The 72,089-nt window shown below is 37.7% G+C and overlaps 4 protein-coding genes across 5 annotated transcripts; all 4 read left to right on the top strand.

Moving 5' to 3' along the window:
- The first annotated feature begins 19,343 nt into the window (after window positions 1-19,343).
- On the top strand, window positions 19,344-27,668 carry LOC139124657 (uncharacterized). Of its 2 annotated transcripts, XR_011550005.1 has the most exons (5): window positions 19,351-19,503; window positions 21,621-21,692; window positions 22,238-22,394; window positions 23,923-24,846; window positions 24,935-26,458. XR_011550005.1 is itself a non-coding variant. In XM_070690780.1 (4 exons), exons 1-4 carry the CDS (start codon window positions 19,449-19,451, stop codon window positions 24,410-24,412), a joined length of 774 nt encoding a protein of 257 aa, XP_070546881.1. In that variant the 5' UTR covers window positions 19,344-19,448; the 3' UTR covers window positions 24,413-27,668. The 2 variants fall into 2 exon arrangements, 1 of the variants encoding a protein (XP_070546881.1); XM_070690780.1 differs by having other exon boundaries at window positions 19,344-19,503; window positions 23,923-27,668.
- A 2,939-nt stretch (window positions 27,669-30,607) lies between these two features.
- On the top strand, window positions 30,608-42,760 carry LOC139124472 (uncharacterized). The gene is made up of 7 exons (XM_070690611.1): window positions 30,608-30,975; window positions 37,725-37,918; window positions 38,159-38,223; window positions 38,443-39,376; window positions 39,843-39,952; window positions 40,454-40,640; window positions 41,631-42,760. The coding sequence occupies exons 2-7, from the start codon at window positions 37,755-37,757 to the stop codon at window positions 42,394-42,396; spliced, it is 2,226 nt and encodes a 741-aa protein (XP_070546712.1). The 5' UTR covers window positions 30,608-30,975; window positions 37,725-37,754; the 3' UTR covers window positions 42,397-42,760.
- A 3,173-nt stretch (window positions 42,761-45,933) lies between these two features.
- LOC139124651 (protein draper-like) lies at window positions 45,934-53,589 on the top strand. Its single transcript, XM_070690775.1, has 6 exons — window positions 45,934-46,406; window positions 48,146-48,335; window positions 48,773-49,709; window positions 50,275-50,384; window positions 51,650-51,836; window positions 52,825-53,589. Exons 2-6 carry the CDS (start codon window positions 48,296-48,298, stop codon window positions 53,567-53,569), a joined length of 2,019 nt encoding a protein of 672 aa, XP_070546876.1. The 5' UTR covers window positions 45,934-46,406; window positions 48,146-48,295; the 3' UTR covers window positions 53,570-53,589.
- An 11,055-nt stretch (window positions 53,590-64,644) lies between these two features.
- On the top strand, window positions 64,645-65,976 carry LOC139124730 (uncharacterized). Its single transcript, XM_070690846.1, has one exon. The coding sequence runs from the start codon at window positions 64,645-64,647 to the stop codon at window positions 65,974-65,976; it is 1,332 nt and encodes a 443-aa protein (XP_070546947.1).
- The last annotated feature ends 6,113 nt before the right edge of the window (window positions 65,977-72,089 follow it).

Raw genomic sequence — 72,089 nt, 5'->3', positions numbered from 1 at the left:
GTTGGTGGATTTATCTCAATCGAGTATTTTCTTAATATGGCAGGTAATCTAGCAGGTACTCCCATACAGCTACATTTATTGTTATAACCTTGATTGAAGATTACCGGTTTGTGTCTTGTTCCAGGTCTCTTTCAAGTATGATGCGGTAACATGGTCTTATATTTCTATGGTCTTCTCATTTTTATTTCATTGTAAGCTGATACGACCCAGTCATGAAATTAACAACAGAATCCCGACAGAAAAGCCAGTGAAGTCATCGATCTTCATAAAAACAATTTTATTAAAACTAATGACTAAGTCTCCGCGAAAATGAAAAGCAGATACGAAAAGAAGTGAGTTTTTCTTTGGGTACAAGCATGATGTATTTCTCACCACAGTGTTGAGTTGACAGAGTAAAATCCAGTGAAATGAAATCTTGAAATAAACACCTGAGTGAAATCCCAAAGTCTAACTAATCAGCTGTACCGCCCCTCGTTTATAGAAAAAATCAAATTTCCTCAGAAATTTCCGGGCATTTCCCGATCGCTACACTAACATAATGAAATCAAAGTATTCACGCGTCCTCTGAAAGTCTCTATTGATAGGCTATTTACCGTTCAAAAATATAAAGTACCTAAGAATAAACACGATTGTGTGACCTTGAAAAAACGTTCCAGGACATTCAAGACTTCGAACTGGTCATAAGGAACAATGACCTACGCAACTACATGAATGCGTAATTGCTTAGGGAGCCATCATTGTTTACGGCGGGGGTGGGGGTGGGGGGTAGGGCGAGTGAAGCCCCCCTGCCAAACATGATGAAATTGAGTTATCCCTCTCTCTAACAGAAATTTTGACTGACCTCTCCCTGCCGGCAACTTAGGAAAGTTAACTGTCGATAACTGTCAAGAAATCAAATTCAAAGTCACAACAAACTGTAGATATAAACCTCGTGCTATAACTAGTATCCAACCATACACTATTGTTTAATTTGAATGGCTATCATGCAGGATTTTCAATAGGATATCTGACAGGGAGAATTAATTAGAAAGTTCGGGGGGGGGGGACGCGACAGGCTGAGAGACTGTGCCAATCAGTGGGCGTGTCCCCTCTCTTTCTTGGAAAGTTTTGAGAAAGGACTCACTTCTTTACACATCTGTGTTTATTTCAAGATTTCATTTCACTGGATTTTACTCTGTCAACTCAACACTGTGGTGAGAAATACATCATGCTTGTTCCAAAAGAAGGACTCACTTCTTTACACATTTGTACAATGATGCAGTCCAGTACAATCTGAGAAATGCTTTCAATTATCATTTTCACTAAGTAAAACTGTTAGAAAATGGAACACTGAATTTTGCATGATCAGTGTTTGCTTCACAATTAGTCAACGACCAAACAATGACAAAACATTTTGGACCTGGTAAAACATAGTTTTTCAATTTCCATGAGATTGTAGATCAAAGAATATGCAGAAGTGGAACATCTGCGATTTTTTTGTATTATTTTCAAAACCTCAAACTTCTGTAAACGATAGACCAATAGTAAGAGTCAGTATTTTCCTTTATCCCTTCATTATTTTTAACTTTGCGATCGAGAAATGACCTTGCCAGCCGTGCGATTTCTCAGGCTGTCGGCTTCTAACGAAAAGCTGATAATACGGTATAGTTTAATGTCAAAATGGTTATTGCACTTCAAAAAATGTACATTTCTATAATGATAGAGGATGAGTTCACCACAGTTTAGTTTTGTCCCAGATCCTGTGCACTGATGATGGTATCTGCTGGGAGCATTCCTCCATGACCACCTTTTTGTATTTAACATTTTAAAGAGAAAACGGTATAATAATGTGCATGCAAAGAAGGCATTTTATTCATATAGAATATCAAAACTTTGTTTCTGCGTTATCGTGTTCATTTAAAGATTGCAAAAACTTGTGTCAAGAGGACAGAGAACATAAAAAGACGCATTCTCCCTCGTAATCAGTACCCTATAGAATGGCGAGTAGATTTTTCTCAAGCTTGCTCAGGCAATTAAAGCAATATATTTATCAGGAAATACTGAAAAATTGCTCATTTAGTAATACTAGTCGATATACTTGGTATAAATACACATTAAAGTTTACCATGTTTTGTAAAATTTTAGCATTTTATAGTCCATAGCATGTTTCATTCTTTTCTTCTGTTTTTGGCTCATTCCATTACTGCTCTAAACGTTTCAATACACTTCTCAAAAATTGAATAGTCCCCCCTTTTCTCACAACGTTTTGAACAACCCTCTTTTGTAACTGTCAATGTTTGGTTGACCCCCCTCAGATTCCCCCGACCCCTAGGCCGTAAAGAATGACGGCTTTCTTAGTAGCACGCTGCATGGCAGCAAAACAGAACGTGAGTGCTTATGTTCTATTTTTAATCTTTATAGAAAATACGTATGAAAAAGCAGCACATTCGAGAATGAGTAACTTTTCCTTTCTTTGACCTGAATAAATTCATTTCATACTTTAGGTTTGAATGCAATCGCTGCATCTGGCCAAAGACCCGGTGTTTGTGCAGTATGTTTCTGTGGTGGCGCCAGCTCAGCTCTTAACGATGCTATACATGCTGTTATTGCTGCTGGATTTCCAACTGTAGTCGCTGCCTGTAATGACAATGTTGACGCCTGCAACACCTCCCCTGCAAGAGTTGCTGAGGCATGTACTCCACTGTACTCCATTTTACTCCCCCTTAGTGAGAGGCTGTTGAGCACATGACATTACACGAAAACGCCAAGAAATCCTTATTCAGCTCCAAAAATGTTTACGTTGATAACGAAAGCGCACTAATGTCCACAGTAAACATTGACTGCTACGGTAGCAAGCTTTAAGGGGTTCATGGCACCTGCGTATATGTGACTTCCTTGTTTATTATCAACGTTTTTCATCAATGATATCTAGATGCATACCATCAACGTAACTGCATCACTCGGTAATACACATTATGACAACTATGTTGTAACTTTCAACAATCACTAACATATCTTTGATGCAGTTTACATTGTTAATATGGGTCCCACGCGACTTTTTAACGCCGTTCGGATGACCTAAGGGTCGAAAGTGATGCAAGCTGAGCATGTAAAGTTTTCTGCATTGGGAGAACATGGCGCTTCATGCTTTCAGTCAATTAAATTATGTTAATTTAAATAAACTATTTAAAATATGCCAGTTTAATTGGTTAAATTCTTAATGTGATTCAACAATCCGTGGTCCTGATGACATTATGTTTTAGTTTCAACATGTACTGTGTGCAATTTGGTAAGACACCTACCAGCACCATGGTAATACATAGAAATGCATAGCAAAGTGCATGTTGGTTTATTGAACGCTGCGATCCCAACCTTTTAATAAAAATACCTTCGTGTGATCTTCCCGTCACTATATGTGGAATGTGGTAACTGGCTAAGAGTATATATCCCACTCTCAATTACCCTAGGCCGAGACTGTTGGATCAACCACTAACACCGACGCCAGATCTGGATTCTCCAACTTCGGCACATGCCTCGATCTCTTCGCCCCTGGTTCAAACGTTAGGAGTGCATACCACACTAGCGACATAGCATACGCTACTATGAGCGGTACATCCATGGCCTGTGCTCACGCTGCAGGTTTGTGATACATTTGAGTGAGCTGACTTTGTAACACACCTCATCCGCAGTCTGTATTCTAATTCGCCAGTTGATAGTCACGTGGGATGCATTCTTTTTGTGCTGATCCACGTAAACGACGTCATCAGGCATCATTTGTTTGAACTGTTGCCTGCCAGGCATCAGTTCCGAAAAATGATGCCCGCTGACGTCAAAAACGACATTGACGCGTGCGCGGACCGGAATGTAAACAAAGATGTCGTCTGCGGCCGATCGAAACGATAGTCGAGAATTTTTTTGGTTTATCCTACTTTCTGAAGAAGAATTGAATGCTTTGGTTTCCAACAAGGACTCGAAACGGACGAAAACTATAATCAAAGGTGCATTGAACGTTCTGAAGTATTGCGATCCGGGCCTGTTAGGAAAAACGTTTTCTTACCGAACCACTCCAACATATTACATCATAGGCCTACATGAGACAAGTTTTGTGTATAGTACGTTCTTATGCATGGCTGCGGATGAGATGTGTTACAAAACACATATTGACTGGCCATGAGGGCAACAGCATACGTCTTTAACCCCTCGGGCCTGTGAGTCACCCCCAAAAACAGACTGTTTCCCTCGGCCTACGGCCTCGGGAAACAGTCTGTTTTTGGGGGTGACTCACAGTCCCTCGGGGTACAGACGTATGCTGTTGCCCTCATGGCCAGTCAATATGTGTATACTGTCGTTTCCTTTAAAAAGGACCAATTTGATATCGCAGTTTTGTATTCAGCAAAACAATTGTAGAGGGACAAGAAGTGATTGATTTAGATGAATCACATTTAAATATTTTTTACGAAACCTTGGCGCCAATTTCAAAGCACTTGCTACAGTTAGATCGCGAATGTTTAAAGTATAATGGCAATAATAGACATTTGGCAGGTATGTAAACAAAGAGGAGTAGTTCGAATTATCTGGAAAACAGTTATTAAATAAACCGCACATAAATTGTAAAAAATTAGGAATATAGTGTCCATTGTTGAAAACATGGAATGACTCCCGACAGTTTTTGCTAGTTTTGAAGCAACAGCAAGATTGATCAGTGAAGGTCATGCAGGTATAAATTTAAGATGGCAAAACGCGCTACTTTAACATTCCTTCCAAAAGATTTCAACTTTTATCGGAATTATGATTTATCATGAAAGCATGTCTCATTCGCCACATCATATTCTATCCTGTTTTCGAAATGTTTCATCTACTTTCAAAGTTAGCTATAACAACACTTGTCTTAATTTGGTACAGGTATAATTTGTTTTACTTTGGTCTACTGAGACTTTCATACCCTATGAATGGCACTGCAGTGGAGTCATCAGTTACTTTGCGTTTCATACACCTGCATTGTCTGCCAGGCGTACAAAAATTTTTATGAATTGACCGAAGGTATGATTGATCATAATAGTGCCTTGTCTTACACTAATGGATAGAAGATGCACAGATACTAGTATGTACAACTGACAATTTACAAATTTTGACATCTCTCATACTTGCTATAGGTGTTATGACACTGCATGTCGCTTCTGGTCGATGCAGCAGTGGAACTAGTTGTAAGACATTACTTCGAAATGATTCAACAAAAGGAGCAGTCAGCAACCCAGGAACTGGATCTCCTAACAGACTCCTCTACAGTGATAATCAACGTAAGTTACTTGTTTACTGTAGGCACAAAATTATATGAATAAATTCTATTTTTGAAGCAATATGTTAATAATATCATTGATTTAAAAATGTTGTTGTTTTATGTCTCTTGCTGTATTTAACTAACTCCAATTGAAATATAATAGTTGTATGTTATATTAACTACAACACTACTGGTGTTATTTGAAGATACGCATCGTTATACAGTATTACATGATATTTCCAGTCAATATTTTTTCATTTCAAGTTTTTCCCTATATTCAAGTATATATATATATATATATATATATATATATATATATATATATATATATTATATATATATATGTATCCAGTCAAGTATGTCACATGTTGATATATATATTCAATAAATTTCATAATTGAATAATGCATGCTGTGTGTTACATATTTTTGTGTTATTTCATTTTACAGATGCCATTGTATTCGTTGGAAGTAATATCAACTTGCTGACCAGAATCATAAGACACAATTATCAGGATTGCGCGTGACTAAAATCGAGACATTTTGTGTTGGTTATATACAATCGTGACTAAATAAACACGTCAGAAAACTAAAATCGTTGTTTATGTTTCATTGATTTACAAACGCTGCCAAGTTCTGCAAATATTTGCGAGCTTTGCGGCAACGTTTATTTTGGGAAAATCTCAAGAACATCAGAAATTATGACTTTTGAATGAATTATTATTATCCTTTATTCAGTATTGACGTATGAGGCTTTAAAGGTACAAGTTGATTCACGTTCGTGCATCATTCCTGATCGAGTTCTATACAGAATGTTTAGGGGCTTTTTCTCTATACAGAATGTTAAGGGCGCTTTTAGTACAAAGAGATACAATGCGCAGCTTGTACAGCACCACAGCATTCTCCCTGCAGACGCTGCAAATTACAAACATGCCATACAGGATTCCGAGAGTTTCACAGACAGTGCCGGTCTTGGGACGCACTCCTAATGTGAGTGAATGTATCTACTAGTTTGCTAAGTTGCAAATATTTGTAGGCAAACACGGTAGAACGGGAAGCAACACTACTCTGTTGGCGAAATTTTCATTTATTGGTTTACCTGGGATTTCTAGATGCTTGGTTCAGTAGGGAGGAATGGTATGTTCTGCGACACACACTGTAAATCAATGGTGAATTAATATGTACTGGCATGGCTTCCAAATAAGATCATGACGGTGCAATAATTTCCCCTGTTATAATGCTACGAACTTGTTTAAAGCTCCATAACTGCAAATTTCAAATTTTTCATATCTTTTCCAGATATGGAGTTTTCACTTTACAAAAGTAGGCCTATATGATAAATGGAACGCACAGTGTGTATACCAAGCCCGCCTCACAATCAAATACGATTTATAATAAAACGAATGCAGAATGAATTCTTGTCCGGACAGGAATTCAAGCTTTGTTGACATACGAACCTAATGTAATCACATCTGCAGCGGAATGTGCAACCGCATCTATGCAAGATTCGCCTTGGTCTGATTGCCCCAAGGGAACGTACAGTTATTATAGCCGGGGCTTTGGCCGGCATATTCTTCTTGCGCCTCTGTCACAATAAAAGGTCACCCTACCCACTCAAAATTGTAATAATACCCTTAAAGATGATGAAACGATGATGACACCTGCCATTGCTTGAAGAATTTTGATATTTTGATATTTTATTATTTTTTATTTGTGTAAAAGCTTACTGTACGTAACTCTAATTTTTGAAGTCTTTAAGTTTTTGTGTTCCATAAATCAACCAGCTAGAGTTTCTTGGTCTATTTCCTATACCAATTGTAATACCCCGTATTGTTAATGCAACTTGTCAGTGTACCATGTCCATTAATTTGTTAGCTGCATCACACAGCTTATTGCTTCTCAGGTATTTACCATGTGACTGTTTATATTGAAACCTAAACAATATATATTTTAGCGTCCATTATGGAGTTTAAATAATTTGAGTCAACTAATACTATTATGTGCGATGTTGGCCTATGTATAGGGTACTGGATGAGCCATATCCAATAAATAAGCACTTCCGAAATTTTTATTAGAAAGACGTTGATATTTGAACTTCAATCTCATAAATAAGTACTTCCGAATTTTTAGTAGACAGCTGTTACAACTGAAACTTGAAAAATATGGTGTACAGCATGCATTTACAGAATTAGATCTTATTTTGGTATAGATACACTACTGAGTAAAAATCACTCAAGTTGTGTCAAGTAGCATACGTTTTGTGTTTATATATATATAGGTTTCAACGTGTAAGGGATAGACTGAGCCATGTCTTATACCTTGAACCTAACTTTATCCACAGCTTGCTAAGAATCTGCTATTGCCACTCTGCTGGTAAAAGCTGATGTAAAAGCCTGTATATAATTGCCGGGACAATAAATTAACAAGTCATGTACAAAACACATGTTGTTGATTTCATACCATCAGTACTGACTTGAGAGAATTAAAAACACACGGAAAATCACCTTCATTTGTGAACGTTTTGTACACTGAACCTAAGCTATTTTGACAAGGTGGGATTTTTAGAAAATCGTTTGAAAAAAGCAAGATTGCCGTTTGTCGTTTTACAACTTCAGGCCTCTCGAAAGGGACAAAGTCGCTGATTAGTAGTTTGTACATGAACTTTGTTTGATCACATACTGTTACATGACGTTTGAACCTTACGCAAGCTTTTGTAATAAAATCTTATGCGGAAGTGCCTTTCACATATAGATAGGATGGCAGCCTTCCCTTACTTTGTGGCAATGTCTATTTGTTACTGGTAGAATAAGGGATTTTCATTTTGTAATTTTGTCACATTTAAGGTTCCATTAGCTGTATCTACTGGCGATTTTTCCGTTAGTTTTGATTGAAATGATCACTGGCTCATGTTGAAGAGTCTGTCAAATAACAGAGAATCGCATATTATTCGGAAACATTACGTGCCCGACAACTAAATAACATGTGATTTTACAGCGAAAATTTCAATTTTTGTCCGGACAGAAATACAACTCTGTTGACACGCGAATTCCAACATTCTTCTGCACCTGCGCGAGCAATTTACAGCAATTTAAAAATAAATATTCAATACTTATGCCCGGTACTTACGTCGTAATCTATTGTCCGAACACGTTGCGTAGCCAGATGTCTGGCAATTCACGACTCAATGTTGTTTTTGATCACGCAATAAAGGTGAACTTGTACTTCTCGCGTGATCGCGGCGTCACCATATCTGCGTTCTCCCCATCACGCTGAGCATGTCAGACGTCAACATACGAGCTCAGAAGGGCAACACGTTTGGACAAAAATTAGCAGTTTTATGTGGCTATAACATCACTAATCATGTTTGTTTCTTCGTAAAACAACAGTTTGTAACAAAATGAGCCTCCAACATGGAATTTTCCGGGGTAAAAAATGGTCAAAATTACAAATAATGGCCCTTTAAGGTCAGACATGAAATCATCCGTTTGCATTCAGCAAAGGTGTAATTTTGACACTTTTGCTGTTATGTACCGTCATAATTTAGTACACTGACAGACTTTATTGATTCAGGATCATGTCTTCTTGATATCGAAAAAAGGTAAAAATTGAGCGACTTTGTCCCTTTATAAATGAATACATCTACGAAAGGTTATCTTTAAAATCAAATGGTATCTTAATTCGAAATGTCAGTTTGAATGTTAGCCAAACGATCAAACTAACGGAATCGAAAATACTTGAGCGATGTTTCTAGGTAGAACCATGCAATTAATGATTTATTTGACACCTTGCGTATATCTTCATGCCACCCTTCTCTAATTTTCATTATAAGGTTGCATGACACTCCACGTCGCTTCTGGTCGATGCAGCACTGGAGCTAATTGTAAGACATTACTTGCAGCTGAGTCAACAAAAGGAGCAGTCAGCAACCCAGGATCTGGATCTGCCAACAATCTCCTCTACTGCCCTCCTGGATAATAACAGTGTGTTCTCATTCTGCATTCACCGACAACGATCTTGCGAAAGTGGCAATCGTAATCGTTCAAGTTTACTTATTTTTTCTTGCACATTTTAGTATCATTGAATTAATGACTTCCTGTTTAAACAATAAACATAACAAGTGAATTACTTGAATTTTAGATTCACTATGTCGGACCTTATATGCTTAAATTTTAGCCTAAAAGCTCCATATTTTTAACAGCGTGAATAACTTTGATAACCCATAGTTTCCTTTATTTTCTCTCAAAGTTCATTACCAGAAAGATCAAAGATATAAGGGCAGGTTACATAAGATGGCTAATAATTCGATAATATGAACAGTTGTGATACTTCAAAGTTGCACGGTTAGTGGGGTAGAGTAGCCGTGAAAGTGGGGATAGTTCAAACAAGGTTAGCTGGTTGCAAAACTGTGTTGATTCTCTGATCAAACAGTAGTTATTGCTAAAGGATGCCAACAAATGGGATAAAAATCTACGGTGCCGAAGTTGACTGAAGATTTCCACTTTCATACGTCGTACAAAAAGGCTTTTTGAAAACAACTACGCATGCAATTGCTTTGTTACTTCAATGAAATATTGCAAATCGTCATCCTTCTCGAGGTCAGCGGAGGGATGGTCTACAAATGCTGTATTTTTATTAAAGTCATATCAATTGCATATGTATATGATTCACGTGCATAGCTTTCACTCTCCTCACAGAACACATATACATTCAATGAAGACAATCCTCCCTTGTATCCAATTTCGACCTTTTCAAATTAATTCTAGTGAATGCAATTTTTTTTATTAATGAGGCGTTAAGAAACAAAACTTTGCACGTTTCGTATTTGTTTCTTTACAATCACTCAAACAATATGGCTGCGACCAAGGACTTAGTGGGGTAAAATTCCGAGAAGTATATTGAACCGGCGCATGCGTAGTCAGCGGCTTCGCGACTATCACAAACAATTTAAGGGCAGTATGCTTGTTGACTTGGTTTGATATCCTGGGTTCAGGTTTAGCCTCAAACTTAATTGCAGGTATGACGACTTTCAAGTCGTGATTGCATCGATTTGTTGCTAGATATTCCCAACAAAGTTATTAAAGTTGCATATTGACAAATGCGGAGAAGTAAGACACCTCGATACACAAGGCTACAAAATGGAAATATGAAACCAAAAATACATTACCATGCCAACCTTTGTTCTATAATAGCTTTACAAGTTAAAAGATTATATATATTTCATCATCGCCCGCATCATCATTTCCTTTTCCCCTGCGTTTTTGTTGTATGTTCTACAGAATCCTGACTGTCCTGTCACAAAACAAACGGCTAACACGCAATCTAAAAGTATTCAATGTAGCATGAAACATTAATGCGCGAACCGATTTCATTATTTAAAAGTTCATTCAATTTATGTGCTATATATATATCGACTGCTACACATCTGTCGTTTGCCAGCCAAGTCATAAATTAAGTTTTTATACCGAAATTGATCTCCCGAAGACTCCATTCTCATAAAATCTTCCAAAAGAAACGTTTACATAAGTTAGATTACATGTTTTGAAATGCGTGTTTCTTCATCGACAACTTATAACATATTTATTTTCACTTAGCTTCTAAGTTGTTCTTTATGTTATGAAAGACACGTAGACGGCAACCTTTATCGTATTTTCTGTCAGACCGTGCGACAAAATACAACAGTGACCGAAATAAAAAGTATAAAACAGACTGACGTAATTTTCATGCCAATCCTCACAAGTACAATGCGATTATTTAGACTTCAATGAGTAAACACTGTCAAAATTAAAAATTACCCTATGATGATCTAATTTTACTTGTTTATATTTTGCAAGAAGAGTCCAGATTTAAGATAAAGTATAGAAATTAATCCTATATTGCATCACATATTCCATACTTCTATATCTGAGTCGATTCAAATTTCTAGGGTTTAATGCAGTTGCTGCCTATGGATCCAGACTAGGCGTTTGTGCTGCATGTTTTGGCGCTGGTGCCAGTACTGTATTGGACAATGCAGTTCGTGACGTTATCGTTGCTGGTTTTCCCATCGTTTCATCTGCTGGTAACTCTAACTCCCATGCCTGTACGGTCTCCCCGGCAAGAGTTACTGGGGCAAGTGGAAAAATCATTCAGACTATGAATGAAAGAGCAGTTTCCTTCATCATCCAATTGTAGAAATTCCATATTCCACGCCATGATTACCAAACTATCATGTACATGAAGTGTGTTTTTTACTGATAGTGCTGTTCCGATAACATGGTTTTCAAAAATAGGATAGGTCGGCCGGAATTTTTTTTCTCCAAAATATATTTATTTTTAAAATATGCATTTCCAGGGGTTCAGGGCGGTCAAACACTGGCCACAACATTTCCAGAAAAATGTATCAAACATATACAACGAAATAAAACCACAAAAGACATCCTGGTTCAAGGAAAAATCAAATACCAAGTAACGAACACGTGATTTTACGGTTTTTTCTTTCCTTTTTTTACTTCTGTGTTTACGTAGCTCTAAAAAGTTTAGGGTCGGCAGATAAAAAATGGTTATATCGGGTTACTGGAACAGCACAATTTTTGTGTTCGGCCTAAGTATAATATTATATATTACTCCTGAGGGAGAGACCTTTTGCAAATTGATCAACCTCGACAAGGGACCGTGCAGCGATTTTCATGCCAAGTGACCATATGGAGAACTGTCCAACCGAAATCTGTTTCAACCCATGAAAACGACGGAATGAGAACTCATTTCACATGCATATATATGCCAATCATATCAACAGAAGCTTCACTCGGCTTCAAATAAGCGGAGGCTGTAACTGTAAATTATTTTGTGAAATAAAAGACTGCTTGTTGACGACACCTTCAGCGTTTTAAAACTACAGAGCTTTTCGCTATATCGCATCCCGCCATTGAGTAATTAGCAACCTTCTTTGAGTTAGATCAAACCGGATACAAACATACTCACAAACATCCAAAAATATCAATTACGTCCAGACCGGTATTCCTAAGATGTTTTAGTCAAACCCTGCCGGCAAATTTTCCGAACGGTGTCTCCGTGTTTAATTTAGACAGGAAAATCCAACAGATTGAAAAGATCAAGAATTTTAGGTGTAGCCATACATAAAAGAAGTGAGACTTTAACCCCGGAAGCCAATTAAATAATATCTCTCCTGTTACCCATGTCCCTCCTCTTCTTCGTTAAAGTGATTTGACAATGCTAAAATTCCATCTCTAGACCCAGTTTTCTCGATGGCAGTGGCTACCAAACGGAACTGTCGATAACAGCGTGTTTACATGATAACGTTTCAGAGCAAAAAAGTGGGCTCTTCCGAACGTTTACGTCAAAGGTCTCCTTATCCGATCAAAGTGGCTCAAATCGCTCTTTGCATTATAGCGTCACTTAAACAGTGACAGAATGAGTAGATCAACTGATCGCTAAAGCTTATTTGTGATTGCAAATTATAAATTATAATGAGTATCGATAACATTCCAAATTCTAAGAAGAGCTTTGAATTCTTAACTATTGCCAAATTGCCAATACAGGAAATGCTACTCGTTCACAAATATGAACTCTTATACAATGTGATGCATTTAGGCCGAAACTGTTCGCTCAACTACAAGCACAGACGGCAGATCACGTTTCTCCAATTATGGTTCATGCATCGGTCTCTTCGCACCGGTTCTGTAGTAACCAGTTACATCGGTGATACCGAGTACTCGACCATGAGTGGTGCTAGTATAATTCAACCATTTCTGTGGAATTTATATCATTTTGTTTGTCTTCTCCTTTTGCCGTTTGCATAAATATGTTTTTTACTCGATGTGAGTCGAATGTCACCATTCACATACTACCTGTTTAACACATGAAACGATCCAATGACGTAAGATTACTCTCAGGATATAGTTCCATCACGACGTAGATGTTTCATAATATATTATAAATAACCCAGATGTGAAAGATAACTCTATTTCCTTTATACTCGTGACGGCCCTGGTCAGTACGGCGGTGGAGCTGGCTGTAAATCAAGACTGAACTCGGGTGCGACCTTAGGGGTAATTTCTAATGTCGGATTTGAAAGTCCCAATTCCCTTCTCTACAGTTCATAATCTAATTTAGGTCTAAAACACAGAAATATTCGTCCATTGAAGCCGAGATTTAATGAATGTTTTGATGTATGTAATCAATCAATCAATCGTGAGATACCTTACAAATAATGTTGGTTGTTCTTTAAAACACAGAAAAATTCTCCTTTTTGATGTTTCTCGAGTCAGTGTTAAGTCAATTTACGCAGCTATAAGTTCAGCAACAGTATCGTTTGTTGTCCTGGATTTCTGAAGAAATTTCGCGTGGCAGATGTTACACAAAGGTTGAACAAACTAGAATACCAGTCCAGAAACTAAACATTACAGTCCCGATGGTACGGAATTGATGCCAAAGGTGAACACCATAAAGAGCAGTAGGGTCAAAAGGTCAAGCAAAGGTTAGGTTTCATATTAATCAAGCGATTGAAATTCATGATAATATTTTGTTTGTATGAGCGAGAAGTTGAAACTCAGTCAACAGAGAGCGGACGTTCAAAAGGGCACTTAGTATCGATAAACATGTAATAAAATATGTACTGATTTCATGCTGTACATATACTATGGACTGGGCATCAATATTGACAAGGCTATCAAAATTGTTTGTACATGAACTATCTGACAGAGAGAGAGAGAGAGAGAGAGAGAGAGAGAGAGAGAGAGAGAGAGAGAGAGAGAGAGAGATCTTTTAAGGCCAACTCTTATCCCAGTTGACGCCTAGCATTCGCATAAGGAGTGCGATATTGAGTGCGATATTGTTATGTGCTTTGGTCTTGAAATGTGCTACATGATATATTGTCTTTTAAGACATACATTTAAATGTCTTCATTTGCGCATTAGAATTCCCACGAGTACTTTCTTATGCTTTCACTAAGTGTAATTGTCTCAGCGTCGGAAACAGAAAAATGACTAGCATTTCTAGTTTAGCCGTCAATCTTCCGACAGCTTTCTCCAGTATGTTCTTATACAAAAACACAGACATAGACATTAAAGTTGTGTCAAATATTATTCCAAGACACCTCGAGATAACTCTTTTGCATTTAAAGTGATACAGAGAGAGATGTTTGATAGAATGGAAGTGGTTTTACTGACTGTGTTTAGTCAAAGGTCGGAAAGTGCTAATATAAACGGAAACCGAAGATAAGCTTTTCTTTGTAAATCATGCACTCTGAGCTTAATGAGAATCTGATGTTGACGTTCACCTTTTTATCTTGTCAGCCATAATTAGCATTATTTTTGCTTTCACACATAACCAAATGAACAAGAAAAATTCAAATTTAATGAAAAAACAACCAAAAAATGGAGGCAACCTTAATAACATTGTCAATGCCTCCTCAAAATTTAATGCTTATAATGATTTTGCCTTTTAAATACTCACCCACTGGTGCGGGTTTTATCTGTGCATTCCTTACACTGGTATCCGCTGCAGCAACGAGGTATTCGGTGGCCGCACTCAATTCGTCTGGGATATCAGCAGTGGAGGTGATGTAAGTATGATCTTTTCCGTGTAGCTTTAAATTTGGTGTTGTACGACAATCTTCTAAGTTTACGCATATTGCATTACTCAAAATCTCGACGATCTTGACTTCAATCATTACAGAAAATTTGCTGCCATAGCTACCATGCCTATCAATATGTTGCCAACGTTAAACAGGCGATAATCATCATTTCCATATTATCATATTGGCTTGGCCCTTGGTGTACCGCCATAGGTTATAATTAAAAAATGTTATTTCTGTCTGAAGATACACAGCCGACGCTTACATGGTCAATAACAGTAGTGATCCATGATATGAAAGAATAAAATAGAAATAATTTTTACTTGCTATATACAGTTGTGGTACCACTACACATTGCGTAAACAATACGAAAACCGAGTGCACTTGGTCACTCACTGATGCCCACAGTTCACATACTTGTACGATTGACCCGACTAAATATTTATAGATTTCCTGTTTCATTTGTCAAAATGTTGAACACAAATGACACTTTTTGTCCATGACATTTTGCATTTACCATATTAACGAACAACCTACTGTGTTCTATAAGGGGCGTATTATGCCGTCATTATCGTAGCCGTAGCAAATGCACTGCCGAAAGTTCAGTGTTGTAAAAACTGACAATTTGCATCTAGTTATTGACACAGAGGGCGGTTTTCCAAATGTGAATTAAATCCCAGCATGCTTTGCGTAAGCCCTCGTTTATGCACGACAGTTTTCTGTTTCTTCCTATTTTTAAAGCATGTTGGTAACGGTATGGCAAATAATATTTACTGGCTAATTGAAAGAACATATTTTATTAATTTTGAGTTGAAAAATACAACTTTGCATGTTTCGGCTTTGTTTCTTTACAAGAACTCAAAAAAACATGGCGGCGTCCAAGAATTTAGTCGGGTACACTTCTGGTTACTCGCATAGTATATGGAACCGTGGCATGTGTAGTCAGTTTGTCGCTGGCGCGACTATCCAAATCAATTGAAAGGAAGTATGCTTGTTGACCTGGTTTAAGATTTGAGTACACGTATATGTGGTCTTATATGCCCAAAGACCTCTTAACGTTAAAGCTGAAATGACAGTAAAGCATGTCATCAATTACATGTCAACCGTTCGATGCGCGTATATTCAATACTTTTTAATTAATCAAGCAGTAATATTTAAGAAAACTTATGATTAGCTTGGAGGTCTTTGGTTGTGTTTCTGTACAAATCATTATCAACTTGTAAATTTCCAGCTCAGTTATTGAGAAAGCTGTTCATTAGCATTCTTCTGGTAGATGATAACTTCATTTGAACAAATTCAATTTACAGCTGAGCATGCATCTACACGCCAAATAAAAAGATGAAACGTGAAGATGCTGTTCATTTGTGCAATTGGACCAAGGAATCCAAGAATAAGATATTTGGCATTTTGTTTTGGACGAAAACCAGTAAAGATGTCATCTGCAGTTGGCAGAACTGTAAATTTCAGTCAATAAAGGTCTCTGTTAAATTGATTCAATATATTTTACATTAAGTTTTGTAAAATGCACTAGTGATGTTTTTAGATAGAAGCCGACTTGACTTAATCCAAATGCGGGTCAATGGTACCCGCTGAAGAGCCTAAAACGACGATTGTTACAGAGTAAGCTTATGCTGTTTGTGAATTCCTGGTATATTTTGTCACATACGGAAAAGTTTAGCACGGTGACTAAGCCCAAACATATGCTTTTGAAAAGCTCAAGACACGACCTAGAATTTATATTAGTTTGATAAAACTGATTATACTAAAAGGTTGTGATATTTCATAAAATGAAACCATAAATCTATGGAATTTATGGTGGCAATAATGGCAAATTTGCTAAAAATGAACTAACTTGTTCTTTTCAATTGAGAATCTTTCCTGTTCAAAGTTTTAATTTGTCGAATTTGTACGATGTCATTGTGAACATTTCATTCACTGCATGGACTTCAAATGAATGGCGTGTGTTATCGATCCAGTGATTTTTCGTGAAAAACCGTGACTTTAACCGATTTGTAGAATATCAATCTTATTTCTTGAATTTTTGAGTAATGTACCGGAATTCAAATTTTCCAAATTCAAAAGTATGGTGATATTTTCAGTTTTCTGAATGCACATCCGTAAATGGGGAATAAATCGCAAAGTATCAATATGCCGGTTCCGTGTCCGTATCCGTGACGAACAGCTCTGTGAAGCGACTGCGTTATTTTAGATTTCCTGCTATTTAAAAAAAAATAATCATGTGACACAGAAAATAAGTATTAAGACACACAAATTAACGGCCATCGTGTGTTGTGCATTCAAGTAAATGGTACATGGTTTTATGATCACGATGTGTATGTGCAGGAATGCTGCATTGTTGAACTTTTCCGCGAGGGCACCATTTTATTAGTGCGGCACCCTTTTATTATTTAACCAGTTAAAACGTGTAGGCATGGTCCAAAATCAGCTAGCTGTGATACTTCAGTCTATACATGCACTTCATTTGGCACATATTCACGAACCGACTTTTGTGTGAAAATAAAATCATGAAAATAATGCATAAAATTCGCAGCAATTGGGGCTTACACTGAATATTTTGCATATTATCTGTTTATTGTGACATACATTATAATCCATTTTAGGGTTATATCGCTGGCCAATTGTTCTATTTGTTTGGTGTGTCTTTACCATTTTTGCATAATTCAACCGTTTCTGTGAAATTTATATTTTATTTGTCTTCTTCTTTTGCCGTTTGCATCAATATGTTTTCACTCCATATGAATCGAATGTCACCATTCACATTTTACCTGTTCAATACATGAACCCATCCAATGACGTAAGATTACTCTCTGGATATCGTTCCATCACGACGTAGATGTTTCATAATATATAATAAACAACCCAGAAGTGAAAGCTATCGCTATTTCCTTTATACTCGTGACGGCCCTGGTCAGTAGGGCGGTGGAGCTGGCTGGCAGTAAATCAAGACTTAACTCGGATGCTACCTCGGGGGGGGGGGGGAATTTCTAACGTCCGATTTGGAAGTTCAAACTTCCTTTTTTTACAGTTCATAATCTAATTTAGACCTAGACACACAGAAATATTCGTCCAATGAAACCTAGATTAAATGAATGTTTTGGTGTATGTAAGCAATCAATCAATCGTAAATAACCTTACAAATCATGTTGGTTGTTCTTTAAAACACAGAAAAATTCTCCTTTTTGATGTTTCTCGAGTCAGTGTTAAGTCCATTTACGCAGCTATAAGTTCAGCAACAGTATCGTTTGTTGGCTTGGATTTCTGAAGAAATTTCGTGTGGCAGATGTTACACAAAGGTTGAACAAACTAGAATACCAGTCCAGAAACTAAACATTACAGTCCCGATGGTACAGAATTGATGCCAAAGGTGAACACCATAAAGAGCAGTAGGGTTAAAAGGTCAAGCAAAGGTTAGGTTTCATATTAATCAGGCGATTGAAATTCGTGACGATCTTTTCATTGCATGAGCGAGAAGTTCAAAACTCGGTCAACTGAGAGCAGAAATGCAAAAGGGCACTTAGTATCGATAAATATGCTCTAAAATATGTACTGACTTCATGCTGTACATATACTAGGGACTGGGCATTAATTGCAGCGGAGGGGGGTTGGTTGGACAATGTTTTGCAAAATGATGCATAAAAATATTGACCCTTCAAAAAGTGTTTGCACCATAAATAGTGACACTCCTAACTTTGATGCACAAAACAGTGACCCTCCCCTACGTTACTGAGTCCGTATAAAAAAATCTTAATTGTATAATCTTTATCGTGTAATTTCTCATTTGGCTTTTGACCTTCAAAGAGTACTTTTTGAACAACTACAAGTAATCGCCAGTGAATTAGACAAAAAGGAGTATATGCATTGAATCTGGTAAAATCATAAGAGAGAGAGAGAGAGAGAGAGAGAGAGAGAGAGAGAGAGAGAGAGAGAGAGAGAGAGAGAGAGAGAGAGAGAGAGAGAGAGAGAGAGAGAGAGAGATGTTCCCATAGGCATGCCTTAATGGAAGCGAGGAACAAAAATATCCTTACGTTGACTATAAGACACACACTACTTCGATTCAACTTTATTTGACTTATTGGGACCTTGCTGACCTCTTTCCGAAATGAATGCCGGAAACACACTCTTGCCAGTTTAATGGTATTTTTTGGTCACACAAGCTATTTTTAATTCTCGCTGCCATCATTAATCTTTGTCAACAGGCGGACGACAATAAAATCACCATGGTCTCGCATTTCCAAACGACATGCCCCCCCTCACGCTCTTTTCATCTTGATATGGTCTACAAAAATTTAATAAAATTTAATAAATATCAAAACCGGAAGAATCTCACTGAAAATTGTGCAGTAATTTATGAAGCTCCGTGACATTTATGTCCTTAAACACAATTACCTTTCAAATTACAACCCAAACCCCATTGTGATTTTTCAGATTTAATATGACGAAATAACCTATAAAAAACATAACCCTATACGGAATAAAAATTTTATAGTCTTAGGGGGAATATCTGCATAAGTGTTCACTGTTGTGGATGATCTCGTCGTGGAAGCTGGGAGTTAGCCAATCGTTATTTCTTGAGACTTACTTGTGACGAAATGTTACGATGGGCCTTGGAAACGTTTTCGCAGTAGTGGCACTCGCAGCTTGGACGTATTACTGTAAGTATGACTACAAAGTTTGTAAACACTACTTTGTGTAGAGCAACGACTATGCCTTGTCACATACAAGTTACTTACTTAACAAGGCTTGTTTCCTTGTGTGTTAGTTGATTGTCAAGAACGAAGAATCCACAACTATATCAAAACTAAATTCTTCGGCAGGCATAATAATGTAGCGAGCCTAAATTTCTTACATCACGATGATTATGAACAGAGAGATACAACACGAGAGAGATATACACATCTGCTAAAAAGGCTCATGTAAACTGCTTATATTATGTACGATGACACTATCTCCACCACCCAATATCCAAACAGTTTCATTTCCACAATTATGGCGCCTGGACCATGGCGCCTGAGGTAATTACTGAGACGAGTGACAACTTTTTTCATGCTCTAACTTTAAGCTTTATAGGAATTGCAGATTCTGGATTCTAACACGATTGAAACTAATTTGGGAGAGTTTGATCTTTATATTTTCAAATTTCAGAAAAGTGTTAGGTGCCCTTTAGCTGAATGTTGCAATATTACAAATCACCCATAAAAACAAGACAACTTGTGCATTTCTTGAAAAGAAAAGCAGGTGAGCTTACATTTGCAGATTAAACTAGCATTACTTCATTATCAAATTATCCCAAATTAGTTCCAATCGTGTATTTCTAAAGATATTATGCGCATTCTTTATAGTTAAAGTACAACACATGGCCTTTCCACAATATTTAGAATGCAGATAATGTTGTAATATCGGAAACTTGAAGATTTTAGTCAAGAGTTGATACTTTAAATCTGTATCCAGTATTCTAGTCATAGTCTATTTTTTATAATCAATAAGATAGTCACAAATTTTGAGAATTTCATGCGAACAGTACTGTCTCTGTGTCATTTTATATGACTCGAAGTTGTGAAAACGGATGTGAAAGCAAAAGTCAACGTAATGAAATGTTGCAGACGACAGCAGAGATTAAAGCACTCGCTCGGCAGAGTACAATCGAGTCATACACAACTGTAGGAGTTGAAACCTGAGTTGTCAATAATTGCTCTGCCCGTGATTGCCATTTGCAGCGACACATTAAATGACAGGTATGTTTTGTTACTGTGACAGTCCTATGTGCTCGAGTCAAATATCTAGTGCGGGAACTTTCTAAATATTGTATATTTGAATATATACTAAATATAGTATATATTGTGACCGTCATATATACTCTGTCAAAAATCGACAACGTGGGACCTTACCAAAAAAGGTATATATATATATATATATATATATATAATATATATATATATATATATATATATATATATATATATATATATATATATATATATATATATATATGAGAGAGAGAGAGAGAGAGAGAGAGAGAGAGAGAGAGAGAGAGAGAGAGAGAGAGAGAGAGAGAGAATTTTCATCACAATGAGACTGCTATGACCTCAATCTAAGCTGTTGCTACGCGACAAGTCCTTATTAATATGGTAGCCAGTGTGAAACAGCAGTCAAAAGCCCTATTTTGTGTCGATTTCTATCACTAAAATTGATTTAATTTTTTTAACAAGAATTATGATTTTTTTCTGAACCTAAAATGTGGATGTTCTACGCATCATGAGGGATTTTTTATCGTACGTAGTCACTTAAACTCAGTTCAGTGTAGGTTAGCGCACGCTATATGGCTGTTTTTGAAAAAAAGACATTGTATGTCTGGTAAATATTTGTCTCGTGAAGGTATGTACTATATTTAGCTAGTTTCCGAATCGATCCATAACTGAGTATTTAATGTTTCATAAGCTATGACTTGATGTACTTTCTAGTGTAATTGCTCTCTATGCAAATCGCAGGTTATGCTTCGAAAATCACATTAAAATGATTTGCGTTTAGCTTTTCAACATGGCGCGTGTGTGTTTTCAATGTTCAACGTATGTTGGTGCATTTGCTGGTATTTTACCTTACGTTTTGGAAAAGAAGAAGAAAAAGAAATTATATATGACTGCCTGGAAAAGTTCACGGAAATATTATCAGATGTTACCGTCTTCAATACCAATCTATATATTCATGTTGAACAAATCAGTAACAGCTAAAACATCATACTTTATAATTCACTTTACCTGCAATATAATTTCAGGTACTTTCAGGGTCATGACCCATGGTAAAAGTTTTAATGGTACGGAGGATCTTTCCAGCGGAAACACAAGTAGTAAGTCATGTTCATACCACTTAGATATGTAATTTTTGAGCTCGCTTTTTGCAAACATTGATGGTAAAACCTGTCAGGCACTGAGAAAAAAATTGTAAAACTTGTCTGTCTGTCTGTCTGTCTGTCTGTCTGTCTGTCTGTCTGTCTGTCTGTCTGTCTGTCTGTCTGTCTGTCTGTCTGTCTGTCTGACTGTGTATGTATGTATGTATGTATGTATGTATGTATGTATGTATGTATGTATGTATGTATGTATGTATGTATGTATGTATGTATGTATGTATGTATGTATGTATGTATGTATGTATGTATGTATGTATGTATGTATGTATGTATGTATGTATGTATGTATGTATGTATCTATGTATGTATCTATGTATGTATCTATGTATGTATGTCTTTTAGTGTACATCCATGCGCAATAACACCAAGAAAGCTGCATAAGTCCACCATGACAAAAAATTGAAGTTGGAAAGCTCATTCAGTTAATTTTACTTAGCGGATATTTACATCACATATGAACTCACACAGCTGGTATAACATTTCAGGCTTTGAAAGCAATGTTCATGCAGCACATCCTGAAGATGAAATGGTTGGTCTTAATGGTGCAGGGTATGCAGTTATGTTTTTGATGTCAGTCGCCTGTATCGTGATCATAGTCGTTATTATAGTTATTCTTTATAAAGGGTGGAAACTGAAACAAAGGTAAGTACACTACTTCAGCAGGGCTCGAAATTAGCGGTAGTCCCGCGTCCACAGACTACCAATTTTTCTCTAGGGCTACCAAAATCTATGAAATGGTAGTCCACACGGACTATCAAAGCCTGACACCTGAAATTCAGTCATTACTTGTCTTGCCATGCCCGGTCTGTCACTTTTTGGTGAGCTATTAAAATGCTGTCAAACCCAGCTGCACACAGAAAGAAGGTCGTGTTTTTGTCATGACGACTATCAAAATTTGCATTCAACTCTGAAAGTAAAACGGGTATTAAAGATGTTCAATATCATATAATATTGCACAAACTTGGGACTATGTGCCCGAGGGTATGTGACCATTTGCCCGACATAAGGAGGGCAAATGGTCTCCTACCTCGAGCTGACATAGTCCCTATTTTGGGCTATGATATTTTTTATAACATGCCTCCCTTGCATACTTTTCACTCAAATATTTTTGGTGTCACATACATATGACAATTATATGCTTTCAATTGTTTCTATTATACAAATATCTGTGGAAAAAAATTATTATTTTAATCATCGAACGGCACATTGATATATTTAAATCACTGTTATGCGTTTTGTCGATTTCTTTTGCATAATTTGTGAAAAAAGTATTTCCTATGTAAAACATGTAATTTTATTCATTTTTAAATCCCGAAGTTGTCAAGTTGAAAGTAGTTCCGGTTCAAATTACAATCAAATGATGACTATACGGCCCGCGACGTCATAATTAAGTTACTATTGAATCCTATAGAGCGCGCAAGGTTCCATGTATGGGCCATGTAATAATCACATCATATGACTAGAATATTCACTTCATGGGCAGAATTTAGAAAAAATAGCCAAATATGCATGGGCTACCAGTCATTGTCACTGGGCTACCAACTTCAGAAAATGGTGGCCCAAGTGGACTACCAGGGGAAAAGTTAATTTCGAGCCCTGACTTCAGCTATAAACTTTTCGCACTCTCCATCGGTACCATATTTTGCGCATGCGTACTGATGCCGACAAATACCCATAGGATGATTATAGAAAACTAGTGTTGCCACAAGAGATACTGTAACTGGGTTTAGCTGAGTTGAGTCAACAATATGCTTGTGAATAGAAGGCCGGAAATGAGGCTTTCCTGTCGTAGCCTTATTGTGAGAGCCGAAACGTGCATGCCCTGCCAATATATCGCAGTCGTGTTAAAAACAGTCACAAAATTTGAAAAAAAGAAACAGTATATATATTTACCTCGACGGGATTTGTTCTCTGTCATATACATACACACGAAGCAGAGAGAGAGAGAGAGAGAGAGAGAGAGAGAGAGAGAGAGAGAGAGAGAGAGAGAGAGAGAGAGAAGAGAGAGAGAGAGTGTGTGTGTGTGTGTGTGTGTGGCCACAGTGGATAGAGGGATTATGTTCTGGCCAACCCCTGCACATAGTGAGTATGTGGCCAGATACGAATAGTGCGTTTCTTTTAACATTATTAATTACAATGTAATTATTTAATGTCATCACCTTTGTTTCAGAAACCCATATGGCTCAACGTCGAGTCCTTCACAGAATGACCGCGTTCCGGGTTCTCCGATCACAACCAACGCTGGCGAGGTCACGCATACGGCAGACTTAACTCAACAGTCAGAACTCGTTCAACAGACTGTCATCGAAAGCGAGACTGACAACGGATATCTTACACCCACAAACGGAAACCCCCAGTACGCAAACACCAGCAGTAATCATGACGATAGTGATGTACAAGAAAACCACAAGGAGAGCAGGAGCGAATCTCCGCAAATGTCGGAAAAGTTGAACGCTGGTGGCGTAACCGATAAGGATCGCTCCCGTCATGCCCCACTTCACGATCATCATGTATGCAAAGACAGTGAAGAAGAAAATTCCGATACCGCGTCCTGTGATGTTGTGCTCGCTTGCAAAATCAGACAGCACAGCAAAAGGAAGAGAACTAGGGACGATTATTACGAGGAGTTTAGTCTGTTTCCCTTCAAGAAGAAGACATAGTTGCTCGAGTTGGTCGATGTCAAATGTTATGTAATGTTAGCGTGAGTTTCCTCTCAACACACTTACTTTATTGTACTATTCTAACGTATTACACAAGTCTCGTGGAAATCGCAATGTATTTTTTTGTGATATGAGAATTTAATCTCAATCTATCACATAGAAAATGATCTACGTTATGGTGGTGACGAGTTTTGCCTGCAATCCGGACCAGAAAACAAAACACTGCGCGTGAACTTTGTAACTTTCAGTTGGTTGAGTGAGCTAAGAGTGAAGGGAATTTACCTCCATTCACATTATTGTCAGTTCAAGACAGGGCATTCAAACCTGTCGATAGCTGGCAAGCAATATTCCAAATGGGTGACATATGACATACCAGAGTTGTCCGAATGTTTACATGTCATGTTTTCATGGCTTGAAAAGTCAAATGTTAATGTGTACAAATATTGAACTGTACTCTGCACTGTCAACTCACCTCCTGTACAGTTCAACCTTTCCTCTGGGAAAGTAATTTGTTTATTTCAGCGTAGCGAAGTAACTTTTAAGCTCGGGATATATTGCGTAGTTGATATCTTCTCCGGTTCGCCGAAAGTGTTCTTTTATTGAGACACGCGACTTAAAAGTACATTTTTAAACAAGTAAATGGACACCCCCGCCTGATGTCGAATCAGGCAGAAACGTCGAAGCAAGACAACGGCAGCAGCAAAGACACAGTAAAGATATACGGAAGAGCAGTACAAGTACAGCGCGATGGAATACTGACATAGTCTAACCCAATAATACCGGTGAACTCACTGAATGTTGGTCGAATTTTTTGTGACCAGAAGTGACCTCATCAGGAAAATCAACAACAATGGAATATTAACCTAGTTTCCGCTTCGCCTCCGCACAGTGCAGTGGCAGTTAGAGTTTCACGTACGGGGGTGACATCATTGCTTGTTGACCCACGTAATTGTGCTGATGCATTATAATCTTTTTTACGTTGGTATGTTTAATTAGTTCCATATAATGTGCAATTACCTCTTCAAGACATCACATATTCATTTTTGAAATTTTCATAAGCTAAAACGGTTCCGAGCCCGTGCCATCCATCGGAAACGGCATTTCATCTGATGGGTACGTGATATTGATTTTGAATAATAAGGAAACGTCTCTAAATTGTGATAATAGGCAAACGTAGTAATACAGAGAGAGAGAGAGAGAGAGAGAGAGAGAGAGAGAGAGAGAGAGAGAGAGAGAGAGCCTTTATGCACACGATGGATTACGTGATGGATTTTCAGACAGGAGGTGAAATCTGTTCAAAGTATTAAAGTCTACTGCATTTACCTCATCAATTAGTAATTATAATCAAACACAGATAAACAAGTTGGTTGAACTCAGTATTTACAGTTGTTGTATATCTGGTTTATCTCGATGTATATCTTTCACCTTGTTTCTTCATTATTCCGTCTAACCCACTAAGGGAAGGATTGTTTATAGTGGAATGTAGCCAATGAAAACGGGAAAGATTTATTCGAGGGAAATTGCTACTTATTTCAGCCTTAATAATTTCTATATATAAATATATTGACTGAAATCGGGGAATGGAAGTTTGCAAATGCGTGCATCCTCCACCAAATCGAACAGAAAAACCGAAGCTATGAAGGAAATTGCATATGTTTTCTACCTACCCTAAAAAAGAACTATCGCGAATTCCCCATGTACACACACTTCTTTTAACAGAATAATTACAGCGAAATGCGGGCGGGATAGTCAATATTTAAGACTGCCATTTCTGAAATAGAAATTATATTCTGCAGGTTCAAAAAGGCCATTTCATCGGCCATCAAAACAAGGAAATTTTCTTCAAAAAAAGCCTGATTGTAGTTTTGAAGTGTACATATTTGCTTCAAGCAGATAATATCATAGATAACTTTATAAATAGAGCACACACGTCCTACAGTGACCTGTGCTTGTAATGTTATGAAACGTATAGAGGTGTAACGTGCGATAAAGTTGATATTTAGTTGGTAGCCTACGATAAGAAAAATAAAGCTATTGTATTATTATAGCCCGTGTTAAAGATGATCTCCCCGTTTCGGGCCTAGATAGTGTGTGTGAGAAGAAAAAAAATGTTAAAAGCTGCAAGCAGCGTTGCCGAAGGTCATTGACGGTCCTTAATAAAATTGGCCACAATTTTATGTATACTTGTTCGTTTTGTTCTGATAAAGACGATTGTATATTGAAGGGTTATTATGAAATGCCATGTTACCAACGAATATGACTAATATGCATGACTTTTGAAAAGTTTGAAGTATCCGTATTGATGATCCCATATTCGGGTTTTTAGCTGAAATGGTCATTTTGACGTGGAAAGAACCCTGAATATTATCTCATTGTTATTGTAGCTTTTTCGGAGCAACCAATATGGTTGCCTAACCATGTGGCTGAGCGTAATGGGTTTTGCATACTAGAAATTAATCATAATAATGATGATATGATTAAAATGTAAGTTGAAATGGTGCATTGGTTTTGGAGAAGAGGATTTTAAAATAATATTCTCTTGTCATCATAGGTTTCCAGCAAGTTCAATATGGCTACAAAGCCACGCCACCTGCAAAAATGCACTCTACAAACTTTAAAGCACTCAGACTAATGATGATAAGACCAAAGTTTGAGTTCAAATATTGCTGGTTTTAAGAGTTAGAAGAAGACCTTGTATGTTAAAGTATAATTTTTCAAAGATATAATATGGAGGCACAATTCATCCGACCGCTAGCTATTTTATTAACAAATATTAAAGAACAGAGAACATACTTGCTATGCAGCAAATTCAACATACGCTAGGTCATCAGGAGAAGCCAATTTAGGCGTGGGAAAAATCTAACATGGCTGAAAGGTCAGGCCAGGCTGATTAAACTTTTAAGGGTTAGTTGCGTCAATGCTATACTATATTTGTTTCTCTAGTACCGAAACTTTCACGCTGACCCCCGAGTTTTATTCGTGATTTCGACAGAGAACGGTTCAAAGATTCCTTGAGACGAGTTTGAGCAAAATTTTATGTCTTTCACTTTCGAGATGCATACTACCTTTAACAAAAACTATCTTATGATAGTTGTATCAGACCCTCGATTTGGGTCTAAGGTATTAGTACTTTCATATCTCGTGGATTCTACAATTTTGTAACAGTTTTGTGAACAGAGTTTTGATATTAATCAATATCTTAAGTGTAAGACAAATTAAATCACTTTTAAAAGTAAATAAAATACATCACATTTCAATAATTACCCTTCGTTTTAATGGTGAACTTGTTCATCATGGTACAAAAGTAAAGCTTATACCCTAGTGAGTAACTGTAAGTATTAGAATGGTATCCCATTATTTCATAGCATAAGCTACCCTGAACGATTCCATGCTCAGCATGACAACAGGTTCTCATGGCCACGCACAGCATTGGTATGAGTAACCCTTAGAGTGCTGTAATATTTCCAACCAAAATTATAGTGCAACATTTTACCAATTTTCATGAATTTTCCTCTCATTTTTTTATAATTTTGGACCGAATGGACATTACATTGTATTGGCTATAGTTTTTATCAACATTTTCCGCAAAAATCTGAAAAAATGGCTGAGTTATATTAAAGATAGGCGAAAAAACTGACTTTGACGCTCAAAGAATTAAAGGCAACACGATTCTGGTAGCTGTAAAAAATGGGTTGAGAAAATCGCTCGGGAGGAGGCTTCCGTGCCTTGCAAAGTCTACAGGGTACAAGGGCAGAATGTGACAAATCACCACAGCTATATACAGAGATATAGAAGTGGACAGATCCAGTCTCAGTTATGAATAAAAAGTATGATCTAATATGACCTAGTAATACAGAGGAAATGGCTGACTGTCGGTCGAAAGTAAATACCTCACCTGCACATTGTTTGCGTGCCTTTAGGTGACTTCATCGACGGAAATAAACAACAGAAGAATGGTAACGTTTCTGCCTTACCACCACACAGAGCAGGGGTAGTTAGAGTTTCACGTGCAAAGGAAAAAAATTCTTTGAAAAAGCAATGTTTACTCATACACTGTTTATATTTATCATTATTTCTATGATCATTTTTCTACAGAATTAAACAGACATATTTTTAGATTAAGGAACAAGGCACCTCAGGGACAGATATTAAGACTCTCAAACTTTTACAATGCTGTTTTGAACTACTGGATTTGGGGGCTCATTTTGAAGTTTATGGTGGAGTACATGCAGTTTTCATCGGCTCTTTTTGTGACAATCGAAAATTTAACCTGTCGCCCATAGAGTTATAATTCGATGTGCAGCCGTTTTCAAGTTTAAATTTCGGTGACTATTGCGTAATTTATTTTTCTGGAATCTGTTTCAATTGTCTATGTCCAAAGCGAATGATTAAACGTTATCTTACGAAAAGCTTGAGCAAAGGTTTGTCTTTCCATTCCGAGGTGCGTAGTACCTTAATATATTTGACAGCCATTACAGTATAACACGTCCTAACCCCCGTTGTGCAATTGCTCATTGCAAAAAAGCTACGAAAAGCTTGAGCAAAGGTTTGTCTTTCCTCTCCGAGTCGCGTACTACCTTAATATATTTGACAGCCATTACAGTATAACACGTCCTAACCCCCCTTGTGCAATTGCTCATTTGACTCAGGCTGTGAAAGGACGCCCAGCCTTGAAAAATTACGTCACACACTAAACCTTCCCTCGATGTCCCTCGCGAACTTTGTCCCTATCGTAATCGGCAATGAATGCCATGAGGTAGTTAGTTATTATGCCCAATTATGGCAGACAGTTCGTTCTTTTTGTTAATGATTGTATTTTTGTTAATGATTTGTATCTCTGAAAGAGTTATGCTGGAACTTACCTACATATTTTTCCTATGAGGTAGTCCTTTCACTCTCAAACGAGCTGTTTTATAGCTTCGACACAAACAGATCAGGGTACGTCGTTGGGCGCAAGATAAGTATATCATACCAAACAACGGAAAGATTGTGGACAAGGAAGAGCCATGTTTTGACTACGCTACGGAAAGACAACTTAGATGTAGTCTTATTTTCTGAGTTATTTTGGCCACTCGACGATACCAAGACGAAAGATACAGTCTTCACAATTCATTATCTTTGTTATTGTTAGTTGCTAGACACGATGGTTACGGAACCTCGCGATATTACAAGAAAATAATAGAAGACTACATGCGATGACGCACGGCAAAGGTCAAGACAACAAACCTCTTCCAAGTCGCGAAGTCCAAATTATTGTATTGGTTTTATAATCGTTATGGACGTTCGAAAAAAACAACCGGATCCTACTCAGCTGAATATCCGTCTTCTTTATCTCGATGTCTGTCTGTCGCCCTGTCTCCTCATTTCTTTATCTGCGTGACAAAAGGATAGACCATTATTTACTAGGAGGTAGCGTTTGAAATTAGGAGAGATGTGCAAGTAGAACTTATTAATTTTCCATCCTCACTGCTTTCGGAAAAAAAGGACTCGACTGAAATCAGGAAAGTATTGAATTATGAAAAAGTATGCATGCTGCGTTCCTTCTTACAAAATAATACACTAAGGGAGACGAAATATTTGCATACTCGTGTTCTGACTACTCAAAGGCCATCGAAGCTGTTTTTAGTGTCACCCCACTGTTGATCAAAGTTTAAATGTTCGACTAATGTAATTTCCGGCTTTACAATGGCGCTGTGACATCATTTGTTTCGTTACATGAGTACTGAAGAATCCATTGTGCTTCTTGCAGAAGAATATCATAGATAACTATGCAAATGCAAAATACACATATACACCCGGGAAAAAGGTGATTTTTTACAGCTTGGCATGAATGCTATTTTCATCGCATGTGCATCTATGGGTGACTACCCTTGCTGGTAGGGTTACGAAACAGGAAGACGTGTAGCCTGCGATTAGACATATCGATGGGCCGTGTTATGTATAGACGTCCTGTTTCAGGGCAAAATGTGTGTGATATTATAAAAACTCAATTTGACACTACTCATTCGTCGGTGTTATTCATTTTATTCTTAACTTTACCATACTTTATGACGTCATACGAGGAAATGTCCATTATATTTATTGTTTTTCTGCGAACTTCGAGCAAATATTTAATAGTCGTTATTGTTTCAAAACTATGCGTATCAGACTTCAATCACTTACCTGACCTTTGGCTTTGAACTTTGGCCTCAACTTGAAGTCTGGTATAAAGGTTGTTCAATTTTAGTTCATCAGTGGATCCTTATGAACGAATTACCTTGAAGGTCACGTGTCTGACTTTCTTTAAGAACTAGACTTCGTGTCAGTCAGTGAGATCAAATGAAGGGGAAAAAACTGAAAATGTTGATGGGAGTTGCAAAAACGTTGATCTGGTTTGAGCCAATCATTGAGTGAGAATGAAATGAAATCTCTGTGTGGGACGAGAAACTTCTCCGGAAATGTTGCTTCATATATCGAATGACAAAAGGCAGGATGTCTGACGCTCTACTTCAGTACGTAAAAGATGCACGTAGAGAATAACAACTTTAACGTTTGGGATCCAATTATCGCTGTAACATTGAAAGGTAAGCAGTGCTCTATACTTCTGAGTTTATTGCGGGAAAATATTTTTCAGCTGAAAAGTGATTTTCACTTTTTGAGTGTACAAAACTAGCATGCTTCAGATTATATACCCGTTGTGGCTTTTGATGAATGACTAGAACTTCAGATAACGTGTCCCTTGCGGATTTGTCAAACAGCCCTGTCAGGTCAGTCAGACTATAACTACAGAAAACGTGTTTCTTGTGAATTATGATATATAGACCTGTCAGATCAGTGTGACTGATTCATATTCATTAATATATGTCGACGTAGACCAGGAACGTCGTGAGTTTCTGGGGAAATTTAAAAAAAAGGCAAAATGATTACAGTCATGTCATATTTCTGGGGAAACCAGTAACTGTAATAGGGTGTAAAGAAGCCTTATAGAAAGGCATCTGTAAGCGTAGTTTTACATACTAAATTGCATCGTAAGGAAAACAGTTTGTAAACCAAACTTTCTTTGACGCCGCTGCAATCACGAATTTTCTGAGATAAGTCTGTAGGAAAAAGGGGGAACCCTTAAAAAGTTGAATTTTAACTAAATCAATTTATATTGGTCGACTGATGTGTAGCAAGACTTCAAAACATTCTCAAGAAATAAGCAGCAAATATTCTTCTCTCCTGAGTAGTTGTATTATTTCTTTTTATATCGTTGAATACGTAGAACATATCAATTTTGACATTCTCTAAGCAGTCAATATCAAGTCAACATTTACATATCGTCATCAGGTAAGATCAGATAAATACCTCAACACCTATTAATCAGTCCCATTTTGTACGGTCATGATTTACTGTGCGATTATAAACTATTGAACCAATCTTTTTTGAGATTGGGGATTTAGTCGAGCGGTTTGTCTGTTGTCCTCTGCGCTAGGTGATTGGGTGCCGTGCGTTGTGGGTTCAAGTCCCGGTTGAAACCATCGTATTTCTCTTTCCCGGTTGATAGCTCTGCTAGGTGGACAGAATTGTCCCCGAGGCTATCTTCCGCCTGGTGTAAAGCGTTGTATTCATTGCTTCGCTTCGATATAGTTTGTGTGAGATGTATGATAGCGTGAGTGCTTCACGAACTCTACGGCGAGTGGAGAGGGCGCAGTCAGAATTGTAACATCCTTAGCTCGGTTATTGAACCAATCTTTTTTGAGATTGGGGATTTAGTCGAGCGGTTTGTCTGTTGTCCTCTGCGCTAGGTGATTGGGTGCCGTGCGTTGTGGGTTCGAGTCCCGGTTGAAACCATCGTACTTCCTTGTATTAGAAATGCCTTAGACAAAATATAATATTCGTGTGGACGAGAAAATTTCGACGATTGGGCGTCTGGGGTGAGCGACAAGGTCGTCACATAACACGTCAAAGGACATCTGATTCATTCATGTGACGTCTACGTTTGACGTTGGTCCGCTTTCCGGCCAAGTTTAAAATCATTTCAAAGTTCCCCTTAATTTTTGCTCGTCTCAACATTATATGCTAAAAATTAGCAAGCCCATAAGAAAAGTAACCGTATCTTACATGAAGTATTAGCGCTGAGAAGAAACACTAAGCAAGCTGTTTCCCGAGGTACATAGTAAGTGAACTTGACCAAATATATCCATGGTCTGCACACACGGAGATCACTAATTGAACTGAAGCTAATTTCTTGTCTACACAGAAAAGCTTGGTCCATATTTCAAAATTTTTACAGCGCTTTTATACTCATAACTGTCTGATTCCCCACTTTGAATAATGAGGCGATCAACCCCTTTTCCCCGAAGGAGATAGCAGTTTTGTAATTCTGCGAACAGATATTTTGACAGCCATACACAATATTTTCAAGGAAACTAAGGGAATAAGCTGTATCTGTGTTCGCAAATTTTTTCAATGTTCATGACAAAGGAAATTTGCATGTCTAACAGGTTGTATGATGCGACCATTTCAGTTGCTGACAACTTTACCTTGACAAGTGTACAATGTTTAGCACTTGCAAACATCGGCTTCTCATAAAATTTACTCTTGAAATTAAATTTCAACTTTCAAATTGTTCCGAAATCGCTGAAATTAAATCAGCGAAGCTGTTAACAAACAATGTCTGAGTGCACAAATCAAGAGGAATTGCGAGTAATCTCACTTACTGTGAGATACTGTATGTCAGAGGAAATATGTTGAAAAGCAAGCTTCTGGAAACTTGTTGAAGAGATCACAATGCACGAAATGTCAAAAAAAAAGGCAATTCACCTCTTTTGTTAGTTTCATCAACGCAAAATAGTTTTCTCAGGAGCTGGGTACATTATAGGCATAAAATGTTTATTTGGGCTTTTACAATAAGATCGAGACGGCTAGTCGCCAGCGTGCGAAATTCACGATAACCCGATGGCCCGAGACCAGCTATTTTCATACCGGACCAGTAACTCTTGAAATACGTCCTGCTGTTCCTAAAGACGCGGGCCATTAACTTTTACTATATGGAAAGAAGTTTACCCAAATGTTTTGCTAGGCTAAATACCCCACAAAATTATTCAAACGAAATCTATTCTTTCAAGAGATTTGCAAAACGTGAAATTCGCAATTAAAAACTCAACAGACTGATGGGTACTGCATCTAGGCGAAAGACCTTACCTCACGTTTTCTCGCGAGAGTAGTAGCCCTATATGCCCCCATTTGTTAAGCAGGTGTGCGGTTCGAGATTTCGTTGTGGTCATAAAATAGTCATTATTCAGCGCATCGACCGTGTCGAGGTAAACTGGATTTCGAAGACACTGCACCGCGACCTTGCACTTTTATATGATATCGGATATTTACAGCTACCAGACAACACAATCGAACTTACAATTGTTTTGTCAGATATGTGAGGTGGTGAAATCTCCAATATAGGATATTTACCCACAGTTTTAGACAAGTGTAGTAGAGTTGGACCACGGAAATCAGGCTTGATCAGACCGCGGGGCCAGATCTGCAAGGTACAAGTGAATTCCCCGATTTGACAAGTATCGAAGTTAGGGTCGAATTGAGGAAGTCAGGCTTGTCAAGATCTGTGAGGTGGTAAACTCTCCTGTATACATTGGATATTTACCCATGATTTAAAAGTCTAGAGTTAATTAGTATCGACATTAGAGTCAGTAGCTGTGGGTCCACAGCTGTGGTGTTTTCGGACAGAATTTCTGCCTTTAACGGGCTGGTCCTGGCCTTTACGTTTTTAACCCCGTCACCACAGACGTGCAAGAGACACAGGGCAAGTCATTGTACAGTATCGATATTAGAGTCCCAGCCGATAAATATCAAGTAAACATCTGTGATTTCACAGATCCGGCGTGTCGAGACGCGAGGCAAGTCATTCTGGAATTGTCTAGTATCGATTATGAGAGTCCCAAAATCGCCGATAGGTATCAGCCTGAGGTAAAATATCGGCAATTTCGCAAACCCGGCGTGCCGCAACAGAAGGCAAGTCATTATTGTATCGTCTAGTATCGATATTAGACCCGTATATAGATTGTTATGTATGACAGAAATATTTTGGAGGTCCAACTTCGATACTAGAAAGTAAATGTTCGAGATTTAAACATTGTGCAAAATCGCGCCTTGATTGTAATTTGACCTTGATGGCCATTTGCCTTGGTCACCTGTAAAAATTACATTTTTGAGATTCGTCTTTTCACGTGGGTTTCGACACTAGCATTTTTTTCTCTTCATCAATTGGCCTAGTTTTTTGTATTCCTTTCCTTGGATTTGATGATAGTCATCTTCCCTCAAAGAGGAGAAGCCAGAATCGTTTTTGAAATAGTCAACTGTTGTAATGACTCCATTTGTGTGTGATCCGGTGTTTGTACTCATCCCTGATCGGAGTTCTGGACACTTAGCTTTTTCGTGTTGCCACGTACATATTTCAAGCCCACGCTCATGCTCGTTTTCTCAATGTTAGAAATACTTGTTGTTAAAGGCTGTTTTAAGAAACAGAAATGTTTTATGTGTTTGAGCTTAACCTTTCACTGATCAGTTGCCCAAACTTTTGGTTTTTATAGTCATCTTCATTAGCTTTCCTTTAAAAGAATTAAACGGCACAAAATCAGTTTGATGTTCGGATGTTGAAGTGGTGTCTTTTTATATTTTCGATCAACTTTTCTAGGCCCCTATAGTGAGCGCGGGTAAAAATCTACACTATATATATTTGGATTTGACCTGAGGATCGCACCAGATGATTTCTTTAGGGCCAGTGATTTTCTACAGTTGCTTGCCCGCTTGGTCAGTAGAGATTTTGTGTGAGTTTCACACACTGCTAGTCGCTAGACTACAATTAGCCAATATGCTCACTATACAATATGTTGAAGATAATGTTGTACCAGCCGTAACACAATCTTCTTGGACTTTCGCCTAGGGCTATTTTTGGCATGAATTGAAGTAAACTAGTGTATATATTGCTAGCGCGATAGGAAGCCGTCGCATAAAACTCGGCTATTCAGTAACTGAAACGATTGTACTCCGAAACTTTCGTGACGTAAGAATCGTTTGAACATAGCAAATGTTTGAGGAAAATTGAAGCCCATCCCGCTGAAACTACGAATTCTATGGCAGAAAAGCAAATACACACTCGAAAGAGGGATGTTGATTTTTTGCATCAACAACATACCCTGTAAATAAAACCACTATTGACCTTTTCAAGGCATTTTTAGGAATCAATCCTCAAAAGAGTCTGAACACTCTGTAAAGAGTAATAACATTCTCAATATTCTGAACCGTATTGCTGATACAGCTAATTTTCCAGCAGGAAGTTGCTTTTTCGTTGCGCAGAACTATGTTAAAGTAAACTTTTACAAAGAAGTCTAATATAGCAGGATGCAAGGTCACGTAGGGGTCATGACGATCTCCTATTTCAGCGCTAGTCCAATGTAAAGAGAATATTTTTCTGGTGCTCATAAATGTCAAAGACTGTTTTAATTTCTTTTTAAGTAACAAGTCCACGCTCTTCTTCTACTTAAAAGTATATTTAAAGTATTACCCTTGCGAACACACCGCAAGTGTACGCCATCTACAATATACATGTTATCGTATATATTATAGCCCAAACATGGGACTATGTGCCCGAGGGTAGGTGACTATTTGCCCGACGTAAGGAGGGCAAATTGTCTCCTGCCCCGAGGGTACATAGTCCCTTGTTGGGCTATAATGTTTTTATTACATGCCTCTCTTACTCAGCTTGCACCAAAAATATTTACGTTTATTGGCAAATTATAGTCAAATGCTTTATTTTCAGTTAGACGAAAAACTGTCAGCAGTAGAACGATTTTCATCATCGAATGGCGCATTGATATATTTAAACTACTGTTATGCGGTTGATCGATATTTTTATGCGAAATTTCCCAAAAACCGAATTTCTGTGCAAAACATGAAATTTCAAGACTTTCACATCCAAAAGTTGTCAAGTTGAAAATAGTTCCGGTTCACTTTCAGTCCAGTGATGACTATGCGACCCGCGACGTAATCGGCGAGTCACCATTGAATCCAATGGAGCGCTCGACGTTCGATATATAATTGATATTGACATCCGGCATTACACACAAGCGGAGTTTAACACGAACTTGAACAGTAAACTTTATGACATGATGTTTGGAGAAGAAAGAAAGTGTGTATTTTATAAACAGAACATGAACACTTAAAATAAATAAAAAGTTACAATTAATGTGAATATTGTTACAGGTTGAACCATCTCCTCATTCATGGTGTACTTAATATTGCCTTCTATGACACCGGATGTGCGATGTCACATTTTCACAAGAAATATCATCGATGTTGTGCCCCTCGTACTTTTATTTCAAGGGCTTATACACGTAGTCTTGACTACAAACTCTGTAAGACTATTGGAAAGTCCCGCTTGGTGGATGCCGATAACGTTACATCTTCGTTGAATGGGTATGCGTCGTTTACCCAGAATCTGTTAGGATATTACGTACGGTACATCAATCACCCTGTTAATTGTACTGAATAGTCCTTGAAAGAGTCCTGATGAAAGTGACCATGTTATCGTTTAAAAGTTCATTATGGCCATTAACTTTTACAAAGGGCACATCAGGAGAAACCACAACTAGGATGACATGTTTAGAGAAAGACATGTCTAGAGAAAGACATTACGGGAAGTTTTGGAGTGTTTGATGGTCTCATAAAATTCAAACTTTTCAGTGAACTAGCTTCTATTTGACAAACAGTCGGTATCGGCAGCCTATGTTATACTACATTACACTAATTTTAATATTTTATGATGTAGTGACATCCAATAAAACTTACCGAGAAATAGGTGTTTAGCGTCCGCTGAAGAGTTTCTGGTCGGACAGTCTCCTTTGCTTCGTTTCAGTGGACAGTGAAAGGCTTGTTAAAGGACATTTTAGCATATCAATAGGCTACGGGTAGGGAAGGTTATTCTTTGAATTAGTGCACGACTTTGTGAAGCCAGTCGGGTGGGCTAGGGCAAGGGCAAGGATTCGGTTTGAGGATGACAGTTGAAAACCTTTGTTATAGGGATAGAGAAAAATGGACCCTTTAGTCACCAGGAGATGGCTAGCGAGGAGTTTCGGTGGGGACCTGAAAGATGAAAACTAAGTTAAGGCAAGAAAACATTTCAATGTGGTTGCTGATGCCTTATGTTTTCTTGTAAAGTTATGTCAAGTACCGAAACAATGAAATGTACATTTAATACAAAAGAACATGGGATGGTCGGTTGCCCTTGTGTACCTATGTATTGACACATATTCTCAAACAAAATATGCATTTGTTTTAGGATATATTCCCTAAAGATTGTATTTACGTCATGGAACGCACCGTGCCCCACAAGCGACTGAATTACGCAATAGTGGTATTGTCAACATTAATGTGTGCTGCATTATCTTCAAGCGTTGACACCACTATTCCGTGGCGGACAGGACCAGGCGATCCACACGGCTGTCTGCTGTACGAAATACCTGGGGAAATGAAGTAAGTGGTTCACTCATTCAAAAAGTATTCCGTCGATGGTTTTGTTTTGTTTTGTTTTTTATGTGGAAAGAAAACACACGAATTGTGTTTATATCCGTATTATACTCTATAAGTCCCGTTATAAATCGATACCGTAAATTGAACACCATTTTTCCAGTTTTGAGAAAAATAAATGTCATAACGCGGAATTTTGTGAAGTGAAGTCACTTGACTTTTTCTTCTCTGATACTAATTTTTCAGAGTGTTTACGTGTTGCGATGGTTACTACAAGGATATATCTACTAACATCACAGAGAACTGTATTGGTATGATTCTTTTTTTCCTTGATCACTTTCTTTTGTTTACTACATCTGCTGTAGACTTTTCCTTTCTTTATATATGTTATATCTATCCTATGCCAATGCATGTGATATACAGAAAGTGTTTTTGCAAATTTTCAGTAGTACATGCAGTAAGTTTGTAGCTGCCTGTCACTGCCTTCGCTCTTTACACTATCTTTCTATTTTGACTTTTATAACCTGAAGAGTGTCCTGACGGCCGGTATGGCTCTTTTTGTAAGAAGAATTGTACATGTGAAAATGGTGGAACATGTAACAAACGTGACGGATCTTGTGATTGTCCTGGACACTATTTTGGAGAAAACTGTGCGTTTTCATGTAATTGTGAAAACGATGCTACCTGCTTAACTGACGGCACCTGTTCCTGTACCAATGGCTTTTACGGTGCGCGCTGTGAGTTCGTGTGCTCATGTCTCCCAAATAATATGTGTAACAGTGAAACTGGAGAATGTGTTTGTCAAGATGGTTTCTCTGGACCTTCATGTTTACCTTGTAACTGCTCGATTAACGAAAGATGTGACCCATTCGATGGTCGATGCTCTTGTAAGCCGGGCTACTATGGCTACAGCTGTGAACAGAAATGCACATGTTTTAATGGAGCCACCTGCACTAATGAAGATGGGACAGATTGTAAATGTGCAGATGGTTGGACGGGGTCTGACTGTACCGTGTGTGACACTGCCGCAAATGAAGCAACATTCTGTGAGGACAGGTGCCTTCGTTGTTACAATGGAGACACTTGCAGCATTTCTAATAGTGACTGTTTGTGCACGCCTGGTTGGCAAGGCGACAGATGTGATCAAAAGTGTGATGAAGGTTACTATGGAACTGACTGTTCACAGGTATGTGAATGTATGCATGGTGACTGCAATCACGTGACTGGTACATGTCAGTGTAAGAGTGGATGGACCGGTCATCATTGTGAGCAACCCTGTCCTGACAATTGTGTAATCTGTAAGGATGATACCTGTATGTCTTGTAAACCTGGATGGACTGGTGTTAGTTGTACCAATCCTTGTAAATCTGGTTTCTATGGCGATAGCTGCAAACAACGATGTCCCGTATGTTATTGTGCTAAAACCTGTTATCATATTTCTGGTGACTGTCCGGACGTGGAGAGGTGAACATTTTTATTCTCTTTCATATCGTGGATATAAATTTCTAAAGAGAGTGATCTCAACTAAAATCACAAAGAATGATTTTATCGTTGACATGATGGCGAAGAGCGAAAGTGTATAGATTTGTCATTTTTTTCGAAGATAAACAAGTAGTTTCTAAAATTAAAAGTAAAAAAAATACTTCCTTAGTGTACCTACAGATTTCTTATGAAGAAGTAAGAATCAGTACCATATACTGCTAAAACATTTATGTAAAGGGATTTATCTAAGTTTGTGTCGGAACTGTAGATACCTAAAAACATAGTTAAAATAGCGTTCATGATTTTCCGACATTGTAAACGTAATTTTAATGATATGCGACATTGTCTTAGGTAACAGACGATTCATTGGAAAACAGCTCCATGCAAACTTGCACAGCATTTCGTACTGATGTTCCCTTTAATAATGAAAATTTGTCAATCACATTAGATGTGAAAATGGTGGTAAATGCATAGAAGACCATTTCAATTGTGAATGCCCTGATGAATGGAGTGGTCCTGTATGTAATATCTCCGTGGATGTAAAAGTTACCCAGCCAGGTAAAACTCTTTTGTAATACCGAGAAATCTTTGTTAGGGCTTGTTGATATCTGAAATACATGTTGTTGTTTAAATTCTATATTAAGATTCTTAATCGCAATACTTTTTATTTGGCCAGTCTTTCAGGAGGTCAATTTGTTCGCTCCTCCATGCAATGTAAAGTTTAAATTTTCTTCAGGAATTTAGGCTGTCACATTCAGTAGTAAATAGTGCAGTAATATAATTTTCATAAACCATCGTGCCATGCCAGACTATGGCAACAATGCGTGGGGACGATGTAGTGCATTAGTTCGCGAGAATGAGTTAGACTTTGATAGAGGCAATACTACCATATTTCAAGTTACTTTAACAACAATACTGATTCTGAAAAGGAACAAATAGGAAGAGCAAAGAGACTAATTAAGTATCCTTGAAGAAAAAAGAGGCGTAAGACAGCCCATCGTGCAGCTTCTGCTAAATAGCCTACAAATAATTATGTTTTACCCGCTCTTTTCATTTCAGCTGATCATGACGTTGGCGACGGTATTCAAACTACACTTCCCTCGGAAGTTGGTTTTGTAAGCACACGAAAGAAAAAGAGAAGGTCGATTCTAATAGCTATACTGATTGGAGGCGTTGCTAGCATTATCGCTTTGACCATATTCATAGGTACTGTCGTTCTCACTCTGAAAAAGAAAAGAAGAAAGAGGTAAGGATGGGCTTATTTTATGCTTTCTTAACAGTTGACTGACTTGCCGACAAAAAAATATTTGATTTTACACAAAGTAACATATCAAGAATTAAAAAAGTAGCAAATACCAACATAATTATACGATTATCGATCTTACACTTCTCGATGACAATGTACGGGAGTAGTACACTGTAGTATTATCTTGATTCAGTGGGCTACATATATGACGTCTGAACATATTGATTGTAAATTTTGATACTTTTACAACGAAAGTCAGGTGAATATACATTTTATGTCAGAGCTCTCTACGTCACTGCAGTGTGTATTCTTACCATTGCAATTTGTAAGGTATGAATGTAAAGGTCTGAAGGATATGTTCGATAAGGTTTTATAAAGTATCACTGCTTCTGTCCATTATGTTTGACGCAATATGTTGTGGGTTTGAAACATTAAAAGGTAATGGTATTAAAGAACCGTTTGAGAAAGTGTTGATAAAACACATCATACTTTGTCTTTAATAGCGTTTGCTGATGCACCAGATCATGAAAAGCAATAGAAGCATTAAAAAGGTGCTCATTGGCGCAAAATGTCACATGCATGAGTATTCAAAATGCCATTACAGGAACATGCTTTGAAAATATTAAAAGCATTTCTTACAAAATGTTTGTGCCCTGTGGGCGATCAAATTATTGAAGTAAGCAATTATACAAACCCCCCTTGAATTCCAGACCTCTTACTAGATAAATGCTTTCAAGTTGCTGTTTATTTCAGTCTTAAATCTTTCGTTAACAAAGACAAGCAGTGACATAGTTATAGAACGTTATAATGTGAGGAGTATTATCTTTACTGACAAGATCAGTACACAACTGAAAGCCAACATAAGTACCAAAATACTTATCAAAATATCATCGGCATATGAAACGAGTAATTCGCTAAATTGTTTGTGTTGGTAATGACTTCGCTAATGTCGTCACAATAAGAAATCTTCTGTCCTGCTTACACATTTAGAAATGCTGATGCAACTGTTGTGGCAACGGACGAATTTCAGGAATCGAAATTCTTGGAAACATTGAACGAATGTGCGAGAAATAACAATGGAGTCGATATTGCTGAGTCATCTCAACAGCCACATTCCAGTGGCAACACAGAAACCAGCGTCGCAGTGAACGTTGATGACGAAACGGATGACAACCCATATGACACACCGACGATCAGTGAGACTGGGTCACCCAGGATGGACGGTACTGGGATGACGAATGCTGAAACTGAAAATGGAGAAAACAACCCTGCAATTACAATAAATGACGAAATGGATGACAATCCGTATGATATTCCAACGAACAGTGAGGCAGGATCACCCGGGATTAGCCATCAACGGAGAATTACAGCAGATCTTAAGCATGGGAGAAAAGCTGTTGTTGCTCACCGACCGGCGACATGGAACAACTTCTCGCCAACGACGGACGAATTCTACGAAGGCCCATATGCTATCGTTCCACTTTCCGGCCTTCATTTTAATTTGGGATCAGATAAAGCAGATAATGAGTATGATAAATTAGATGGACTTCGGTATTCAAAGTGTCAGAAGCAAAGTCATTCCAGTGTAAAGGACAAGAATGGTGTGGAGTTTGAGCGTTTACCGAGTACCGATGATGCAGGCTATGATAGCTTATCAAATAGTCAGCCTTGTGAAGAGTCAACGTGTTTATCTAGCACAGATGAAACAGAGTACGATAAATTAGAAAGTACCTCAGAAAAAACACAAATAATGTAAATGCGAGCGAGAATGATGCAGCAGAAGTGATGCCAAATGTTCAGGAGATATCGAGAAATGAGAATTTAAAATTAGACCCAAAGTGAAACTGGGGTAGCTCTGATGATCTCGTAATGGCGTCGAAAATCGATGGTGCCTTACGCCATCTACGACGATTATGGATTTGCAAGGCCTGCCAATATGAATACTTATAGCCGCTAATATGACAAACGAGCCTGAACCATTAAACAAGTAAACATATGTCTTTTAACTTTCGGAATATTTTATTCACAATGCAAGACCATTTGCGAGTAGGTGAATACTATTTTCTTTCTTTAAGCTTACATTTGCAGATTAAACAGACATTATCTCACCATCCAATTAATCCAAATTAGTTCCAATCGTGTTATTCAAAGACGGACTACGTTTTCAATTCAATCGTGAATCGACAGCATTTTTCGATAGATACTTCCAAAGAATACTGTATCATATACTGTATCATATACGGATGGTTATATGAATAAAAAAGGAATATGATTCAAAAGCCAGCGTGAAGGATACAACCGAAGAGATACCAAAATTTTCAAGGAGACATCGAGAATTGAGATGTAAAAATTAGACGCAAATTGAAACTGGACCAGCTTCGATGATCGTGTAATCGCGACGAGTGTTGGTGACTTCGCCAAACATGACAATTAGCAAGAACAAATTTCTAAGATGATCAAATTAGTCGCGAAATACCCAGCTCTAGTGAAAGGACCCCTAAGAGAGAAGATTGTATGCAGTGTTTTCCAGTTACACGTGATATTACTTGAAGCCTACGCCGTCTACAAAGATTTATGGGTTTGAAACTAAGGCCTGCAAATACGAATATTTAAGCAGTTTATACGCTAAACAAGCCTTGTCCACTGAAACAATAAATATGCAGTTTGAATATTCAGAACATTGTAATTACATTCCAAAACCATTTGAGAGTATACACATAAAGCAAAGATCAAAAAGTGAGCGCAGGTTCAAATAAATTTAGTTAATAGAAACAGCCAGAAATCGTACTGTGATTTGCAAAATTCATGATTGTAAACAACATCTTTAATAAGGGTAATAAAAATACCCTTATCAGTTATTTTAAGTCGGTTCGGTGGATCATATCTGATGAGTTCACTAACCTTTTTACTTATTCCTTTTTATTTGGATCAATATTCCTGAACAATCGTATTATATACATATACGGATGTTTTTTTAGACTCATGTGACTTTAACTAACCATCAATCCAGACCAGTGTATTATCCACACATACTTGAAAACCTTCAATTTTGTATCTAGTTATGCCTATACATTTAAACGCAACGTTTTCCTGATGTGAATATTTAATGTTTTATTTTTCGAACAATTTGATATATTTACAGCAAGTCTGACGCTGCATTGAACAAAAGAGTTAAGTATTGTAAATTACGCGGTATCTTTATTGCACTGCTGTATATATACCAATGTAGAGTCCATGTTATTCACTTGTATGACCCTCACCCAGGAAATGAATGTTCCATTATGTGTGATTAACCTTCCATCTCTCATGTACAATTATACTTAAGACACAAAAATTATTGTAAGTACAGATTTATGGTGTGATCTTCAACATAACACAATTATGTTTACATTTGTACATTTGTTTCATGATGGCTGACTCAATCATTGATCATATTCAACTCTGACCTCGATCTTCTTATCATTGTATGTTTAATATTTTTAACAGATATTTTGATTGTAGGCTATACACGGTCGAACCAATACTCTAACCGATTGACCTAAGTAAAAGGCAAAATAACACATAATTTCACATGATTTGAACATGTAATGTCATATTCAATCAAGGGTAGAAGAAGGAATTTGCATCAATTTTGCCTGCAACATGTGGTCAAGATAACATGTAAGCTTTACTTTCAAAATATGACGTGGATTAAATTACAACGATACAAATAAATAAAAGATAATCTTAAAGGCCTATATTTGTAAACCTGCATGACGAGTTATAAAAGTAAAGGATACGGCGAATCTTGAAGATTTATAATTGTCTCAAAGAGTATCCCAGGAAAGAGAAAATATTTTGTCTTTTCTTTTGCATTTACTTATCAGTATCTCTTGTCTACGTCACAAGGTATTTGGCACATGGCCCAATCTTCTTTCAAGCAAATTTTTTTGAGATATTATGATCTCGAAAAGGAACAGACAGCTGACTCTGACAAACGGACTTGCGAAGCAGAGAACACCAAAAAGACATATTGAAAAGAAGGCAAGAATTTTATTAACGCAGAATGCGCTTCGAGGACAGATATCCAAAGAGAGAAAGAGAGAGAGAGAGAGAGAGAGAGAGAGAGAGAGAGAGAGAGAGAGAGATACAAAAATTGTTCGAACATAACAACGAAACAAGGGGGCTTTGTGTGATTGAATGTCATGGCGCAATTCTCACAGCTATTCTTTTGACGAACGGCAGAGCTAAATTTCCCCTTTACATTTCCTCTTTCTCTTTGTGTAATTTTCATCTACATCATTTATGTTCCTCTGTTTCAATCGCTGCTGACTATGAGTGGAATTTTGTGTTTCCGCTAATTATTTGGAATTAATGTGATCATAAAATGATTACTCTTTCATGAAAATTCGACGAAATTGTCACTTTAGAAGTTATTTTGAAGTCATGCTCTGTTTCAACAATGTAGATTTAGCAGTCTTAAGTTTGTTTAATTTGTATCGTTGACACCAATCACAAATTTTAAGCGGGTGGCCGCTTTTTAAAACCAGCGCCCTCACTCGGGCATTTTGAATATCAAGGCACGCCCCTTTGACCATATATGGACATATTTAGATAACAGGTGACTGTATACCTTTAATATCGACAGCCTTTAAACCCCCTGTGTGTTGTTAATAGTCCCTGAGCAAACAATGAAACCGAAATAAATTATAGGATTGACGGAAAGACCACCACCTCATTGACTCCGCTTGAAATGCGAATTATGGCTGACAGCCCAGTCCATATTGGACATTCATTGTTTGTACAATATGAAGCTGTACATGCGTATTCTTTGTCTCGATGTTTGTCGTTCGGCTGAGTCCTCACTCTCCAACCTTGTCATGAAAGGAGGGGCCATTATTTCCTGGTAGGCAGTCTTTGAAAGTAGGAGAGGTAGGAGAGGTAAAATTGCTATTTTTTCTATTTACTCTGCTTTCGACAAAAAAAGCCACTCGACTTAATTTGGAAAAAAATACGGGAATTTTGTAAAAGAGTATATGTATAGCCTCCATCTAGTCCGCAAAAATAATAAATTGAGGAAGATTTATTCTTGAAAGCGGCTGTTTTTAGAATGCTGACTCAAAAATGCCTTTCATCTGCTATCAAAACTGATAGATTCAGTCACACTCGACTGTTGATGTAAAGAGCAATGTTAAATGATGTAAGATCCTGAACATGACATGCATTATGTTATCATCTGAATCGGTATATTAGTATAATTGCAGTTATCATTTGCAAAAAACCACGACATTCATAAGCGAAAAAGGTGAAATCGTACAGCAACGAAATGTAGGAAAGCATAGAAACTAAATTTGTAACTTATTTGTAGGCTTTATCATAGACCCTAGAGAAACTGGCTATATTTAGTTCGTAAATTCGGCGAATTGAAACTCTATGACATCATACCAGGAAATGTTAATTAACATACTCGCCATTGTTTCGAAGGTAACCACTTATGACTCCGATCTGTTACACATTGACCTGTAGCCTCAACTTACAGTCGGGTGAAAGGCCATATGAAACTAATTTGTCAATTGATTCCTAAGACTCGATTAATCTGGGATGATTTAGTGATATGTTAAGACAATTTTATGGGTTGGAAGGTTGCCAAAAATCTGTAGCATAGGACTTGACCATTTCCCGGGAAAACTAGCGTCATATCAGATAGCGAAATACAAGGTGACTGTAGTTTGAGAATACCAGCGGGCTGAGGATGACAACGACTGGGAACCCATTCTCATTGTAAAGGTAAGCAGTGCCCTATACTTATTTTTGGGATGGAAAAATACTTTCATAGGAACTTGTCACATTTTTGAAGTGTACAAAACTCACAAACCCGAGATCATACGCCCGCTGTGGCTTCTGATAAATGACTTTGACCACATATAAAGTAAGTGTTATGGAGTATGACAAACAACCTATTCAGGCCGTCATTGACGAATATCTGCCGAGGTGAGCCGGATAAAAGAAAAGTTTAACTGACAGGTAGGTCACATTTAAGGGGAAACATCCACACTAATTGGATATAAAGGAAGCTCATAGAAAGGCATTCTGTAATTATTGCTTTACATCACTTATATTTGCATTGTATAGAAATATAACTCGTGAGTCCAACTTTCTTCAAAAGCCATAGAATGACAAATTTTCTAAAATAAGTAGCATCAGCAATATGTTTTGAGATACGTAAACTGTAAACTGTGGGACTTAACCTGAGTTAAATTGAGTTGATGAGAAGTAAAAGCAATTTGATACTAATGGTGGAATGTTCATGTGCGTAATTTGTTTAATTTTCAGAACACGTCATCCGATACCTACACCTTCTCCCGTGACATTAGCGGTATATCTCTTAAAACTATAATCAGTTAGTATCCATTTAACATTTATTTGTCGTCACCTGTTGACATCAGATTAGTCGACTACAAATCATCAACAGCCGCCAACCTTTACGAGTCATGTATATTTACAGTGCTGAAATACGATTGTTTACTTTTTTGTAATCGAAGTGTCTTTGATATACAGTGTAACATTCAGGTAGACCAGAAAAATTGAACGATTGTCCATCTGGGGCAGGTTACAGAGTAGTCCCGTTGAACGTGAAAGGACATTAGATTCAATAATCTTCTATCGGGAACCTTGCAACGTAAACATTTAACGCTGTTCCGCTTTGTGGTTAAGTTTGAAACCATATGTAATGTATGAGAGATTTAATCAGTTCGAATTTATTTTTGCAATCAAAAGTGGCTCGTGAAAGTCATATTTCTTGTTATTTTAACGAATTCGAAATATCATAAAACTTGTTAGCATATAAAAGAAACTGACAATATGTGCCTTTGTCCTGCCGTTCGTTTCATCCCGTAGACCTATCATCGTGCTACTGAAAAATAATCACTCATCACACTGTTTTTCTTGTCTAAAGTAGTAAACCTGACAATTTTAATGAACATAATTCATTAATTTATCAAAACGCGTTAGGTAAACTAAAATGTGGAGGTTAACTCATCTGTTTATGAATAGGTATAGGAAATATTATGAATTAATTTGGTTTACAACAGAAACCTCTCACATTTGGTCAGAGGCTTGAAAAAATGGTGGGCAGACTATTAGTGTTGGGAAGTTTAATTCCTTTGCGTAGCAGATGCTTCTGAAAACCTCTTTTAGAGAGTAACGGTATGTTTTATTGACTGTTATAAAAGCTTTTTAGCAGGGATATGGCAGACACGGATCTTCTGTCATTAGTAGACAACAGGTGTTCGGAGAAGGTGGTTAGAGGTGAGAGGTAGACAGCCATTTGGTCGGAGGAAAACATTTTAAAATCAAGTACAGGAGGATAGTTCCTGGTAGTTTTCAACTTTCAGTCCACATTTTAATTTCGTTCAAAATATTTTGGTTACTGGTTCTCCAAATCGGAGAGTTAGTTGCCCTTGTTTACTTCCTTGTGTGCGTCTGAGAATACGCACATGTTCTCTGACAAAATGTTTTTATTTCAGGATACCCGTTCAGATTATTGGATTTCACCATGGACGAAGCTTTGCCTATACTAATGCAAGCAATTGTGCTATTATCGACAATAATATGCGCTGCATCGACTTCAAACAGTAACATCACTATTCCAATGAGGACGGGACCGAGCGATCCACATGGTTGTCTTTTGTTCGAAATCCCTGCTTCTGGAATCAAGTAAGTCTTTAACTCAGTTGTCAGAAAGTACTTTGATAATGATAGAATTCCTTTTTCTGCAGTAAGTCGAGCAAATAATCATAACCAACTCAAATTCTCTAAACCGACAGTAGGTATACAGTATCAGGGGGAGGGGGTGCCATCAATACCAGAAACCTGTGCTAAGTGAAGTGAAGTGAGCTTATACCAATTTTCTCTACTATTTATTATCAAGAGTGTACACGTGTTGCGATGGTTACCACAAGGATGATACTGCGACCATTACAGAGAATTGCGTCGGTAAGTGTCTTTAGGATTGTGATACATGCCTTCTTTCTACACCAGTTCTAGTCTTAAAATAATTTCATTGCATAAATACCATAGTTTCCATAGTCCATACCATAGTTCAATTCAATGACTTCACTCCTTTTAGTCTCTATTTTGACATTTTTTCGTAGAATGTCCTGACGGATGGTATGGCTCTTTTTGTAAGAATAATTGTACATGTGAAAATAGCGGGACGTGTGACAGGCGTGATGGATCTTGCCAATGTCCTGGACACTATTTTGGAGAAAAGTGTCAATTTCCGTGTAACTGTGAAAACGGCGCAACCTGCTTGATTGATGGCACGTGTTCCTGTACCATTGGCTTTTACGGTCCGCGTTGTGAATTCAAGTGTTCGTGTCCTGTAAATGCGATGTGTAACCGTGTTAGTGGACAATGCGTTTGTAAAGATGGTTTCTTTGGACCTTCATGTCTACCTTGTAACTGCGCGATGAACGAAAGATGTGACCCTTTCGATGGTCGTTGCTCCTGTAAAACGGGTTACTATGGAGAAAGTTGTGAAAAGAGATGCTTGTGTTTTAATGGAGCCAAATGCATTAATGAAGATAGGGCAGTTTGCAAATGTAGTGATGGTTGGATTGGGTCTGATTGTACAGTATGTGACTCTATAAGCGTCCAAAAAGAAACATTTTGTGAGGGCAAATGTCTTCATTGTTACAATGGAAACAAATGCAGAGTTTCAAGTGGTGACTGTGTGTGCACACTTGGTTGGCAAGGCGACAGATGTGATCAAAAGTGTGAGGAAGGTTACTATGGAACTAATTGTTCACAGTTCTGTGAGTGTGAACATGGCGGCTGCAATCACCTGACTGGCACATGTCAATGCGAGAACGGATGGACTGGTCATCATTGTAAGCAACCCTGTCCTGACAATTGTGTAATCTGTAAGGGCAATACATGTATTTCTTGTAAACCTGGATGGACTGGTGTGGATTGCACCAATCCATGTCAAGGTGGTTTCTATGGCAACGGCTGCAAAACACAGTGTCCCGAATGTTATTGTACAAAAACCTGTCATCATATATTTGGTAGCTGTCCAAACATAGAGAGGTGAGCATTTTTATTTCTGCTGAATTCTCTTTGTGGATAATTTTCCGCATCACAGATTCACATTTCTAAAAAGAGTGATTTGAAAAAACCCCACAAAGAATGGTGACAGCACGGAAAGGTCTACACAGCGATTCCTTCTTTTTCGAAGATTTAATGTATGGCTACTGAAGTTGAAAATAATTACTTCCTTGATGTATATATATTTTTATAATATTTTTTCAGCAATCAAAGCCACACTTAAGACATTCGTACTCTGCCCAATACTGGTACAAGATACCTAACCAACAGCGGTAATATATATGAAAAACGTGACTAGGCAGTATCATGTTTATGATATGCCATGACCACTGAACATGTTTATTTAAGGGGATTTATCCGAGTTTATGTAGGAATTGTGAATCCAAAAACCAAATTTTCAAATAGCGTTTATAGTTTCGTTTCCTTTTCAAGTGTTATTTTGATGCGACATTAGGTGGCAGACGATTCATTAGAGAATACTTCCATGCCAAATTGCACAGCATTGGATACTACAGTTGTCTCTATTAACGAAAATTTGTGAAAACAGATGTGAAAACGGCGGTAAATGTATAGAAGAACATTTAAATTGTGAATGCCCTGAAGAATGGAGTGGTCCCGTTTGTAACATCTCCTTGAATGCAAAGGTAACCAATCCCGGTAAGAAAATTTTATAATAGGGAGAATAAATATTTATATATTGAGATGCATGTTGCTGATAAGATAAAACATTTAATATTTTTATAACCATCATTTTTGATCTCGTCAGTCTTTGAACAGGTCGACTCTTGACGGTATGCGTAATACAAAATTTTCATGTCCTTTAAGAATGTAAAATTGTTACATTGTGTTTCAATAGCGAAGTAATTTCTCATCCATAAACCATTGCACGATTCTAGGACAACGACTAGTCGCGTCACAGACAAATAGAAAGACAGACTAGCAACGCGGCACGCCTTTTGTTTTATGGTCGTCTCGATAAACTATGGCCTTTTCATATTAAAATGAGCTTCACAGGTGTTAGCCTTTTTGGAGACTTCGTTCGTGGTTGATAATTGCACGAGATTATGCGAAAAGTAGGATGAGATGGCATCGTGCTGCCTGTCGCGTAGCAACCATACTTACTTTGTGTGCTCTCAGGGCAGAAACACTGCTTCACGCCAATCAAAACATAACACGCCAGCAGTTTCATAAACAATTCCTCCCATGACGAACTTGTAAAAGACGATATGACTGACCGTAAACCATTGAGTAAAATCTGACAGTATCGATAAAAGACTTTCAAATTTGGTTCAAACACACTTATTATATATTCATAAAAATGTGAAAGGAATTTTTAAATGGTAAAACTCACCTCCATGAAGATCAAAATTTTCCCTTTTTCGCAAGCTCGCCAATTCCGCTCAGCACCACACGACAACAACAGCACGAACTTTGCCGAACATACTTTCACTTAAGAATTGGCGAAAATCCGGAAATTACCGATGGGTGAATGGTCGGCACTCCCCGGAAAAGAGAGTCGAGAGGTACCTTGGACGAAGCGTACATGGAGGGGTTACATAACCGCTTCACACCATGAACAATACCCATTGCTAGTCTTTCTTTCTATTTGTATGTGGTCGCGTGAAACAGAATGAGCGCTCTAGTCTGCAATAAAAGGGCGTTGACAGTTGCATAACTTCATGTGTAATATTACCCATAATATTTTTTGTAATAATTTTTGTCGGCAGTATGGGACGTAGGAAAGGAAAATCAGAAGTACAACACAAATGAAGTGGTACTGTTGTATATTGGTCAATCGAACTTTCTTTAGACTCAGTACGAGTCTTTGAGTAAGAAGAAGCCTCGTAAAGTAGCCTATCATCCTACTTTCTGCTAACTGCTTACAAATAATATAATGTAGTATAGCTCTTTTTACATTTCAGTCGATTATGACGTTGACGACGGCAGTCAGACTACACTTTCCTTGGGAGTTGGTTTTGTAAGCGCTCAGAGAAAACAGAAAAAGTCCATTCAAATCAATATACTGATTGGCAGCGTTGCTGCCATTATTGTCGTCAGCATATTCACAGTAGCTTTCGTTCTCACCTTGATAAAGGGGATAAGAAAGAGGTAAGAAATGGCTTATTTTATGCTTTCTTAACAATTGTTGTTCATTTCTGACTTATCACAAAAGAAAGTTGACGTAACACAAAATGACACAATAAGAATACAAAATGGCAAATAATAACATGATATATACGATTATAAATTTTGCACTTCTCAATGACAATGTGCCCTGAATTCGTGACAAGGTCTGTCCTGGAGCAGTACATATACACTGTAATATTATCTGAGTTCAGCAGGCCACATACAAACGGTGTCTTAATATGTTTATAATTTACATTGCGATACTGTTGCAATGAAGGGTCGAAAGTCAGCGGAATTCACGTATGCTTGGGGTATTTTACCAATTGAAGTTTGTAAGGTAATTTTATAAAGGGTTAAGGATCTGTTAGGTTATGGTTTTATCAAATATAATTGTTTCTGTCTATCAAAGTTGACGCAAAATGTCCCGGAGAACACTTAAAAGAAATCGTACTTAAGAAGAGTTTTGAAATAAAGGGTTGAGCAAATACTTCTTTTATCGTTCACTGCGTTTGCAAAAAACAAGTTTACGAAAAGTAACTGAAGCATTTCGAAGGTGCTACTTGGAGCAAAATGTCATGGGCATGAGTATTCAAAATGTGATTTACAGGCACATATTTAGAGATTATTCAAAGCGTTTCATACAAAACGTTATGTCTTTTGTTCGATCGAATGATAGAAGGAAGCAATTACACATAAATAGTTCCCTTGAATTCCTCTCACTGAATAATTGTAAATTGCTGTTTATTTCAGTCTTAAATCATTCGTCACCAAAGACAAACAATCGTTGATTACTCTGAGTCATTCAATGCATCTACGATCAGTAGACAACGTTAACTGAAAGGCAACATAGTTGCAAAATACGTATGACGTATGGTCGTCAGGAAAAAGGTCATTTGCTAAATAGTTCGTGTCGTTAATACCCTAATTATTGTCGTCACATAAGAATCTCCTATCCTGCTTACATGTTTAGAAATGCAGATGCAACTGTTGTGGCGACGGACAAATTTCAAGAATCAATGTTCTCTGATACATCTGACGATGGTGCGAGGAATAAGCAATCTCAACAGCTGCCTTCCAATGGCCACACAGTTGTCAGCCTCGCAGTGACCGTTGATGACGAAACGGATGTCAATCCGTATGACATCGCAAGGGACAGTGACACAAGGTCACCCCGAATCGACGATAATGGGATGACGAATGCTGAAACTGAAAATGGAGAAAACAACGCTGCAATGACAATGAAGGACGACATTTATGCCAATCCGTATGATATTTCAACGAACAATGAGACAGGATCATCCCAGATTAGCAATCCACATACAATTACTAGAAATATTATACATGAGAGAAAGGATATTGTTGCACACCGACTGGCGACATGCAATAACTTCTCACCAACGACGGACGAATTCCACGAAGGCCCATATGCCATAGTTTCACTCTCCGACCTTCATTTTAATTTGGGAACAGACATAGCAGATAATGGGTACGATAAATTAGATATACTTCGGTATTCAAAGTGTCAGAAGCAAAGTCATTCCAAAGTACAGGCCAAGAATGGTGCGGAGTTTCAGCGTTTACCGAGTACCGATGATGCAGGCTATGATAGCTTATCAAATAATCAGAATTGTGAAGAGTCAACGTGTTTATCTAGCACAGATGAAACAGAGTACGATAAATTAGAAATTGCATCAGAAAAAACACAAATAATGTAAATGCGAGCCAGAAAGATACAGCAGAAGTGATGACAAATTTTCAGGAGATATAGAGAAATGAGAATTTAAAATTAGACGCAAATTGAAATTGGGGCAGCTCTGATGATCGCGTAATGATGTCGAAAATCGATTGGTGCCTTACGCCACCTACGATGATTATGGATTTGCACGGCCTGCCAAAATGAATATTTCAGCCCCTGATATAACAAACGAGCCTGGACCATTACACCAGTAAACATATGCTCTTTTAACATTAGGAATATTTTATTCACAATGCAAGACCATTTGCGAGTAGGTAAATACTATTATCTTTGGTTCAGTAAATTAAAGATACAATTGAGCTGAAGTGAAATAATTTTGGTGAATAGAAACAGCCAGATATCACAGTGGTTCGCAAAATTAAGGATCGTAACGCAACACGTTTAAGTAAGATAACATAAAATCCGTTTATTAGAGTATCAGTTTAGCTTGGTCCATGGAAAGGTACGTTTTGAATCTAGAAGTTTATATTAGATATCTGATGAATCCATTACAGTTTTACTCATTCCTCTCTATTACATTTAACGGAATACGTTTTCAATTCAATCGTACATCGACAGCATTTTTCGATAGGTACTTCTGAAGAATACTGTATCATATACGGATGGTTATAACACAGGTGATTATTAAGTAACCTTCAATCTAACACGGTATTACCCACACATATTAGAAAGCCTTCAATATTGCATCCAGCAATATATGCACAGTTACATACAATGTTTTTCTTATGAAGAATCTTCAACATATTGTAATTTTAGAACATTTTACTATATCTACTCTACTATATTGACAACACATCATTAGGCACAAGGTGCACGTGTTGTAAATTACGCGGTATATTTTTATCACCGCTGTACCTACAGTAACGTCGTATACATTATTCACCAATATCAACCTAATGAGGCAATGGAATATTCCATAGTGTGAGATAAGCCTTCAATCTCTAATGTACACTTGTACTTATGTGGCAATAATTATTCTCTAAGTACAGAATTTGTAAAGATCATTATTGATTACGCCTCCTGAGATAATTTCACATGATTTTAGCGCTTATCGTTTCGATTTCAAGCAAGGATAGGAGGATGAATGGTCACCACTTGTACATGCACCACTTAGTGCAGATCATATGTGAGCTTTACTCTCAAAATGTAAAATGAATAAAGTGTCAACTATACAAATTAATAAAAGACAATCTGAAAAGGCTATACTTGCAAACCTACATGACAACGAGTTTAATTAGTAATAAGACTAACCGTTACGATTAACCTTTGTTTCAAAGAGCATCCCAGTAAAATGAATTAGTTGATCTCCACTTTTATCGTCCTATAAATTAGATATGGTGATCAGTATCTCTGAGGTACGTCACGATATATTTGGCGCTAAGCTTCATCTTGTCTCTGACATAATTTTTGAAGGGAACACGATCTCGAAATGGAACAGACAAATGACTGAAAAACGCGCAAAGAGACACACATTGAGAAGAAAAAAGACGGCAGGATTTGTATTAAGGTAGAGTGCGCCTCGAGAACAGATGTTTGGACTCTCAAATTTTAACAACACTCTTCTGGTCTGCCGCTTGGGGGATATTTTCAAGCTCTTCGGGTAAGAACAATTTTCACAGTTATTAATTTGTGTAAATGGAACTTTATTTTTCTCCATACAGTTAACACAGGGAATGTGGTCATTGTGAATTTCAAATATCGCTCTTGTACCAAAATTTTGCACGGTGACCCCCTGATTGTTTTTCTTTGAATTTAGAAAGAGAAAGTTAAAAGTTATCTTGGGGAAAGTGCGAGCAAAATTAAGTTTTTACTTTAGAAGCGCAAATTACCTTAACACAGAAAACAGGCTAAACAGTGCCAAGGATTTCGACAAAAATCAAAGAATTATGTCAAAACACATCCCGAAATGAAAAATAATTTCATATGAAGTTTTCACAGTGATGAATACCTCAGCGTCAGAATCCCATTATGATTTACCAAATTAGAAATAGCTAGAGATGCATTGTAAACGATGATTTACTGTTTTTTAAAACTTAAAAACAGGGCTGGCATTTAATGAGAGAGAGAGAGAGAGAGAGAGAGAGAGAGAGAGAGAGAGAGAGAGAGAGAGAGAGAGAGAGAGCTAGAGAGGTCCCTGGAAATTACAACAAAGGCTTACAGCCACATAATTTCGAAACAATAGCCATGTGTGGAAAGAGAGCAGTAAATTACAACATAAATATTCCTTTCTCCAAAATTAATTCCTCTCGTGTTGAATCTGACAGGAAAGAATGAGGAGAAAAATGATTGATTACATATATTGAGTTTCATTCAATTATTTCACCCAGAGACTTAAGCTTCGAGGCTTTAGCTCGATGATGCCAGGATTATGTGTTGCTGCCATTAAGTTGCGTGTTTGAAGCACGATAACGGTGGTGTATTAATATTCGGGCATTGCAGTCCCTTGACCTTTGTTTACATTTGTAACGATACTATGCACTAGTTGTACTGAATGCTAAGCAAGTACAATTCGAAAGAAAATTTCGTGGAGACTCAACAAATCTCCAGCCACTATAATGTTGTAACTCATTAATGTTTTCCTTCATGTTATTTTTTTGAGCTATTCGAAAACAGTTTGACTGATGACACGAGAATTTTATCTACCCATTGCTATTTTGAGCAGTCGGAGTCTCACACCTGTCACGTAGGAATGGAGACTCTCAACACATCTCCAGTCACTGTAATGGTGTGACTTATTAATGATCTCCTTCATTTTATTACTTGGTGAACCAGTTTGAGCAATGACATGAGAATTTTATCCTATCCATTGACATCTGAAGCATTCGGAGTCACACACCTGTCACGTGGGAATGGACACTCTCAACAAATCTCCAGCCACTTTAATGTTGTAACACATTAATGTTCTCCTTCATGTTATGTTTTTGTGAGCTATTCATAAACAGTTTTAATGATGACAGGAGAATTTTATCTATGCATGACTATTTGGAGCAGTCGGAATCAACTGGGAATCGAATATCCCAAGACATCTAACACTACTACATTGTAACACATTGCAAGATGAATAAACAATTTACTGCCAGTCAATTTCGGCTGTTTGTCGTTGTCGATTTCAAGTGTCTTGCATCGTGAATATCGCGTCTGACAGACCACATGGAGACTGTGTAGTCGACGATTTTTCATGACGTGGTACTTATAAAATTTACAAAGTAGTTTCGGTCGATTTGGTGTGGCGAGTTGGTTTCGGTCGAGACGGGCGAATTTGTTCTGGCGGGTTGAAAAAGGTGCGAGTTAACTGCTAACGATACCGGCCTCTAGCTGTGGGTCCATACCTGTGGTGTTTTCAGACGAGATTCTGCCTTTTACGGGCTGATTTTGACTTTTACGACTTTTAACTCCTCATGAAGGGGTAAAGGATATCTATCATACTACGCATTTGCTCTACAATCTGGCCAATCCTTGATATACCAGCTGATCTCCGTGTAGTGTAAAGCAAGGCGTGCAGTGTTTCATCAGAGGGATTTCCCTTCTGTTGACATGTTGACATTTGTCGGGGGAGTGGGGTGCGAGGCCCTCCCCTATGAAATGGTGCTAGTCACACCTTAGAGATACAAGTAGAACATATGAACTGGTGAAATCACCCGTAAATGTTCTGGTAAAGGGGGAAATCCCCCTGATGATGCCATCCTGGACGAAATATTGTACGTGCTGCAGTATTTGCTTCTTTGACAACATCATTCCAACCCAGTATTTGCATCACTGTTTTGTCAACAATGATCAGACAAACCGATGCTACCATATTCTAGACCCTCTTCGTTGCTTCCGGCCTCCGTGCCTCCGAGGTGGGTCGAAAGCACGGAGGCCGTAAGCGACTCATAGGGTCTAGGCTAGTGCAACCACGACCCCCTCTTTAAAAACTCAACTCATCGACACTCTCACTACGTATTTCAATCGCCGACGACCTCGCCCAAACCCTACGTTTAAATGTGCGTTTCTAAACAAAATATACATTTCACATAGCCTGATTTCCATGATTTCCTGTTGCCGCCCTTCGGTTTGATTATAAACAAGACGTAAATACAGAGAGCATATACAATGCACATACGTGACCTCTCAACATTTCCCACATAACAATCTTATTACGCGCGTACCGTCTAATTGAACTGGAAGTACATGACGTACAGCTGCTGAAATGGAAGCTAAGGGACTGGTCAGTTTCTTCGGCCTGGGGGAGGAGTGGATTATTTTTTGTCGATGTCAAAAAGTGGCTGACCCCCCCCATTCCAACTTTCAAAAACAGGGTGACCCCCCCCCCTGTGCGCGACAAAGGTAAAACAAAAGGTGGAATATAAATTCAATAATTCAGTGTGTGTATATATATATCTATATATATATATATATATATATATATATATATATATATATATATATATATATATATATATATATATATATATGTATAATTTTTGGGGTACATTTTAAACATTCAGTCATTCTGTGTTTTAATGAAATTGCTGTCTTGTCAGTTGTAAGATAGGAACTTAAAAGTGTGAAGTTCGAACACTGTATTTTGAATGAGCTGTTAATGTACCACAATCGTTTTATGCATAACCAGATGTACAGAACTGTTGTAAGAAAAATGTGATTATGAAATATTAGTGCATGTTGCTTTCTAATACTGAATTCTCATAGAGGAAAGAGAAAAGTATCAGGAAATTGTCATGCTTTTCATATGAACTGCAGATTTCATAATGATTAGTACACTTTGCAAAACAGACTTTCAATTTACAGACATCAAGATATTTCTGACATGTATCTCTGATATATTAAATTGCTGCGCCCGATGGGCGCGCTGAAAAATATTAAACATCCAGATATCTCTGATATATATATATATATATATATATATATATATATATATATATATATATATATATATATATATATATATATATATATATATATATATGAAAGTCATGCAGCTGAAGGGCATGCTGAAAAATATTGTTCGAGATTTAAAAGAAATGCGCCCGAAGGGCGCGCCGAAAAATGGAACTGAATGATGAAATTTTATGGCTGGCACAATGCATTTTACGCAAGTATGAGCCGTGTCAAAATTAAAAAACACACTGACCCCCGCCCCCCTATTGGGTATTTCAAAGACATGGTGACTCCCCCTATCACCAAAGTCAAAAACAGGGTGACCCCCCATGAATCTACCGCCCCCAGGCCAAAGAAACTGACCAGTCCCTAATCAGAAGTATTTCCTTCCAGGTCACGACTGGTCGTTGTCTTGCGAGCGGTCAGGAGGGTTGCAGGTCTTCGAATAATTCACTTGTTCTGTGGGCTGAACGGTAAGATTGTTGGCATTAGTGTGATTGATGCTGATGTAAGTTTATTAGGCCGTTGATCGATCCAGTGTATTCGGCTGTAGCGTAGATTTTTGTGCGCTAATCTGTCAGTTGAAATTTGATGGTGAGCATTCATGGCTGCCACACATGCTCACCATTTTTGTTGTATGATAGTAGTTTTGCAAAGCGGCCATCGGAACGCCTAAGTTTGATATTTTTAAATCCCCATAATGGTAAGCGTTAAGCATATATAACGCACATTTTGAAATAGACGCTATTCAAAATAAAGCTAACGAAACGTTACCCCGCCTTAAGTCGTGTTCCTGTGTCAGCATTTATCGTGTCAAAGTGAATTTTATTTGTTTACGCTATTGTCTCTTTTAAGCTCGCATTTGGTTTATGTATATATACGAAAGAAGGCTTATATTGTAGGTCAGTACCGTCTGACTGTCTGTCTTTCTGTATACATGCATGCAAGCATGTATGCCTGCATGCATATAGACAGACAGACAGTCAGTTGCCACTGTCTCTTTTTAGCTCACATTTGATATATGTATTATGGAAGAGACCATATATGATAGGTGAGTGGCATCTGACTGTCTGTCCGTCCGTCCGTCCGCCCGTCTGTCTGTCTGTCTGTCTGTCTGTCTGTGTGTATGTATGTATGTATTTACGTATGTATGTATGTATGTATGTATGTATGTATGTATGTATGTATGTATGTATGTATGTAGAAGAAGCAGTTGTGACAGCAAAATCAGTACAAGTTTTTGAAAACAGACTGGATAAATTGTGGAAATATCAACCCTTTAAATTTACATAAATGAGGATTTACCTACTCGACAAAACCGAACAGAGCTGACATTAGAGGCCTAATTAAGGCCTGTAGTCAGAAGAGAACCTGTAAGTACCTGTAAGTACCTGTAAGTATGTATGTATGCATGCATGCATGCATGCATGCATGCATGCATGCATGCATGCATGCATGTATGTATGTATGTATGTATGTATGTATGTATGTATGTATGTATGTATGTATGTATGTATGTATGTATGTATGTATGTATGTATGTATGTATGTATTTAAAAACGGCACCTGCCATCTTACTATTTGCCGTACAGTTGCACCCAGGGACGGAGATGTGAGTTATTTAAACAAACACGTTAGTGTCAAAAATATATTAATGAGGTGCAACAGAGAAAATCCTGCAAGTTGCTAGGATTCTGTAAACACCAGGCTGGTTGAAACTTGGCATGTAGGTTCTTTAGGCTTACTTTAGTTAGATTTGCTTACATGGTGGTGAAATTTTCATAGTTGAATTTTGGGGTAATTTTTCGGTTTTTTTTTGTTAAAAAATCGTCTTCTCTGAAACCGTTCATTGAATTGCTTTGAAATTTGGTATGCATAATTCTACGTCTGACCTCTGTCAGATTTCTTTAGTTTGTTGTGAAATTAATATTCGTATTTTCGGCACTAGCATTGTGATTTTTCTACTCTGCAATGTGACGAGAAAATGACATAATAAATCGTTCGAAAAATATTTGCTTTATGGGATATTTTAGACACTCGTCTGGGCAACCGAGGCAGCATGGTGTTGCCTCCTCTGCACAGACAAACGGAGCCATCGAGAGGAAGTCAGTTCATTGTTGTGAAAATATTGCTTAGCTCAGAGGTATCTAAAGCAATCAGCTTGCCATGGTGTCTCAACCGAAACTTTGTAGTCGTGTAACTGCCTTCTTGTGATATAAAATTGATTTATTTGCAACAAAATGCTCAACATTAATACCAGGTCAGTACACAGGCCCATGAGTCATACAAGTGGTTAGAACTGCCACGTGGACCATCGAGATACACATTTCGGAAAAGGTGTCAAAAATATTGGGCTGATCTTACACACAGAGTAACATAGACAGAGTCGCAACACTTGCATGCCTTTTGTTCCATGGTCGTCTCGGTAGACTATTGGCTTTTCATATTAAAATGAGCTCCAAAGGTGTTAAACCTTTTGTAGGCTTTGTTGTTGGTTGATAATTACACGAGATTATGCGAAAAATACGACGAGATGGCATCGTACTGCCAGTCGCGTAGCAACCATAGTTACTTCGTGAGCTCTCAGGCCAGAAACACTGCTTCACGCCAATCAAAACATAACACGCCAGCAGTTTCATAAACATGTCCTTCCTTGACGCACGTGTAAAAGAGGGTATGACTGACCGTAAACCATTGAGTAAAACCAGACAGTATCGATAAAGACTTTCAAATTTGGTTCAAACACACTCATTATATATTCATAAAAATATGAGAGGAATTTTTAAAACGGTAAAACTCATTTTCCTGAAGCTCAAAACACTCCCGTTTTCGCCAGCACGTCAATTCTGCTCAGCACCACACGACAACAACACTCTATCTATCTTTCTCTATGTCTTACATTTGTGGAAAAGCATCAAGCGCGGTAGAATTAGTGGATGTGTTATAATCCCAACTATCCCAGTTTCTTTGTGGGGAAAAAAGTTCGAATGAAGGTATGAGGAGGATTGAATCTATTTTATTTCTAAGTAAGAAATGAAATATATGTTATCATCCTCGTACCTTTACTTCGTAGGATTATTAATTAACGCAGTCTTATAATACATGGTCATTCAGAACAAGTGAAAGTTCCGCTTGGTGGATGCCGAACATGTTTTATGTTCGTCTAATGGTAATGTTTTGTTTACCCAGAATCTTTCAGGATATTACATAAGATACAACAACAACAACGACAACAACAACAACAACAACAACAACAACAACAACAACAAGTATCACCAGTTTATTTGAACTGAATCGTTCTTGAAAGAGTCCTGACGTAAATGACGATATTACTGTTTCAAAGTTCATGATGCTGAGTACTATCATCCTCATTTACCAGATGAAAATCAGGAGAAACCACGACTATGGTGAAATGTTTAGAGAAAGACACACACAACACACACATATACATACATACATACATTATATATATATATATATATATATATATATATATATATATATATATATATATATATATATATATATATGTGTGTGTGTGTGTGTGTGTGTGTGTGTGTGTGTGTGTGTGTGTGTGTGGTGTGTAGCGAAGGACCAGAGTTTAGAGAAAGACACTACGCGAATTTACACAGGGTTCGTTTACCTCACAAAAGTCAAACTTTTACTTAGCTTTTACTTGACAAAGGGTCGGTAGTTGCAGAATACGTTAGTTTTTCATATTTAATGATGTAGTGATATCCCATAAAATTTACAAAAAAATGTCTGCTTAGCGTCCGCCCAGCAGTTTCTGCTCGGAGAGTGACGTTTCCTTTGAATCGGTGGGCAGGGAAAGGATTGAAGGGAGATTTTATGATATAATTGGCAACTGGTTGGGAAAGTTTACACTTAGATTTGAATTAGTGCACGACTCGAGGAAACTCCTCAGGTGGGCAAGGGGAATAATTCGGTCTGGGGATAACGTTTGGCAACGTTTGTTGAGGAGATATAGCAGACTCGACCTTGTAATCTTCCAAGAGCCTAGCGAAGAGACTCAAAAACTGTTTTAAGGCATGGAAACATTACAAGGTACATGTAGTTTCTGACAGCTTTATGGTTTCTTCTGAAGTTAAATTGGTTTCAAAATGTACTTAAATGTACATTTGATATGAAAGTGCCATGGTTGCAATGTTTTGAAATGGACTGGTTGACTGCCCTTTGGTACCTCTGTTTTCGCACATATTCTCAAACAATATAAACAAAATATGTATTTGTTTTAGGATACCTGCTCTAAAGATTGTATCGACGTCATGGAAGGCACCGTACCCCACAGAGTACTGAATGAAATGTTTGTGCTATTATCAATATTAATATGCGTTGCACTATCTCCTAGTGATGGCATCATTATTCAGGGGCAGACTGGACCAGACGATCCGCACGGATGTTTTCTGTTCGCATTGCCTTCTGGAAGCAAGTAAGGACTTAAACCATATATTCAGAAATCATTTCGATCATTAGACAGGAAGAACCATAAGTAAATAATTACATTTATCAAATGCACAAGCAAAGTTTGTCGTCTTTGAACAGAAAATACCGGAATTTATACTCTGGTCGTTATACGTCACGAAAAACCTTCTTCATGCCAGCAATATGGAGCGTCAGAACTTTTTTGCGCCGATCTTTGATGTGCTCGTCAATGTAAACAAACAATATGGCGGGTGTATTTCTCCAGCGATCGAAATAATTCTGGCGCGCAAATTTGTAAAAACCAGTCATAATTTTAGATTCTGACAAAATACACCCACTTGGCAAATTTGAGTCATTTTGTTTTAGTTTTGTCGCCAATATGGGGTTCGTATCCGTATAGACCCAACCGATGAATGAACTTTCGACGCACAGAGTACTTTCATGCGGTAGACGTAGTTTCCAGTGCAACAAAGGAAGTCAAGCGGCGCCGAGCCTCAAAAAGTGTAATGAAATCAATATGTTCATAGACTACGACCGTGATTATCCGAACGACGAAAACACAAGAGTGTAACGATTCTATATCCCTAAAGAATAACGTAAATACATTTTAGGAAAAACGAAATTGAAGGTGAAGCATAACCGTATTTTTTATAATCACTGCAAGAAGGGTACGGTCGGACGTAATGTTGCGCAGTGCTCTCGCCGATGAAATTCGGTCGATCTTTGTCCTCGGAAAATATCTTATATTTGTTTGAGTTAAATCTCTAGGCCTATGATGTCTCTGAAACCATGTACAACTACGCGGAAGGTTGTATGAGATCGTCTGGCGTTTGTAATGTACACAAACGTACGCTCTGTGTTCCTCGCTCATGCGACCGACGACTAGAAATGATTGAAAACACTCGGCCACTGCCTATTCATATTATTCTAAAAGCAGTTTAGACATTTAAACTCGTAATTGTAAAGGAACCTCCTTTTATTTTCCAAAAATAATAATTCTTGGCTTGTGCTGATGATGGGTAAAGTATTCCCTGATAGTTTTCTTCGTTCAGCTGAGGAAAATACGAGTGACGTTATGGTTGTGTCACCGCGAGTCGAAGACGAGTGGTGACACGGTTTACTGCATCACTTGTCTTTTCCGAGCTATTATGCCTTTTCATATACTCTATAACTTCCGACGAAAAAATCGACAGCATCTGGGCAGTTTAGGGAAAGAAAAATATTATCACACAGAACTTTGTAAAGTGAAGTCAGGTGACTTTATCTTCTCTGATACTTATTTTCCAGAGTGTTTACATGTTGCGATGGTTACTACAAGGATATGTCTGCAAACATCACAGAGAACTGTATTGGTATGTCTGTTTCTTTTTATGAATATATTCCTTTCATTGTCTACAGCTGTGTTAGATTTTTTCCTTTTTTCTATATGTTTCACCTATCCTGTGTCAATACATTACGTAAGCTGTGTCGTGTCGACGTCGTGTAATTCTGTGGACCCAAAATTCGTCGATTTTCTCCGTCAGCTGGACGTAATTTTGAATTTTATCTCAGTACAAGCTACTCTAAAGGGTTTGTGCTCCTGTTCTTGTGTTTTCTGGAACCTTTTTCCTGCTGCATGCTGGAAAACTTCTTGTTTTTGTGGTAACCGACCGGGCTCTCATCCGACGTGATACGTTGTCGGTGTTGTGAACAAAAGCCAACGCCATTGTCATCATGCGTTGTGTTGACTGCGGAACCCTTGAGAATGTGTCAGTTTGCCAGGGTGACCTCGACCTGTGCCCTAGCTGTGAAGGAAAACGGTTTCCAAACATTGCTGCTGACAGAAGACAAAAACAAGGTGCTGCTTCCAAGAGTAAAAAGCCTGAGGCGTCTCAAAGCCAATCAGGTAAAGCCATCATTGTAAACGAGTTGTTATGCTTTGTTTGGAACAAGATTGATGTTTTGCCCTCTGATATGATTGTCAAACTTTGTGTTGACACCTATGACGATAAGGATGTTGAACAGGCTAAGAGATTGCTATTCGATTCATGCAATTTTGACAGAAGTCGTTTTATTCGTCGTCAAGGCCAAAACAAGCGTAGTAACAATGTCCAGGATATGCTAGCTTTGTTTCACGAACTTGACGAATGTGATGTGCCATGCTTTGTTGCCTCTGATCTCTCACGACTACCACCTATCGATGTTTCCCATATTGATGTATCTGTATTAATAAAGGAAATTCGAGTTCTACAACGTGAAGTTTCTCAGTTGAAAGGGAATAGTACCCTTGATAATCGTGAAACTGGACTCCAGGCTGAACTTGTATCTTTACGTGTCGAGTTGAATTCCATGAAAGAGTCATTGCTGAAACAGGTGACACACTCTGAATCGCATAGTGAGCCGCAGTTGTTATGCAACTCTGAACAGAAACGCGACACAGGTGCTTGTATTACTGATACCTCACCGCATTTCCGACATCCCAACAAAGAAGTTGCCGTAAGTGGAGAGGGTCTTGAGAGTGACTTTGATGAGCAGGAAACTATTGTCAAACAAGTTTTCCGACCTTCGTATTGTGATGTGGCTAAAAATGCGAGATCATCAGCAATCAATGACCAGTCGTCTGCGAAAGTAATCAGCATTGGCCAAGGTGTAACTTTTGATGTACCAACTCGTCTTCCATCGACTTCCAGTTGTCATGATTACACTTCAGTCAACCATCGTCATCGTTCGGCAAGAAGATCAAACAAGAGATCGAAAACCTTTATCACTGGAAGTAACACGGAAACTTGCACATTGAAAGCAGTGAACACTGCTCCTCGTGTTGAACTGTTTGTAAGCCGACTGTCTCCCCAGACTACAGCGGATGAAATAACGTCTCATCTTCATAACATCGGTTTTAAGGACGTAAAATCTGTACCTTTACAAACTAAATATGACACTTACTCTTCCTTCAAATTAATTACAACATCTGATAATAGCAAAGGAATCTTAAATCCTAACGTCTGGCCATCTGGTATTCTCGTGAGAAAATTCTATCATGCCAGGAATACACAACAAAGCTCATGACATTAAACATCGCTTCATATAACTGTCGAGGAATCAAATCCTCTATTGAATCTGTGAGGGATATTTGTGAAAGATGTGACATTTGCTTTCTGCAGGAACATTGGCTATCTAAGTCAGAACTTAGCTTGTTGTCACGTATTAGCGAAGACTATTATGCGGTTGGGGAAACGTCCATGGATGATGAGAGCGGAATCCGACATGGTCGCCCTTTTGGCGGTGTTGCTGTTCTATGGAGAAAGTCCATTGGCTCTGTAAATGTTAAACGTTATAATGACAGCCGCTTGATTGGTCTTGAAATTAGCCATTCTAGCGGTGTTCTCACCTTGATCAATGTCTATATGCCTACTCAAAATAACGACAATTATCATGAGTATGTCTCTTATTTACAGAAAATTCGTGCTTGCATCGATGATGCAATAACCAATAGTGTTATGGTAATTGGAGACTGGAACGCTGATTTCAATAGTGATTCAAGCTTTTTTCAGGAAATGTCCACTTTCTGTAAGGAAAATGATTATGTGTGCTCTGATGTCAGTTTTCTTGGTACACAAAATCCTCAGAACTTCACATACTACAGTGAAGCTCATCATTCCACGTCATGGCTTGATCACTGTGTATCTACATCTGCTGCGCATAGATGTATTAAGGATGTGCATATTTTCTATGATTACATTGGGTCTGATCACTTCCCTCTAAATATAGTATGTAATCTTGAGGAACTTCAAAAATATGAGTTTACGCAAAATGACCCAACATTTGATAAAATTGATTGGTCATGTTTAGATGACGCCACTGTATGTAATTATCATAGTTGTACCGAGCATACTTTAAGCGGCATCAGTCTTGATGCAGAGGCTTTTGTTTGTCGTGATCCTTCTTGTAGAATTCCTTCCCACTTGAACAGTATTGATGAATTGTACAATGACATTGTAAATGCATTAGTGTTAGCAGCTACACAAAGCATTTCTCCATCTGTGAAGCGTAATTCTCATAAGTCCGTTCCTGGTTGGAATTATTGTGTAAAAGAACATCATTCTCTCGCTCGGGATGCTTTTATTCTGTGGAGGGAAAATGGTAGCCCTCGTCAAGGGCCACTTTTTGATCTTATAAAAAAACACGTTCTAAATTTAAGTACTTTTTGAGGTTTTGTAAAAGGAATGATGAGCAAATGCGGGCTGATGCCCTTGCTGAGCACCTTTCAAATAGAAATACGAAGCAGTTTTGGAGAGGAGTAACCAGTAATAAGAAATCTGCTCCTCTGTCTTCATCTGTTGGTGGATGTTATGGCCACAATAATATTGCTAAAATGTGGCGCGACCATTTTGCGGGCCTAATGTCATCTGTCACTGACAAAGGTAGTGAATCCTATGTTATGAATGGTATCTCAGGAGTTGATATTAACAATGACATGATTGTCAGGACAGACGAGATTGTTACGTGTGTCAGTAATCTAGCTTGTGGAAAAGCAGTAGGGCCCGATGGTATTTCTGCTGAGCATTTGAAAAATGCAGATAGACGTCTTCACCTGTTGCTGTCAATTTTATTTACAAGTGTTCATATTCATGGTTATTTGCCATCTCGCATGTTAGATACAATCTTAATTCCCATTGTCAAGGATAAAACTGGTGATGTTACATTTACTGGCAATTATCGCCCAATTGCTATTGCTACTGCAATTTCTAAGCTTTATGAATTTTTGTTACTTCACAGATGTTAAACTTATCTTGATACCAGTGATCATCAATTTGGTTTTAAGACCCATCATTCTACAGACATGTGTGTTTTCTTCTGAAAGAGACCATAGACTTTTACAAACGTCATAACAGTCCAGTTTTCTTGTGCTTTTTAGATGCCACAAAGGCGTTTGACAGAGTCAATCATTGGACTCTGTTTCGTAAGTTACTTGACAGAAATGTTCCTCTGTATATTGTTAGAATCTTAATATGTTGGTACCGAAACCAAGAATTTCGTGTCAGATGGGGCTCTGTCATCTCTGAAGCCTTTCATGTTTACAATGGTGTTAAACAAGGAGGTGTATTATCCCCTCGTTTATTTAATATATACATGGATAACTTAAGCAACTTGCTATGTAAAACTAAAATAGGTTGTCACATTGCGGGACATTGTCTCAACCATTTGATGTATGCTGATGATATAGTCCTTATATGTCCGTCTGTTAAAGGTCTGAATAGACTTTTAAAAACTTGTAGTAATTATGCATCTTCTCACGATATTGTCTTTAACGCAAATAAGTCTAAGTGCATATTTGTAATGCCTAAGCAATGCAGAATCACTCGCATTCCTCATGTGTATTTAAATGGCTCAGTACTTACTTTTGTAAAGAAACATTTGTACCTTGGGGTTATGTTAAATGATTTAGGAAATGATGTTGATGATATTAAGCGACAGATGAGGAGTTTCTATGCAAGTGCCAACTCTTTGATTAGGACTTTCTATAAATGTTCTTCTTCAGTTAAAATATGTCTTTTTAAGGCATATTGTTCTGCTCTGTATTGTTCCCATCTTTGGAGTACTTACACTGAGAAATGTATCAATGATGTCAGAGTTTCATATAATAACGCTTTTAGAATATTGTTGGGTATTAGACACCGATTGAGTATTTCAGAAACTTTTGTCAGTCATTACATCATGACATTTCAAAGTAAACAACGGATGGCCCGTTCTAATTTTTACGTTCGTTTAATGGAAAGCGAAAATCATCTCATCGCAGCAGCGTTATCTTTTGATATAATTCGGCACAGCAACTTTTGGCTCAAGATTTTCTCAGAATGTTTTTAAGCTTTATGTACTTGTGTTCCAAGTGAAGAGTATGTCTTGTTTTATTTTATTTTCTTGTAGAGTAAGTTTTTTTGTGTGTGTTTTCCTCTGGTTTTATGAGTACGCTCTCGAATTAAAGAATAAATAAAAAAAAATATCCTGTGTCAATACATGTAAGATACCAAATGTGTTTCTGCAAATTTTGGGAGAATATGTACTTAGTTTGTCAATGTGACTGCCCCTGCCTTCACTCCTAACACTATCTTTCTACTCTGACTTTCAGAATGTCCCGATGGCCGGTATGGCTCTTTTTGTAAGAACAATTGTACATGTGAAAATGGCGGGATATGTGACAAACGTGATGGCTCTTGTGAATGTCCCGGACACTATTTTGGAGAAAACTGTCAATTTCCGTGTAATTGTGAAAACGATGCAACCTGTTTGGCTAACGGCATGTGTTCCTGTACAAATGGCTTTCACGGTGCGCGTTGCGAATTCAAGTGTTCATGTCCTCCAAATGCAGTGTGTGATAGTGTTCGTGGAATGTGCCTATGTAAAGATGATTTCTTTGGACCTTCATGTTTACCTTGTAACTGCTCGATAAACGAAAGATGCGATATGTTCGATGGCCGTTGCTCCTGCAAGCCGGGCTACTATGGCTACAGTTGTGACCAGAGATGCTTGTGTTTTAACGGAGCCACCTGCACTAATGAAGACGGGACAGATTGCAAATGTTCACTAGGTTGGACGGGGTCTGACTGTACCGTGTGTGACACTGCCGCAAATGAAGAAACATTCTGTGAGGACAGGTGCCTTCATTGTTACAATGGAGACACTTGCAGAGTCTCTAATCGTGACTGTTTGTGCACGCTTGGTTGGCAAGGCGATAGATGTGCTCAAAAGTGTGATGAAGGTTACTATGGAACTAATTGTTCACAGGTATGTATGTGTGAACACGGTGACTGCAATCACGTGACTGGTACATGTCAGTGCAGGAACGGATGGACCGGTGATCATTGTGAGCAACGCTGTCCCGAAAATTGTTTAATCTGTAAGGATAATACGTGTATGTCCTGTAAACCTGGATGGACTGGTGTGAAATGCACCAATGCATGTCAATCTGGTTTCTACGGTAATGGCTGCCAACAACAATGTCCCAATTGTTATTGTACTAAAACCTGTCATCATATGTCTGGTTGCTGTCCAACAGTGAAAAGGTAAGCATTTATATTTCGATTCTCTTTCTCTTCAATACCATATATACGAAAAAAGAGAGTGATGTTAACTAAAACCACCAGGAATGATACTATTGTGAACAGGATGGTAAAGTATGAACGTACAGATTTGCCTTTATGTTTCAAAGATAAAAAAACGTGCTTGCTTAAGTTGAAAATATTTTACTTCCTCAGAGGAAACGTTCTTTTTGTTAGTCGCCATTCATACTTTTTATGGTATCATGCAAGGTTTGTATCAACAGTGGAAATTATACGCTCATATGTGAAGAAAGTCACAAACAGTATCATAAGGTGAAAATATTTTACCTCCCTGGTGTATAGATTGTCTTGCACGGCATTTGATACTCTTATTCTCTTTTTAACGAAAAATTCCCAAAAAACATTAGATGTGAAAATGGTGGTAAATGCATAGAAGACAATTTTAATTGTGAATGCCCTGATGAATGGAGTGGTCCTGTCTGTAATATCTCAGTGAATTTGAAAGTAACCAAGCCAGGTAAGAAAATGTCATAATACGGGGATAAATCTTATCGAGTGAATCTATATATCTGAAATACATGTTGCCCACCAGATTCTGTTTAGATTTTCAAAGCAACATTTTGGATCCGGTCAGTCTTTCGGGAGGTCAACTCTTGCTTGTACGTATAATTTGGACTTTCTTTTAGGATAAAGGTGACACATTCCGTTGTAAACAGCACAGTAAATTGGACCTTCATCATACATCATTTTACCCACTCTATGGCAATAGCTAGAGGGATGGGGTAGAAGTATAATTGTTCTAGCTCGCTTGTATGAGTGGGTATGAGCGAAGCTTTGATAGTTGCATTTTTACATGTTAAATACCACCGCATTTAAAGTCACTTTTACAACAACACTGTTTCTGGAAAGAAACATCGGAAGAGTAACATAAATGAAGTGCTATCTTTATTATGTCAGGAATCAAAACGGATTTCCGTAGACTTAATACGTGTCCTTGAATAGAAAAAGAGGCTATCACGCCGCTTCCTGCTGACAAACTACAAATATTTATGTATTTTTTTCTTTTCATGTCAGCTGTTTATAACGTTGACGGCGGTAGTCAAACTACACTTCCTTTGGTGGTTAGCTTTGTAAGCGCCGAAACAAACAAAAAGGAAAACTCCGTTCCAATACCTGTACTGATTGGCTGTGTTTCTGTCTTTATCGCTGTGACCATTCTCATCGCGACTGTCGTTCTCATTCGGAAAAAGAAGATAAGAGAGAGGTAAGCATATTACGAGCTTTCTTTACAGTTGCTCATTTCATACTTACTGACAAAAGAAAGATGACATAATAACACAAAGTGACACACTATGAATACAAAATAGCAAATCATACAATGATATACACGATTAACGATATTACACTTCTAAATAACAATGTTCCCTTGAATCTTGGACAAGGTCTGTTCGGGATCTCTGTCATTTTGCAGTATCTTGATTCAGTATGCCACATGTAAACGATTTCTTAACGTCTTAATTGTAAATTTCGATACTTTTACAATGAAACGGTCAGGTGAATTAACATTTTAACACGGCTGTGTATATTGCATGCTTGTTTAATTTTTTAGAAATGCAGTTTTTAAAGCATAAATCTAAATGATCCAGGATCTAATACTTTATGGTTCTATTAAGTATCAGGTTGGACGCAATATTTAGCTGATACATAAAAGAAATTGTACTTAAGGGCATTTTGAGGGAAAAGGTTGTTTTATTAAGTTTGCAGATACAAAAATTCATGAATAGTAACAGAAGCAGTTAAAACACATAGGAGTGCTAATTGACGCAAAATGTCACATACATGAGTACTAAAATATGATTTACAGGAAACTCGATTGGAACTAATTTTGGATAATTGGATGGTGAAGTGGTTATATGCAAATGTAATCTCATCTGCCTTTCTTTTTAAACTTAACAATTGTTTTCATGAGTAATTTGCAATATGGCAACATTCAGCTATAGGGCACCTCATACTTTTGAAAAAATTGAAAAATAGGAAAATCCAATTATCCCAAATTAGTTCCAATCGTGTTAGGAACATATGTAGAGAATATTCGAAATATTCTATACAAAACCTTTCTAT

This window comes from Ptychodera flava, assembly GCF_041260155.1.
Source record: "Ptychodera flava strain L36383 chromosome 23 unlocalized genomic scaffold, AS_Pfla_20210202 Scaffold_24__1_contigs__length_23054250_pilon, whole genome shotgun sequence".
NCBI classification, from domain to species: Eukaryota; Metazoa; Hemichordata; class Enteropneusta; family Ptychoderidae; genus Ptychodera; species Ptychodera flava.
Note: the sequence above shows the minus strand (reverse complement) of the source record. Positions and strands in the feature narration are given on the sequence as shown.

Excerpts from the sequence above, each read along its gene's own strand:
- LOC139124657 (XM_070690780.1), top strand. The coding sequence starts at position 19,449 with ATGGGCCTTGGAAACGTTTTCGCAGTAGTGGCACTCGCAGCTTGGACG. Across the intron at positions 19,504-21,620 it reads CGCAGCTTGGACGTATTACT|GTACTTTCAGGGTCATGACC; the intron begins GTAAGTATGACT and ends ATATAATTTCAG. Across the intron at positions 22,395-23,922 it reads GGGTGGAAACTGAAACAAAG|AAACCCATATGGCTCAACGT; the intron begins GTAAGTACACTA and ends CCTTTGTTTCAG.
- LOC139124472 (XM_070690611.1), top strand. The coding sequence starts at position 37,755 with ATGGAACGCACCGTGCCCCACAAGCGACTGAATTACGCAATAGTGGTA. Across the intron at positions 37,919-38,158 it reads GAAATACCTGGGGAAATGAA|AGTGTTTACGTGTTGCGATG; the intron begins GTAAGTGGTTCA and ends CTAATTTTTCAG. Across the intron at positions 38,224-38,442 it reads CATCACAGAGAACTGTATTG|AGTGTCCTGACGGCCGGTAT; the intron begins GTATGATTCTTT and ends TATAACCTGAAG.
- LOC139124651 (XM_070690775.1), top strand. The coding sequence starts at position 48,296 with ATGGTTGTCTTTTGTTCGAAATCCCTGCTTCTGGAATCAA. Across the intron at positions 49,710-50,274 it reads AGCTGTCCAAACATAGAGAG|ATGTGAAAACGGCGGTAAAT; the intron begins GTGAGCATTTTT and ends TTGTGAAAACAG. Across the intron at positions 51,837-52,824 it reads ATAAAGGGGATAAGAAAGAG|AAATGCAGATGCAACTGTTG; the intron begins GTAAGAAATGGC and ends TTACATGTTTAG.
- LOC139124730 (XM_070690846.1), top strand. The coding sequence starts at position 64,645 with ATGCGTTGTGTTGACTGCGGAACCCTTGAGAATGTGTCAGTTTGCCAG.